General features: G+C 39.2%; 2 non-coding genes across 2 annotated transcripts; both read right to left on the reverse strand.

Annotated features, from left to right (window-relative positions):
• Positions 1-6,670: 6,670 nt before the first annotated feature.
• On the reverse strand, positions 6,671-6,778 carry LOC148581432 (small nucleolar RNA R71). Its single transcript, XR_015894970.1, has one exon. It is a non-coding gene; the product is annotated as a small nucleolar RNA R71 (small nucleolar RNA).
• A 25,222-nt stretch (positions 6,779-32,000) lies between these two features.
• On the reverse strand, positions 32,001-32,108 carry LOC148581433 (small nucleolar RNA R71). The gene has a single exon (XR_015899658.1). It is a non-coding gene; the product is annotated as a small nucleolar RNA R71 (small nucleolar RNA).
• Positions 32,109-72,089: the final 39,981 nt, after the last annotated feature.

Here is a 72,089-nt window from a genome sequence, read left to right on the forward strand (position 1 = left end):
ATGAATCGCTTAAAAGATAAAGATGAGGCATGTTAAAGTGGAAGGAACACAAGAAACTAAAGAGCTGAGAAGCGAGGAGCGACGTGCACACATGGTTGACGCATGCGCGTGATTTGGAGCGTCTTACAGCGACGCGTACACGTGAATGACGCGTACGCGTGACCAGCGCAGAAGTTCATCGACACGTATGCGTGACCGACACGTACGCATGATAGAGCGTCACGTGTTGCACTTAACAGAACTCACTGGGGGCAATTTCTGGGCTAATTTGGACTCAGTTTCAAGCCCGAAAACATAGACTAGAGCCAGGGGTGGAGCTGAGACTGAACACACTTTACTTTCACTTAGTTTGATTTTTAGTTTTTGAATTCTAGAAAGAGAAACACCTACTTTTCTCTAGGTTTTGATGTTCTTAGTTTGGTTTTGAATTGGATCTTGAGAGAGCTGCTACTACCTTCCATTGGAGTCAATTCCCTTCTAGTTTTCTCTTCCAATTTCCCTATTACTCTTTTCCTTTTGTTTATTTTGCATTCACGTTTGGATCTTATCACTTTTGATTATTATTAATGCATTGAAGTATTTTTATATTTATTTTTATTGCTTGTTTGATTCGTATTGATTATTGTCCGTGCCAGTTTTAATTTGATTAATTTCTCAGAATTTTACCATGTCTTTTATTTATTCCTATTATATGTTATTGAAAATGGCATTCATGTTAATGACTTAAAGCTCTTAACTTGGCTTAGGGGTTGATTAATTAGGATTCCTTGAGTTGTGATACTCAAGTGTTGATTTTTAATTGGGAATTGTTGACTAACTCAATTTTCACCAACTCTAGTCCTTCCCTATGAAGTGACTAGGACTTGTGAATCAGAGTTAGTGACAACCACTTGACTTTTCTTCAATTGTTAGAGGATAACTAAGTGGAAGCAATGAACCTTTACTATCATACTTGGAAAAGACAACAAGGATAGAAACCCCAATTATCTCCCCTAACCAAGGCCTTTTATTTTAAATACATAAAATCTCTTATTAATTGCTCATTGCATTAATTTATAGTTATTTATTTTTCCATTCTCAACCTCAAAAATATCCAGAAAAATCTTGATCAATAATTTGCATTATTGTGTCAACTCTTTGGGAAACGACCCGAGACTCTACTCCCGGTTATTTATTCTTAATTATGACATACTTTTAAATTGATAGTGGAATTTTCATCGGTTAAGACTGTACTTGCAACGCCATTTTTATTAGGAATTCTTAATTGGCATTTTCCACCTATCACATTTATCCCACATCAAGTTTTTGCAATGTGTGCTTGTTATTGGTTATTGTATATATGTGAATATTATAAATAACTTGATCTTTGATTTGTTTACTAGTTTTTTCTAGTTGTAGGATTTGGTTTTCTTTGTTTCTTGTTTGTTTTTTTGTTTTTCTCTTGCTATCATGAATTCTAACCCCTTTGACTATGAGTTTGGTTATAACTATGTTGTAGGAGATAAGACTTACAATGAGAACATCCATCAAGGATGGGACAATCAAAGGTGGGAGGAGCCTCAAGCATTTGATCAACCTTCATGGCAATAATCTCTTCCAATGTACTATGAGCAAGAGCCATTCCATGATGCATACCAATCCAATAGTTATGGTGGACCTCCTTGTGATTATCAACAATCACCACCATATGCCTATGAACTAATTCCTCAATATTGTTCCCCACCATACTCACAAGCCCCCTCTTACCAAACACCTTTTTATAACCCACCTCCATCATATTACCAACCTTGTATACCTCACCCTTGTGACTACTATGAAAGAAAACCTATAGAACCACCCACATTCTAACACAATTACTCCCAAGAACCACCATTTTCACACACACCACCTCAATACTCCCAAGATGAACCACCTTCCTATTATGAATCCTTTCTCCCAAACAACGAGCATTCCTCTCCACCTCAAACATTAATGAATGACTTTCTCATTTCATATCTTCAAGAGTAAAGGGAGATTTATACTATTCTCCAAGAGGTAGTACTCCCTTTAGTCTCCCAAAGCTTAGACATGTCAAGTACTCCCATGGCCACATTTGAAGACTCAAATGAAGAATGCAGTATGAAAGAGAGATTGGAAACTCTGGTGGAGAATGAAAAGTTGGATTTTGTATTGGAGCAATTGGAGGAAGCCATGATTGTTGAAGAAGAGGAAAAAGTGGTTGAAGATTTAGGAGATGTTGAATGCCCTTGGGAATCTAAAGTTGTAGAGCCTTCTTCCATTGAGCATGAAAGTAATGTTGAGGAGAATAGTGCACAACCTCCAAAGCATGTTATGCATGAAGAATTGGAAGAAATGGAGCAAGCAATAAGTCCCCCTATTTATGATGATTCTGCATCAACATATGATCCTTTTGAGCTTAATGAATCTCTCCCCTTTGAATTTGAGGTTGATGTTGAGATAGATTTCACATTGTCTCCGGTTTATGACTTGAACGATGGGGAAGAATTAGAAAAATTTGGTGAAGAAGAAGTGGAAGTTGAAGAAGCTTATCAAGTGGTTGAAGTCCCTCAACAAAGAATGACGGAAGTGGAAATTTCTTTGTCAAGACGGTTGGAACCATTTCCTTATAGGCCACCATCTTATCTATCATTCAAGTGGGTAAAATTTTTATCCTTAAGCTTTCTTTTTCCGCTTGAATATGGTTTACTTGAGACAGATGGTCAACTTAGGGCTCTTTGTCACTTTAAGAGCAAAAGAGAGATGGTTAGTAGTTGGCACCATAATTCAAGGTCCATTATGGTTGAAAGATTAGAGTTGAAATGCAAAGGTTAGTGTAGAGCTCAATTGTTTAGGTCAAGGAGGTTGTTTGTGAGCTTAAGAGAGAATTCGGATTGTATGCCACTGATGAGCGGATAATTTATACGCTTTTTGGCATTGTTTTTACATAATTTTTAGTATGATTTAATTAGTTTTTAGTATATTTTTATTAGTTTTTAAATAAAAATTACATTTCTGGACTTTACTATGAGTTTGTGTGTTTTTCTGTGATTTCAGTTAATTTCTAGCTGAAATTGAGGGACTTGAGCAAAAATTAGATTCAGAGGCTGAAGAAGGATTGTAGATGTTGTTGGATTCTGACCTCCCTGCACTCAAAGTGGATTTTCTAGAGCTATAAGAATCCAAATGGCGCGCTCCTAATTGCGTTGGAAAGTAGACATCCAGGGCTTTCCAGCAATATATATAGTCCATACTTTGCCCGAGTTTAGATGACGCAAACTGGCATCCAACGCCAGCTTTCTGCCATATTCTAGCGTTAAACGCCAGAAACAGGTTGCAAAGCAGAGTTAAACGCCAGAAACAAGTTACAAACTGGCGTTTAACTCCAAGGAAGACCTCTACACGTGAAAGCTTCAATGCTCAGCCCAAGCACACACCAAGTGGGCCCGGGAGTGGATTTCTGTATCATTTACTTATTTCTGTAACCCTAGTAACTAGTTTAGTATAAATAGAACTTTTTACTATCGTGTTAAGGATCTTTGGATAATCTTTTGATCATTTTAGATCTCTAGACCTCCATGGGAGGCTGGCCACTCAGCCATGTCTACCCTATTTTCACTTATCTATTTTCAACGGTAGAGTTTCTACACACTATAGATTAAGGAGTGGAGCTCTGCTGTTCCTCATGAATTAATGCAAAGTACTATTGTTTTTCTATTCAATTCAAGCTTATTCATATTCTAAGATATTCATTCGCACACAAGAACATGATGAATGTGATGATTATGTGATGCTCATCATCATTCTTACTTATGAACGCGTGCCTGACAAACACTTCCGTTCTACATGCAAACAAGCTTGAATGTGTATCTCTTAGCCTCCTGATCTACGATCAGAGTCTTCGTGGTATAGGCTAGAATTATTGGCAGCCATTCTTGAGATCTGGAAAGTCTAAACCTTGTCTGTGGTATTCCGAGTAGGATCTGGGAAGGGATGGCTATGACGAGCTTCAAACTCGCGAGTGCTGGGTATAGTGACAGACGCAAAAGGATTACTGAATCCTATTCCAGCATGATCGAGAACCGACAGATGATTAGCCGTGCAGTGACAGCGCATTTGGACCATTTTCACTGAGAGGACGGGATGTAGCCATTGACAACGGTGATGCCCAACATACAGCTTGCCATGGAAAGGAGTATGAAGGATTGGATGAAAGCAGTAGGAAAGCAGAGATTCAGAAGAAACTAAGCATCTCCATACGCTTATCTGAAATTCTCACCAATGAATTACATAAGTATCTTTATCTTTATTTTATGTTTTATTTATCTTTTAATTATTAAAACTCTATAACCATTTGAATCCGCCTGACTGAGATTTACAAGGTGACCATAGCTTGCTTCAAGCCAACAATCTCCGTGGGATCGACCCTTACTCACGTAAGGTTTATTACTTGGACGACCCAGTGCACTTGCTCGTTAGTTGTGCGAAGTTGTGACAAAGAACTAAGATTATGAACGTGCGTATAAAGTTTTTGGCGCTGTTACCAAGGAATGAACGATCACGATTTTGTGCACCAAGTTTTTGGCGCCGTTGCTAGGGATTGTTCGAGTTTGGACAACTGACGGTTCGTCTTGTTGCTCAGATTAGGTAATTTTATTTTAATTTTAAGCTTTTTATTTCTTATTTTCAAAAAGTACAAAAAAAAATTTCTTCTTTTTCGTTCTTCCCAAATTAATTTTCGAAAAAAAAATTTAATAAAATCATAAAAACCAAAAAATAATTTTGTGTTTCTTGTTTGAGTATAGTGTCAGTTCTTAAGTTTGGTGTCAATTGCATGATTTTATAATTTTCTTTAATTTTCGAAAATTCATCATATGATCTTCATGATCTTCAAGTTGTTCTTGATGATCTCCTTTGTTTGATCTTTGCATTTTTATGTTTTGTGTCTTTTCTTGTTTTCCATATGCATTTTTAATTTGTTAGTGTCTAAAGTTTGAAAATTTCTAAGTTTGGTGTCTTTTGTTTTTCTTTTCTTAAAAATTTTCAAAATTAAGTCTTGATGTTCATCTTGATCTTCAAAGTGTTCTTGGTGTTCATCTTGACATTCAAAGTGTTCTTGCATGCATTAGTTGTTTTGATTCATAATTTCTATGTTTTGTGTCAATTTTGTGTTTTTCTCTTTCATCATTAAAAATTTAAAAATAAAAAATAATATCTTTCCCTTTTTCCTCTCATAAATTTCGAAATTTTGGTTTGATTTAGTCAAAAAGTTTTAAAATTTAGTTGTTTCTTGCTAATCAAGTCAAAATTTCAATTTAAAAATTATACCCTTTTCAAATCTTTTTCAAAAATAAAATCTTTTTCAATTTTTTATATATATTTTCGAAAATTTTTAAAATTAATTTTCAAAATCTTTTTCTTATTTTTACTTCATATTTTCGAATTTATTACTAACATTTAATATTTTGATTCAAAAATTTCAAGTTGTTACTTGCCTATTAAGAAATGTTCAATCTTTAAATTTTAAAATCATATCTTTTTGTTTCTTGTTAGTCAAGTAATCAACTTTAATTTTCAAAATAAAATCTTTTTAAATTTATTTTTCAAATCTTTTTCAAAATAAATCATATCTTTTTCAAAATCAATTTCAAAATCTTTTCTAACTTCTTATCTAACTTCTTATCTTTTCAAAATTGATTTTCAAATCTTTTTGTCAATTAATCTTATTTTGTTTGATTCTTATCTTTTTCAAAACCACCTAACTAATTCTCTCTCTCTAATTTTCGAAAATAACTAACTTCTTTTTCAAAATTCCTTTTTAATTAACTAATTGATTTAAATTTTAATTTAATTTTATTTCTCTTCTTAAATTTCAAATTTTAACTTTAATTTTAAATTAAAAACAAAAATATTTTTATTTTATTTTATTTTCGAATTCTTCCATCTCTCATCTCCTTCTAATTATTTATTTATCTACTAACACTTCTCTTCTACTCAAAAATTCGAACCCACTCTTCTCCTCTGTGTTCGACTTCTTATCTTTTCCTTCTTCTATTCTTCTCTTCTTATACTCACATAAGGAATCTCTATACTGTGACATAGAGGATTCCATATTTTCTTTTCTGTTCTCTTCTTTTTCATATGAGCAGAAACAAGGATAAGAATATTCTTGTTGAAGCTGATCCTGAACCTGAAAGGACTCTACAGAGGAAGCTAAGGGAAGCTAAGGCACAACTCTCTGGAGAAAATCTGACAGAAATTTTCAAAAAAGAAGGAGACATGGCTGAACCCAACAACAATGCAAGGAAGATGCTTGGTGACTTTACTGCACCAAATTCCAACTTACATGGAAGAAGCATCTCAATCCCTACCATTGGAGTAAATAATTTTGAGCTAAAGCCTCAATTAGTTTCTCTGATGCAACAGAATTGCAAGTTTCATGGACTTCTATCAGAAGATCCTTTTCAGTTCTTAACTGAATTCTTGCAGATCTGTGATACTGTTAAGACCAATGGGGTTGATCCCGAGGTCTACAGGCTTATGCTTTTTCCCGTTTGCTGTAAGAGACAGAGCTAGAATATGGTTGGACTCTCAACCTAAAGATAGCCTGAACTCTTGGAATAAGCTGGTCACGGCTTTCTTAGCTAAGTTCTTTTCTCCTCAAAAGCTTAGCAAGCTTAGAGTGGATGTTCAAACCTTCATACAGAAAGAAGGTGAATCCCTCTATGAAGCTTGGGAGAGATACAAGCAACTGACCAAAAAGTGTCCTTCTGACATGCTTTCAGAATGGATCATCCTGGATATATTCTATGATGGTCTATCTGAATTATCAAAGATGTCATTGGACCATTCTGCAGGTGGATCCATTCACCTAAAGAAAATTCCTGCAGAAGCTCAGGAACTCATTGACATGGTTGCAAATAACCAGTTCATGTACACTTCTGAAAGGAATCCTGTGAGTAATGGGACGCCTCAGAGGAAGGGAGTTCTTGAAATTGATACTCTGAATGCCATATTGGCTCAGAACAAAATATTGACTCAGAAAGTCAATATGATTTCTCAGAGTCTAAATGGATTGCAAGCTGCATCCAACAGTACTAAAGAAGCATCTTTTGAAGAAGAAGCTTATGATCCTGAGAACCCTGCAATAGCAGAGGTGAATTACACGAGTGAACCCTATGGAAACACCTATAATCCCTCATGGAGAAATCATCCAAATTTCTCATGGAAGGATCAACAAAAGCCTCAACAAGGCTTTAATAATGGTGGAAGAAACAGGTTTAGCAATAGTAAGCCTTTTCCATCATCCACTCAGCAACAGATAGAGAATTCTGAGCAGAATCCATCTAGCTTATCAAATATAGTCTATGATCTATCTAAGGCCACTATAAGTTTCATGAATGAAACAAGGTCCTCTATTAGAAATTTAGAGGCACAAGTGGGCCAGCTGAGTAAAAGAGTCACTGAAACTCCTCCTAGTACTCTCCCAAGCAATACAGAAGAGAATCCAAAAAGAGAGTGCAAGGCCATTACCTTACTTGGTGTGGCTGAACCCAGAGAGGAGGAGAAGGACGTGAATCTTAGTGAGGAAGACCTCCTAGGACGTTCACTGACCAATAAGGAGTTTCCCTTTGAGGAACCAAAGGAATCTGAGGCTCATCTAGAGACTATAGAGATTCCATTGAACCTCCTTTTACCATTCATGAGCTCTAATGACTATTCTTCCTCTGAAGAGGATGAAGACATCAGTGAAGAGTAGGTTGCTAAATATCTAGGGGACATCATGAAGTTGAATGCCAGTTTATTTGGTAATGATACTTGGGAGGATGAACCCCCCTTGTTCACCAATGAACTAAGTACATTGATAAGGCAGATATTGCCTCAGAAGTTACCGGATCCTGGAAAGTTCTTCATACCTTGTACCATAGGCACCATGACCTTTGAGAAGGCTCTGTGTGACCTTGGGTCAGGGATAAACCTCATGCCACTCTCTGTAATAGAGAAACTGGGAATCTATGAGGTACAAGCTGCAAGAATCTCACTAGAGATGGCAGATAAATCAATGAAACAGGCTTATGAATTAGTAGAGGACTTGTTAGTAAAGGTTGAAGGCCTTTACATCCCTGCTGATTTCATAATCCTAGACACTGGGAAGGATGAGGATGAATCCATCATCCTTGGAAGACCATTCCTGGCCACAGCAAAAGCTGTGATTGATGTGGACAGAAGAGAGTTGGTCCTTCAACTGAATGAGGACGACCTTGTATTTAAGACTCAAGGTTCTCCTTCTGTAACCATGGAGAGGAAGCATGAAAAGCTTCTCTCACTGCAGAGTCAACTAAAGCCCCCACAGTAAAACTCTAAGTTTGGTGTTGGGAGGCCACAACCAAACTCTAATTTTGGTGTTGAGAGGCCACAACCAAACTCTAAGTTTGGTGTTAAGAAGCCCTAACTTTGCTCTGATTATCTGTGAAGCTCCATGAGAGCTCACTGTCAAGCTATTGACATTAAAGAAGCGCTTGTTGGGAGGCAACCCAATGTTATTTAATTATATCTAATTATTTTCTATTACTATTTTATGTTTTCTTTAGGTTGATGATCATGTGAAGTCACAAAAACTATTGAAAAATAAAAAACAGAATGAAAAACAGCGTTAAAAATAGCTCACCCTGGAGGAAGAGCTTACTGGCGTTTAAACGCTAGTAAGAAGCATCAAACTGGCGTTTAACGCCAGAAAGAAGCATCAAGCTGGCGTTAAATGCCAGAAACAAGCACCAGACTGGTGTTTAACGCCAGACATGCATTCTAAGGGCGTTTGCATGCCTAAATGGAGCAGGGATGCTAAAGTCCTTGACTCCTCTGGATCTGTGGACTCCACAGGATCCCCACCTACCCCACCTCTTCTTCTCTCCTCTTCACACCTTTTCGTAACTCTCTTCCCCAAATATCCTTCACCAATCACCTCCATACCTCTTCCCCATAAACCCCACCTACCTCCAAAATTCAAATTCCTTTCCCTCCCAAACCCAACCCTAATGGTCAAAACCTAACCTTCCTCCCACCCCTATATAAACCCCTCAACACTACTCCATTTTCACACATTACAACCAACACTTTTTCCCCTTGGCCGAATACATTCTTGATGACAAGTCATCTTAGCCTAGTTTCACTAGTCTTTTTCTTTTGTTTTCAAATGCATTATGCACTTTCTTGAGCCATAAGCAAGCCAATTGGGTAGATTTTCATGCTTCCTTTGATTTAATCAACCATAGATGAATTAATACAATTTCATGAGGTTTTATGCTATAATTGTCACATAGTATGAAAGAATGAATATCTCATGATTTTGAGCATAGCTTTGATGTGTTTGGTTTATTAATGATAGGTGAAGAAAGCTTGGAGAAAGGTTGAAGCAAGAAGGAATGGCTAGGAGGAAGAGAGGACAAAAAGTTTGAGCAAAAGTTTGCCTCAAACTTTAGCTCAAACTTTTGGAATAAGTGAAAACGAACCAGGGAGCAAAAAGCTTGACCAAAAGTTTGCCTCAAACTTTTGTGCAAACTTTTGGGCAAAAAGCTTGAGCAAAAGTTTGCCTCAAACTTTTTGGCAAACTTTTGGCATCACAAATCAACAACCTGGAGAGCAAAAGTTTGCGCCAACGTTTGCCTCAAACTTTTTGGCAAACGTTGGCGCCATGAACAACACACCCTGGAGAGCAAAAGCTTGCGCCAACGTTTGCCTCAAACTTTTTGGCAAACGTTGGCGCCATGAGTGTGCAAGGGGGAGCCAACGTCTGAGCAAAAGTTTGACCCCAAACTTTGGCTCAAACGTTGGTAGCAGCAAGGATGGGGTGGCTGATATGAAAAGTTTGAGTAAAAGTTTGCCTCAAAATTTTACTCAAGCTTACATGATTCCAAACCCGGTTCACTTCGGTTCTTCTCCAAACTCCAAGAGCAATCAACCAAGGCCTCTATCAACCCAATTCCATCAAGAGCAAAGGCCCAATTGAAGGCTTGAAGACCATTTGAAGAAAGTGTATAAATAGCATAGGATTTAAGTTTTTGGGGAGCTTTTCCTTTAGTTTTGATAGAGAGTTTTCGGAGAGCTTTTGGTGTGGAGTAAATTTTAATTTCTAAGTCTCGGGGAAGGAGAATTGAATTCCCTTCCTCTTAGTTTTCTTGCTTTCAATTTCAATTACAATTGTCTTGGATCTTGGGTTGGAGAATTGAAGGAATTCTGTTTCAATCTCATCCTGAGACCTCTCTGTTTCTTTACTGCACAATTGAATTTAAATTTCTGATAGTTGCTTCTTCATCTACTTTCTCTGCAATTTACATTTCCTTTGCAATTGTTCTTATTGGATCTAGGAAGGCATTGAGATCTAGACTTGGTTATCTAGTCTCTTGGATCCTGAGATCTGAATTATAATTTTACATTCTCTGTTTACTGCTTTCAAGCTCATTTACATTTCTGTTTCAAGATCCGATTCAATCCAATTCATCTTCCACTCTTATGCTTGTTGCAATTTTACTTTTCCTTGTTTAATTTCTGCAAATCCAATTCCCAATTCCCTTTACAATTCAAGCCATTTACATTTCTTGCACTTTAAGATTCTGCAATTTACATTTCTTGCGTTCTAAGTTTCTGCCATTTAATTTCTTGTTCCTTAAGATTCAGCACTTTAAATTTCAGTTCTCTTTAAATTCAATGCAATTTACCCATTCCCTTTACTTTCCATGCAATCTAAATTCTGCAAATCACAAATCACTCAACCAAATCTTGATTCGCTTGACTAAATCAACCACTAAACTAAAATTGCTCAATCCTTCAATCCTTGTGGGATCGACCTCACTCCCGTGAGTTATTATTACTTGATGCGACCCGGTGCACTTGCCGATGAGTTTTGTGTCGGATCGTTTTCCGCTACATCAAGTTTTTGGCACCGTTGTCGGGGATTGATTTAGATCAACAATGATTAAGTGGGTGAGAAGTCTAGATCAAGCATTTTCTTTATTTTTTTTCTCTGTTCTAAGTTGAAACCAAGGTGTTTGAGTTATTGCCTCACTAAGAAATTCTTTCTCTATGACATGAATTTCAAATTTCATTGATGTTTACAAAATACAAATGGAGTTCAACTCATCTTATGGTCAAACAAAATTTTATGGGATATCACCCACCATCACCAATCTCTAATGGTGGTTGGGAATATCACCAAGAAACTTCAAATTCTGGGCATTCCAATTCATGGAGCTATGCTTCAGAACCACAAGATGAGAAAGAAAATTATATGGGATATTTCCCTCCATCACAAAATGATGCAAGTCATGATTCTAATGGTGGCTTGGGGGAGCAAAACCAGAAAACATTTGAGAACCCATATTTCACTTATCAAGAGCCATCTTCACTTGAACGTACCTCCAATTCACTTATGCAAAATTGTCCAACCTCACCTTCCAGTTTTTCATCTGAAAATTTTTCATCACTGGACTTTGGCTCCACACAAAATTCTTGCCAAAGCTCACCACCCACACAAATTTCAATGAACCAAGGCCTCTCAAAGCTTGAGATCATGTTTGAAAAATATGAGAGAGAAGCACAAATATCCTGGAAAAGGCAAGAAGCTCTCTCCAAAAATATGAATGGAGATTTAGAGAAAATAAGGAGGAGCTTAGAACCACTGAGCAAGAAAAATGAAGGCCAATTGATGGATATGAAGGAGAAGGTGGAAGAGCAAAATGAAGATCCCCTTCAAAAATCTAGAGAATTGTTGAAAAGACAAGAACAACTCATGGAGGAACAACAACAATCCTGGAGAGAACAAGAAATCCGTCTTCAGAAGATGAATGAGCAATTGGAGAACATGGGGAAATGCTCGGATCCACTAAGCAGGGAAAATGAAGACCAATTTGTTGGAGAGGAAGTGGAAGAACAAGAAATTGAGGAGGACAATCAAGGATGTCCAATCTCAAGTGAAGCAGAAAATCACATGAAGGAAGGGCTCATGGAACCACCAGTTCAAGAGGCCCTTAATGAAGGAAACACTCCAAAAATCACACAGCAACCATGTCTTGAATTCAAGGATGTGAAGGCAATTAACAAAAGCACCGAGAAGAGGATTGTGACCAAAATACCAAGGACAACATTCAAGAGGAGGTCAACCACAAGCAATCCAACCCCTAAACCACTAGCAAGCAAGCTCAGTCAAGCCATGTACAAAAGAAAGCTTGTTGAGAGGAAATCAAGACAGGGGGCAATAGCTGAATCTTCTCCTCCCTTGAGGTCATTCCTCTTAACAAATTGGAAGAAGAGGAAGAAAGTGAAGAACAACATGCCAACAGTAGGTAATGTTTCTCTTCCTTGCTTTGCTTTCTTTCTTTGCTTTGTTTAAATTCAATAAATTGGCATATGGTTACATTCTAAGTTTGGTGTTGCCTTGCAACAAATTGTTTTCAATCTTTTTGGATGATTGCATCAAATCAAAAATTAAAGTGACACACCAAGATTCTAAGTTTGGTGTGCCACTTATTTTCTATGCAATTCATTCAAGCAACACCACTTGTCTGCATAATCATAATGCCTCTGCAGTTTTATTTTTCTCTTTTAATTTGACACTTTTTCATTCTACTTTCTTTAGTCATTTTTCTATTTTAAAATGCTTTCATTTTAGTTTGCTTATTTACTATGTTTGTTAAGACATTACCAAGAGAGCTTTATTCATGACAGATTCTTGGCTTGGTGATTATACTTAACAAATAACAGTTTCACTTGCTTAGTTTTAATTCAAATAAATTGACATATGATTGCATTCTAAGTTTGGTGTTGCTATGCAACAAAATTTGGTTTAAATTCTTACAAGATACTTGCATTAATTCCAAGTGAAAGTGTCACACTAAGTTTGGTGTGCCACTTATCTTTTATGCAACGTATTGTGGTCACCTTCTTAAGTTTGCAATCACAATGTCTCTGTCTCTTGTGCCTTGATTATTATCTTTAAATTTGCTTGCTTAGAACACATGTACTACTAACTTTTCATTGTGTAAGACATTCATGATCCATCTTAGCCCCATAGCCATTGTTCTAATTGGTGCTTGAGGATGAGCAAGCATTCTGAGTTTGGCAAGGGAAAGGGAAGAATAAGAGGAAAATGACAACAATAGAGAAGATGGACTATAAGGTTGTAAAGTTCCTTTTCCTCTCCTTCATTTCTAGCACTTTATTTTGCATGATTGTCTTTATATTCTCTGTATGCATGTGTGGTATGAATAAGCATAGCTTGAATGATGATTTGTAACATGTTGCCATGCCATTATGACTACCAACTTGAGTTTTGTAAAGTCTAAAGTAGTAAAGTATCATGATCATAAACAAACAAGGCATTAAAGAAGAGTTTAGCATGTGCATACAAGTATTGGAACGCTAGTATGATTAATTGTTGCTCAATTGCATTGGATTTTATTTAATTGAAGTTTTTATCTAGTACATTTTGTGAAATCTTTTGAAAATCATGAAAACCTTGAAGAAGCAAATACAATTAAAGTAAGAAAAGAAAAAGGGAAAGAATGAAAAAGCTGAAGGCTCTGAGTACCAATGACAATTAATTTGTTAAGTACTTGTGGTGTTTATGTATCAAGCCAAATGCTTGAAAACAAAACACTTAGAAGTCAAGGCTAGGCTCAAGTGCAAAAGCACTCCCTCAAAGCTCAAGGTTCTGAGCATCAATGATTAGAGAGTCAAGAAAAGAAAAGAAAAATGAGCTTAATGAAGTCCTCTAATTCAAATGCTTGTGGTGCTTATGTATCAAGTGGTAATACTTGAAAACAAAGCATTTAGAATCGTAGCTCTGTTATTAACTCATGGGGCAAAGCACCCAAAAGGAGAAGCTAATAAGGAAAATCAAAAGCTTGTTTCAAGGAAGAAATATAAGAGAAAGATTTCGTAAATTGAGCTAGATAGAAGCATCAATCATTTACATCTCTTTTGTGATTGAAGCATGCTTAGAAAACTAGCTAACCATGAATATTAAGTTGCTATTCTTCTTACCTTGGATTGTCAATCTTTAAATGCATGATTCTTTTCTTGCTAGGGGACAAGCAAGTTTTAAGTTTGGTGTTGTGATGACATGTCACCATGTCATGTTTTTCTATGCTTTTTCATAAAAGAAATTTATGATTAGTGCTTAAATATTGCATTCTTTGGTGCTTAAATGGTATATTTCTTTGATCTTTTGATTTGATAAACTTTGTAGGAAATAAGAAGAAAAAGAAGCAAAAAGAGCACAAAATAAGCTAAAAAGAAGAAAAGAGGAATTTTGGGCACACTTTGAAGTTGGAGCACACTTTGGAGGCTTAGGCCACACTTCTAAAAGCGTGACCCATGACCAAACCAAGGAAGAGAAGCGTGGCCCAAAGGAAGAAAAGCGTGGCTCAAAACAAAGAGCAAGAGAGGACAAAAAAGCTTGAGCTAAAGTTTGCCTCAAACTTTAGCTCAAACTTTTGGAGGAGCTTGACTACACCCTGGAGGGAGCAAAAGCTTGCGCCAACGTTTGCCTCAAGCTTTTTGACAAACGTTGGCGCCACATACCTCACAGCCTGAAGGGGTATACTTCCAACAAGAATAACTTGAGCTACAGAGCTCCAAATGAGGTGATTCCAAAAGCAATGGAAAATAGGAATCAAGAGCTTTCCAAGCATATATGGAACTGCATGGTGGACACTAAAATTGAGGGAGAAAACTGCCCCGCAATGTGCATAAACGAACATGGTGGCAACCTGCAGTGAGGCCAACTGACCTCTACACCTTCGACGGAGTATAACTCAAGCTGTGGAGCTTCAATTGATGCGCTTCCAAAAGCATTGGAAAGTAGACATTCAGGGCTTTCGAACAATATATAATAGTATGGGGTGGACAATATGTTTGAGCCTCCAGAACTGGCGTTTTCGACCACGTTTGAGGCAAACTTTACCTCAAACGCTGCACTCCAAGGCCAGCGACCTTGTCCTCTTCAAATGAGCATAACTTGAGTTGTAGATGTCCAATTGAGGTGATTTCAATTGGGTTAGAAAGTTGACATTCAGAGCTTTCTAACCATATATAATAGTCTATAGTGAGCATGAAATTTGCAACGTTGACAAGCAGACAAAGTAGTACCCCAACATGCATGCAAGAAGGCCCAACGTTTGGCTAAAAATTTGACCTCAAACTTTAGCCCAAACGTTGGTAGCAGCAAATAAGGGCAGCTGGTATAAAAAGTTTGAGTAAAAGTTTGCCTCAAACTTTTACTCAAACTTTTATGATTCATGGCCCGGTTCACAATGGGTTTCTCTCCAACTCCAAGAGCAATCAACAGAGGCTTTTGTCAACCCAATTCCATCAAGAGCAAGGGTCCAATTGACACCACTCAAAGGCACAAGAGATAGTTAGAATAGAAATTTCATTTTAATTGTAATTTGTTTTGAATTTCATTTTCATTTTGTAAAAATGCCTATAAATAGGCATCTGTTTCATTTTATTAGGAAGGCGAGCTCCACTAGGGAGCATTAGAAATACAGAATTCTCTCTCTTTAGTTTTTCTTTTTGTTTTGAATCTTGGGTTGAGAATCGAAGAAATTCTCTTTCAATCTCACCTTGAGAATTCTCTCTGTTTTCTTCTTCTGCAATTTTAATTTCTCCTCTACTACAAGTTCCTTTGCTGCAAGTTTACAATCTAATTTACATTGAACTTGATTTTGATCTTTGATTCTCATTGCTCTCTGTTCTCACTGAATTCAATTTACTTTCAAGCAATTTAATTCTTCTGCAAGTGCTCTGCATTTTTCATTTTTGTTCATGATCTGATTTACTTTTCCTGCAAATTTAATTTTCTCTAAGCTCTGATATATTGCTCTATTTAATTTCCAGCACCCCAGCCCCTTTACTTTTCATGCAATTTACTTTTCTTGCAATTTAAGTTTCAGCTATTTTACTTTCTTGTTCTTTAAGTTTCAATGCAATTTACTTTCTGCACTTTATAATTCCTTGTCATTTACATTCTGTTGGCTTCAATTGTCACTCAAATCACTCAATGTTAGCTTGACTAAACTAATCATCCACTAAAGTTGCTTGATCCATCAATCCCTGTGGGATCGACCTCACTCCCGTGAGTTTTATTACTTGATGCGACCCGGTGCACTTGCCGGTTAGTTTTGTGTCGGATCGTTTTCCGCACATCAAGTTTTTGGTATGGATTCATCGCTTCTTCCTCCTGACATAAACACAGAATCAGGAACCAAAATTAAGCACTCTATTGCTAGAGTGAAGTTAGTGTTAACTTAAGCAAAAATTCAAACAGTTAGTATGCTTAGTAAAAAGAAAAAAAAAGTGCTTAATCTAGATCTCCACTTCACTTAATCATTGTCAATCTAATCAATCTCCGGCAACGGCGCCAAAAACTTGATGTGCGGAAAACGATCCGACACAAAACTCACCGGCAAGTGCACCGGGTCGCATCAAGTAATAATAACTCACGGGAGTGAGGTCGATCCCACAGGGATTGAAGGATTGAGCAATTTTAGTTTAGTGGTTGATTTAGTCAAGCAAATCAAGATTTGGTTGAGTGATTTGTGATTTGCAGAATTTAGATTGCATGGAAAGTAAAGGGAATGGGTAAATTGCATTGAATTTAAAGAGAACTGAAACTTAAAGTGCTGAATCTTAAAGAACAAGAAATTAAATGGCAGAAACTTAGAACGCAAGAAATGTAAATTGCAGAATCTTAAAGTGCAAGAAATGTAAATGGCTTGAATTGTAAAGGGAATTGGGAATTGGATTTGCAAAAATTAAACAAGGAAAAGTAAAATTGCAACAAGCATAAGAGTAGAAGATGACTTAGATTGAATCGGAACTAAAACAGAAAGGTAAATGAGCTTGAAAGCAGTAAACAGAGAATTGAAAATGGAAATCCAGATCTCAGGACTCAAGAGACTAGATAACCAAGTCTAGATCTCAATGCCTTCCTAGATCCAACAAGAGCAATTGCAAAGAAATTAAAGAAATGTAAAGTACAGAAAGAGTAGATGAAGAAGCAATTAACAGAAACGGAAATTCAATTGTGCAGTAAAATGAAACAGAGAGATCTTAGGATGAGATTGAAACAGAATTCCTTCAATTCTCCAACCCAAGATCCGAAGCAAGAAAAGTAAAGAGTATTCAAGCAAGAACAAGGAATAAGAGAGATCAATTCTCCTCCCCAAATTCTCTTGAATTAAAACAACAATGCCAAAATGTAAAAGTGAGCTCTCTACAAACTACCAAATCAAAACCGAAAAGAAAAGCTCTCCAAAAAAACTTAAATCCTAATCTATTTATACACTTTCTTCAAATGGTCTTCAAGCCTTCAATTGGGCCTTTGCTCTTGATGGAATTGGGTTGATAGAGGCCTTGGTTGATTGCTTTTGGAGTTTGGAGAAGAACTGAAGTGAACCGGGTTTGGAATCATGAAAGCTTGAGTAAAAGTTTGAGTAAAAGTTTGAGGCAAACTTTTACTCAAACTTTTCATATCAGCCACCCCATCCTTGCTGCTACCAACGTTTGAGCCAAAGTTTGGGGTCAAACTTTTGCTCAAACGTTGGCTCCCCCTTGCACACTCATGGCGCCAACGTTTGCCAAAAAGTTTGAGGCAAACGTTGGTGCAAACTTTTGCTCTCCAGGGTGTGTTGTTCATGGCGCCAACGTTTGCCAAAAAGTTTGAGGCAAACGTTGGCGCAAACTTTTGCTCTCCAGGGTGTTGATTTGTGATGCCAACGTTTGCCAAAAAGTTTGAGGCAAACGTTGGCTCAAGCTTTTCTCCCAAATGTTTGCCAAAAAGTTTGAGGCAAACTTTTGGTCAAGCTTTTTGCTCCCTGGTTCGTTTTCACTTATTCTAAAAGTTTGAGCTAAAGTTTGAGGCAAACTTTTGCTCAAACTTTTTGTCCTCTCTTCCTCCTAGCCATTCCTTCTTGCTTCAACCTTTCTCCAAGCTTTCTTCACCTATCATTAATCAACCAAACACATCAAAGCTATGCTCAAAATCATGAGATATTCATTCTTTCATAATATGTGACAATTATAGCATAAAACCTCATGAAATTGCATTAATTCATCTATGGTTGATTAAATCAAAGGAAGCATGAAAATCTACCCAATTGGCTTGCTTATGGCTCAAGAAAGTGCATAATTCATTTGAAAACAAAAGAAAAAGACTAGTGAAACTAGGCTAAGATGACTTGTCATCACAACACCAAACTTAAAGCTTGCTTGTCCCCAAGCAAGAAAAGATTTATTGAGAAGAAAGAATGAAATGGAAAGTCTCCTTCAAGCTTTAAGTAACATACTGCTATGACCTCTCATTATTCCTTTATCCTTGGCTATTATTTTGTTCATAAGCTTTATTTGAGTGTCATGTGTAGCAAGTTCATTTTCTTTTCTTTATACTTGACACATTATTCACTATAGACACTTGACTCACATTCCTTCTTAAAACATTGATGCCCAGCACCTCTTTGGGCTACTAAATGCCTTGTAGTTAGGTTGCTCTTGATAGTGGACTTTCAGCTGATGATCCCGGGTTAGTTAACCCAAGTCACCGAGTGTTGATGCACTCCAAAGAACTTAGTAGTCCAAGCAGATCCTAAAACAAAGACACCACAGGCATATATTCTAAGGTTCAAGCTATTGGTGTCCAGCTTTGTTTCTTTTTGTTTTCTTTTGTTCTGCCACTCTTTGGCTATTTCTTTTTCTCCCCTTTTTTCTTTCTTTTTGTTTTTCTTTCTAACCAAGGATTTTTATTTGATTGAGATTCATAGACAGTAGGCCACTTTCTACTTAGAGGGAGACATCCTAGTTCTCTTATTCACTAAAAGTGAGCTATCATACAATCACACATACATACCACCACTTACTTTTATTGTACTTCTATCTAACAGAGAACTATCTCACTTCACATTCAAACATTTCTTTTATTGAATTAAAGATGCAGGGGACAAAACATGCTTTTTGTTCAGTGAAAGTAAACACACAAGCACACACATAGACTAGCTTACTTATTTTAAGAGTGATTCTACTTGTATTAGATGAACACTTTAACAAAACACAAGTCAAAACATTTTTCAACAGCAAGAGTTAAGTGTAAATACAACCTATTGGTTTGCAGTTCCTTTGTCCTTCCTTCTGTTGTGCCCTTTTGAGTTATGATGCATAGTGTCTTCAAATGGTGGTGAATTCCCTGCACAATTCTCAAAAGTTGCTTGCTTCTCAAGCCCTTAGATGACCAGTTAGTATGCATGAATTGAGTGTGGCTTGTGGATTTGATTTGGTGTGGGAACACCAAACTTAATTTCTTGCCACTTCTCTGGATACAGCAGGTTAACTCTAGGCAGAATCTTGTATCCTTGCTAAAGGTTATGAAGTTAAGACTAAAAAGCAGTTAAGTGGTTGAATAATCTGTTTGATTGCTTGGAACTAGCAATGTGCAAGAAGTTAGAATGTGCTTTTGAATGAGGTTTTGGTGGAACACCAAACTTAGAATCCTCCATTCTCCCTTAAGTTGTTTTTGGTGTGCAACACCAAACTTAGCTCCTTGCAATACATATCAATTATTCAACATTTTTATTGAAAAAGCTATGAAAAGAAAACTACCTCAGGTTGGGTTGCCTCCTAACAAGCGCTCTTTTATTGTCACTAGCTTGACATCCTTCAATTCCTTTCAAGAAGGCTGTAGGTTCTGGACCTCTTTTTCCTTATCCCATTGTCCTCCCAAGTACAGCTTTGCTCTGTGACCGTTTGCTGTAAATTGACTCTTTGTTGCTTCATCTAGCAATTCAATACTCCCATAAGGAAAAACCTTTGTCACCAAGTACGGGCCAGTCCACTTAGACTTAAGTTTGCCAGGGAAGATCTTAAGCCTTGAGTTATACAGGAGCACTTGTTGTCCTGGCTTGAACTCCTTCTTTGTGATCTTCTTATCATGCCACCTCTTAGCTCTTTCCTTGTATATTTTAGCACTCTCATAGGCTTCTAGCCTGAAATCATCTAACTCATTTAGTTGTAACAACCTTTTCTCTCCTGCAGCTTGGGAATCAAGGTTGAGGAGTTTAGTGGCCCAAAAAGCTCTGTGTTCCAGCTCTACAGGGAGGTGACAGGATTTGCCATATAATAACTGAAGGGGTGACTTGCCAATAGGGGTTTTGTAAGCTGTCCTATATGCCCATAAGGCATCTTCTAACTTCCTAGCCCAATCCTTTCTCGTGCTTCCCACTGTTTTCTCTAGGATCTTCTTCAGTTCCCTATTTGCGAGTTCAGCCTGGCCATTAGTCTGAGGGTGGTAAGGTGTGGCTACTTTATGGATTACTCCATATTTGTGGAGGAGTTTCTCCATCAGTTTGTTGCAAAAGTGACCACCACCATCACTAATCAGCCCCTTGGGTACTCCATATCTTGTGAAAATGTGCTTTTTAAGGAATTGGAGGACAATCTGTGCATCACAGGTGGTTGTGGCTATTGCTTCCACCCACTTTGATACATACTCTACTGCCACCAGGATATATCTGAAAGAGTAAGAAGGAGGAAAAGGTCCCATGAAATCAATGCCCCATAAGTCAAACACCTCCACTTCCAGGATGAAATTTTGAGGCATCTCATTTCTCTTTGTCAATCCTCCAGTTCTTTGACATTCATTGCATTGGCGAACAAACTCTCTGGCATCCTTGAAGATGGTTGGCCAATAAAACCCACTCTGTAATACCTTTGCAGCTGTTCTCTCTGGTCCAAAGTGTCCACCATATGCTGAGCCATGGCAATGCCATAGTATGTCCTTCATTTCACTTTCAGGGACACACCTCCTAATCATTCCATCAGAGCATCTCTTGAATAGAAAAGGTTCATCCCACAAGAACTTCCTTGCTTCATTGAGTAATTTCTTCATTTGTTGCTTGGAAAATTCTTGAGGTATCTTCCTTCCTACCTTGTAGTTTGCTATGTCAGCAAACCAAGGTGTTTGTTGAATTTGGAAAAGATGTTCATCAGGGAAGTTCTCATTTACTTGATGTGGTTTGTCTTGCTTAGCTTCTTGTGGCACTCTTGATAGATGATCTGCTACTTGATTTTCACTTCCCTTCCTATCCCTCACTTCAATATCAAATTCTTGTAGCAGCAACACCCACCTGATAAGCCTTGGCTTTGAATCCTGTTTAGACATTAAATACTTGAGAGCAGAATGGTCAGTGTATACTATAACTTTTGAGCCGATCAAGTATTGTCTAAACTTATCAAATGCATATACAATTGCTAAAAGTTCTTTTTCAGTGGTGGTATAATTTTTCTGTATTTCATTCAACACTTTGCTAGCATAATATATGACATGATGCAATTTGTCCTTCTTTTGCCCCAGTATAGCACCGATAGCAAGGTTGCTTGCATCACACATAAGTTCAAAAGGTAAATTCCAATCAGGGGGTGTGATGATTGGTGCTGTAATGAGCTTTCTCTTGAGAGTTTCAAAGGCATGTCTACAGTTGTCATCAAAAATGAAGGGAACATCATTCATTAGCAAATTGCTCAATGGTTTTGCTATTTTTGAAAAGTCCTTGATGAACCTTCTGTAGAAGCCAGCATGCCCAAGAAAACTTCTTACTGCTTTCACATTAACAGGTATAGGGAGTTTTTCAATAACTTCTATTTTAGCTTTATCAACTTCTATACCTCTACATGACACTTTATGCCCAAGAACTATTCCTTCCAGAACCATGAAATGGCATTTTTCCCAATTCAACACCAAATTAGTTTCTTGGCATCTTTTCAAAACAAGAGTTAAGTTATGCAAGCAAGTGTTAAATGAATTGCCAAAAACAAAAAAATCATCCATGAAGACTTCTAAAAATTTTTCCACCATATCAGAAAAAATAGAAAGCATACACCTTTGAAAAGTGGCTGGGGCGTTGCACAGCCCAAAGGGCATCCTTCTATAGGCAAAAACTCCAAATGGGCATGTGAAGGAGGTCTTCTCTTGATCCTTGGGGTCCACCACTATTTGATTGTAACCCGAATACCCATCCAGGAAGCAATAATAAGCATGGCCTGCTAGTCTTTCCAACATTTGATCGATGAATGGCAAAGGAAAATGATCTTTTCTTGTTGCATCATTCAATTTCCTGTAGTCTATGCACATTCTCCACCCAGTCACTGTCCTAGTGGGGATCAACTCATTCTTTTCATTGGTGATGATTGTCATTCCTCCCTTTTTTGGCACAACCTGAACCGGACTCACCCAAGAGCTGTCTGAGATTTGGAAAATTATCCCTGCATTCCATAGCTTCATCACTTCTTTTTGAATCACCTCTTTCATGGTTGGGTTGAGTCTTCTTTGAGGTTGAACCACAGGTTTTGATTCTTCCTCCAATAAAATTTTATGCATGCAAATAGCAGGGCTGATGCCTTTGATGTCCTCAATTGTCCACCCCAAGGCTGTTTTGTGAGTTTTTAATACTTCAATCAACCTTGCTTCCTCATCCATGTTCAAAGAGGAATTTATAATTACTGGAAATGCCTCTGCTTCCCCAAGAAATACGTATTTGAGGTGAGGAGGGAGAGGTTTCAACTCCTGTTTTGGTTTGTCCTCTTTCTTGTCTTCAATGAGTATTTCCATCACTTCCTCTCTTTGTCCTTTCTGATGCTCCAAATAGTTGTCTTCAAACATTTCTTCTACCAGCCCTTCAATCATGTCCACATTCATGTAGTTTTCTTGCTCTGAGGGGTGTTGCATTGATTTGAAGACATTGATTACCATTTGTTCATTATGCACCCTGAAGGTCATTTCTCCCTTCTCCACATCAATAGTAGTTCTTGCTGTGGCTAGAAATGGTCTCCCCAAGATGATTGAGCTGCTTCCTTCCCCTTCTGTGTCTAAGATTACGAAGTCTGCGGGGAAGATAAATTTTCCAACCTTCACTAGTAAATTCTCCACAATACCATTGGGTGTCTTGATTGATCTATCAGCCATGACTAGTGACATTCTGGTGGGTTTAATTTCTTCTATGGCAAGCTTTCTCATTAATGATAGAGGCATCAAGTTGATGCTGGCACCTAGATCACACAGGGCATTTTCCAATGTTATCTTGCCTATGGTGCATGAGACTACAAAACTCCCTGGATCTTTGAGCTTTGGTGGGATACCCATCTGGATCACAACGCTACATTCTTCAGTGAGCATGATAGTTTCTTTTTCTTGCCAACTTCTCTTCTTGTTGATTAGCTCCTTCATGAACTTGGCATATAGGGGCATCTGCTCCAGTGCCTCAGCCAAGGGGATATTTATCTCCAACTTCTTGAAAGTCTCAAGGAACTTGTGAAATTGTTGGTCCTTTGCCTCCTTGTTGAATCTCTGGGGATATGGCAGTGGAGGTGTGATGCTCTTTCCTACTTGTTGCTGTCCCTGAATTACTTCTTTTGAACTGTGTGACTGGTTATCCTTCTCTTTAAGTTTCTCAGTGCTCTTGTTTGGCATCACAACTTGATTCTTGGCTTCATCTTCCTTTGTTTGCTCCTCATCTTCTATTGACCTTTTGCTGCTCTCTGCTTGCTTCTTTGTAGTGTCATTGTTGCTCATCAATGTTCTCCCACTCCTTAATTGTATTGCCTTGCATTCTTCCTTAGGATTTGGGATTGTGTCACTCGGCAGTGAGCTTGAAGGTCTCTCAACAGAAATCTGTTTGGAGATTTGCCCAATTTGCCTCTCTAGGCTCTTTATGGAGGTTTCATGGTTCTTGGTTGTCATTTCCTAGTGTTTCAACATTTTGTCTATCAAGGTCTCCAAGTTAGTGAGTCTTTGAGATTCAGGTGATACTTGAGGTGGGTTGTGAGATGTGGGTGGTGGATGGTAGGCATTTTGGTTGGTGGGTTGGTTATTGGATTGGTACTGGTTGGGGTTGGGGTAGTTGTTTTGAGGTTTTCTGTAGGGGTTCTAGTTAGTTTGCTGCTGGTTGTGGTTTTGGTTGCTTCTTGGGTTGTTTTGGTTTGAGTTCCTCTGCCATGGTTGTTGGTTTTGGGTGTGATTATCTCCCCATCTGAGGTTTGGGTGGTTCTTCCAGGATGGATTGTATGTATCACCATACACTTCATTTGGTCCTTGGTTGTGCATATACTGTACTTGCTCTTGTTGTTGTTCTTCTTGAGTTTCTTCATTTTGCCCCCATGTGGATGATGGTTGGCTTGTGTTAACTGCTGCAACTTGGAGGCTATCAATCCTCTTGGCCATTTGCTCAAATTGTTGTTGAATTTGCTGCTGCATCATCTTGTTTTGAGCCAAGATTGAGTCCACTCCTTCTAGCTCCATTACTCCTCTCCTTTGTGATGGTTGGCGATTTCTTTGGTGAGCAAAGAAATATTGATTGTTGGCCACCATGTCAATAAGATTTTAAGCTTCTTCTGCTGTTTTCATCAGTTGCAATGATCCTCCAGCTGAGTGGTCAAGTGATTCTTGAGCCTTTAGAGTGAGTCCTTCATAGAAGTTCTGTAGCTTGTCCCACTCAGTGAACATTTCTGGTGGACATTTCCTCAGCAGAGCCTTGTATCTCTCCCATGCTTCATACAGATTTTCAGCATCCAATTATGTGAATGTTTGCACCTCAGTTTTCAGCCTGATGACTCTTTGAGGTGGATAGAATTTGGCTAGAAATTTAGTCACCAAATTATCCCAGCTAGTGATGCTTCCTTGAGGAAAAGTTTCAAGCCATTGTGCGGCCTTGTCCCTTAATGAGAACGGGAACAGCAGAAGCTTGTAAGTCTCAGGATTCACACCATTGGACTTGATAGTGTCACAAATCCTTAAGAAGGTAGATAGATGTTGATTTGGATCCTCCAATGGTCCTCCCCCAAACGAGCAGTTGTTTTGGACCAATGTAATGAGTTGTGGCTTCAATTCAAAGTTATTTGCATTGACATTAGGGGTGAGAATGCTGCTTCCACAATGTCTAGCATTTGCAAAGGTATAGGAGGCCAAAACTCTCCTCTGGGGTGGGTTGTTATTGTTGTTGTCTGCTCCACCAGGTGGATTGGTTGAATGTTCCTCCATATCTTGGAATTCTTCTTCTGATTCCTCTTCTCCAAAAATATTTTTCCCTCTTTCAGCTCTTCTTAACCTCCTGAGAGTTCTTTCCTCTTGTTCATGAAAGGTGGGTGTGGTTCTTCTTGTACCTGACATACAAGCAGAACATAAGAAACACACAAACCAGTGACACTTCAATCTACTACTAGAATGAAGTTTTAGTTAGCTTAAGCAAAAAATCAAACAGTTAGTGGGTTAATTGAAAATTAAAGGACAGAAAAGAAAAAGTGCTTGATCTAGATCTCCACTTCACTTAATCATTGTCAATCTAATCAATCCCCGGCAACGGCGCCAAAAACTTGATGTGCGGAAAACGATCCGACACAAAACTAACCGGCAAGTGCACCGGGTCGCATCAAGTAATAAAACTCATGGGAGTGAGGTCGATCCCACAGGGATTGATGGATCAAGCAACTTTAGTGGATGATTAGTTTAGTCAAGCTAACATTGAGTGATTTGAGTGACAATTGAAGCCAACATAATGTAAATGACAAGGAATTATAAAGTGCAGAAAGTAAATTGCATTGAAACTTAAAGAACAAGAAAGTAAAATAGCTGAAACTTAAATTGCAAGAAAAGTAAATTGCATGAAAAGTAAAGGGGCTGGGGTGCTGGAAATTAAAAAGAGCAATATATCAGAGCTTAGAGAAAATTAAATTTGCAGGAAAAGTAAATCAGATCATGAACAGAAATGAAAAATGCAGAGCACTTGCAGAAGAATTAAATTGCTTGAAAGTAAATTGAATTCAGTGAGAACAGAGAGCAATGAGAATCAAAGATCAAAATCAAGTTCAATGTAAATTAGATTGTAAACTTGCAGCAAAGGAACTTGTAGTAGAGGAGAAATTAAAATTGCAGAAGAAGAAAACAGAGAGAATTCTCAAGGTGAGATTGAAACAGAATTTCTTCGATTCTCAACCCAAGATTCAAAACAAAAAGAAAAACTAAAGAGAGAGAATTCTGTATTCCTAATGCTCCCTAGTGGAGCTCGCCTTCCTAATAAAATGAAACAAATGCCTATTTATAGGCATTTTTACAAAATGAAAATGAAATTCAAAACAAATTACAATTAAAATGAAATTTCTATTCTAACTATCTCTTGTGCCTTTGAGTGGTGTCAATTGGGCCCTTGCTCTTGATGGAATTGGATTGACAAAAGCCTCTGTTGATTGCTCTTGGAGTTGGAGAGAAACCCATTGTGAACCGGGCCATGAATCATAAAAGTTTGAGTAAAAGTTTGAGTAAAAGTTTGAGGCAAACTTTTACTCAAACTTTTTATACCAGCTGCCCTTATTTGCTACTACCAACGTTTGGGCTAAAGTTTGAGGTCAAACTTTTAGCCAAACGTTGGGCCTTCTTGCATGCATGTTGGGGTACTACTTTGTCTGCTTGTAAACGTTGCAAATTTCATGCCCACTATAGACTATTATATATGGTTAGAAAGCTCTGAATGTCAGCTTTCTAACCCAATTGGAATCACCACTATTGGATATCTACAACTCAAGTTATGCTCATTTGAAGAGGACAAGGTCGCTGGCCTTGGTGTGCAGCGTTTGAGGTAAAGTTTGCCTCAAACATGGTCGAAAACGCCAGTTCTGGAGGCTCAAACATATTGTCCACCCCATACTATTATACATTGTTGGAAAGCTCTGAATGTCTACTTTCAAATGCCATTGAAAGCGCATCAATTGGAGCTCCACAGCTCGAGTTATACTCCATCGAAGGTGCAGAGGTCAGTTGGCCTCACTGCAGGTTGCCACCATGTTCATTTATGCACATTGCGGGGCAGTTTTCTCCCTCAATTTTAGTGTCTACCATGCAATGCCATATATGCTTGGAAAGCTCTTGATTCCTATTTTCCATTGCTTTTGGAATCACCTCATTTGGAGCTCTGTAGCTCAAGTTATTCTTGTTGGAAGTATACCCCTTCAGGCTGTGAGGTGTGTGGCGCCAACATTTGCCAAAAAGCTTGAGGCAAACGTTGGCGCAAGCTTTTGCTCCCTCCAGGGTGTAGTCAAGCTCCTCCAAAAGTTTGAGCTAAAGTTTGAGGCAAACTTTAGCTCAAGCTTTTTTGTCCTCTCTTGCTCTTTGTTTTGAGCCACGCTTTTCTTCCTTTGGGCCACGCTTCTCTTCCTTGATTTGGTCATGGGTCACGCTTTTAGAAGCGTGGCCTAAGCCTCCAAAGTGTGCTCCAACTTCAAAGTGTGCCCAAAATTCCTCTTTTCTTTTTTTTTGCTTATTTTGTGCTCTTTTTGCTTCTTTTTCTTCTTATTTCCTACAAAGTTTATCAAATCAAAAGATCAAAGAAATATACCATTTAAGCACCAAAGAATGCAATATTTAAGCACTAATCATAAATTTCTTTTATGAAAAAGCATAGAAAAACATGACATGGTGACATGTCATCAACTCTCTCCCTCCATCTCCTCAATTTTCTTCTTCTTCCATTACTTTTTTTCTTCTTTTGCTCGAGGACGAGAAAACCTTTTACGTTTGGTGTGGTAAAAGCATTGATTTTTGTTTTTCCATAACCATTTATGGCACCTAAGGCCAGACAAACCTCTAGAAAGAGGAAAGGAAAGACAAAAGCTTTCACCTCCGAGTCATGGGAGATGGAGAGATTCATCTCAAGGGTCCATATCTCAGTAGTAGAGTGATGAGCGGATAATTTATACGCTTTTTGACATTGTTTCTAGTATATTTTTAGTAGGATCTAGTTACTTTTAGGGATGTTTTCATTAGTTTTTATGTTAAATTCACATTTCTGGACTTTACTATGAGTTTGTGTGTTTTTCTGTGATTTCAGGTATTTTCTGGCTGAAATTGAGGGACTTGAGCAAAAATCAAATTCAGAGGTTGAAAAAGGACTGCTGATGCTGTTGGATTTTGACCTCCCTACACTCAAAGTGGATTTTCTGGAGCTACAGAGCTCGAAATGGCGCACTTCCAATTGCGTTGGAAAGTAGACATCCAGGGCTTTCCAGCAATATATAATAGTCCATACTTTGGCCAAGAATAGACGACGTAAACTGGTGTTCAACGCCAGCTTTCTACCCAAATCTGGCGTCCAGCGCCAGAAAAGGAGCCAAAACCAGAGTTGAACGCCCAAACTGGCACCAAAGCTGGCGTTCAACTCCAAGGAGGACCTCTACACGTGTAACACTCAAAGCCCAGCCCAAGCACACACCAAGTGGGCCCCGGAAGTGGATTTATGCATCAATTACTTACTCATGTAAACCCTAGTGACTAGTTTATTATAAATAGGACCTTTTACTATTGTATTAGTCATCTTTGGATTACCTTATGATCCTTTGATCACGTTTTTGGGGGCTGGCCATCTCGGCCATGCCTGGACCTTCACTTATGTATTTTCATACGGTAGAGTTTCTACACTCCATAGATTAAGGTGTGGAGCTCTGCTGTTCCTCAAAGATTAATGCAAGTACTACTGTTTTCTATTCAATTCATCTTATTTCGCTTCTAAGATATCCATTCGCACCCAAGAACGTGATGAAGGTGATGATTATGTGTGACGCTCATCACCATCTCCCCTATGAACACGTGCCTGACAAACACTTCCGTTCTACATGAAATAAGCTAGAATGAATATCTCTTAGATCTCTTAACCAGAATCTTCGTGGCGTAAGCTAGAATGATGGCGGCATTCAAGAGAATCCGGAAAGTCTAAACCTTGTCTGTGGTATTTCGAGTAGGATTCGATGAATGAATGACTGTGACGAGCTCCAAACTCGCGATTGCAGGGCGTTAGTGACAGACGCAAAAGGATAGTAAATCCTATTCCAGCATGATCGAGAACCGATAGATGAATAGCCATGCCGTGACAGGGTGCGTGAGCATATTATTCACTGAGAGGATAAGATGAAGCCATTGGCAAGGGTGATGCCTCCAGACGATTAGCCGTGCCGTGACAGGGCATTGGATCATTTTCCCGAGAGATGACCGAAAGTAGCCATTGAAAGTGGTGATGTATCACATAAAGCCAGCCATGGAAAGGAGTGAGACTGATTGGATGAAGATAGTAGGAAAGCAGAGGTTCAGAGGAACGAAAGCATCTCCATTCGCTTATCTGAAATTCCTACCAATGAATTACATAAGTATTTCTATCCCTATTTTATTATATTAAATTCAAAAACACCATTATCCATTTATATCTGCCTAACTGAGATTTGCAAGGTGACCATAGCTTGCTTCATACCAACAATCTCCGTGGGATTCGACCCTTACTCACGTAAGGTATTACTTGGACGACCCAGTGCACTTGCTGGTTAGTTGTATCGAAATTGTGACAAATTATGAATGTGTAATCACGATTACGCGTACCAAGTTGCTCACGTGCCAGGAATAGTTTGAGCCTGGACATCACAATTTCATGCACCAAGTTTTTGGCGCCGTTGCCGGGGATTGTTCGAGCCTGGACATCACAATTTCGTGCACCAAGTTTTTGGCGCCGTTGCCGGGGATTGTTCGAGTTTGGACAACTGACGGTTCATCTTGTTGCTCAGATTAGGTAATTTTCTTTTTATTTTATTTTCAAAAAAATTTTTCAAAAATATTTCTAAAATTTTCTCATCTGTTTTCGAAAATAATAAAAATGTTTTCAAAAAAAAAAATTCTTTTATTCAAAATTTTTAAGAATGAATTCTAGTGTTTCATGAAGCATGTAAAGCCTGGCTGGCTGTAAAGCCATGTCTAAATTTATTTGGACTGAGGCTTGCAATTTGTTATCAAGAGCAATATACTCTCGTGTTAAATGCTGAAGCTTGGCTGGCCATTGGCCATGTCTAGTGTTTTGGACTGGAGCTTTCTTTGAAAGCTTGGCTGGCTAGTGAGCCATGTCTAATTCCTGGACTGAAGCTTTAGACTAAGAATGCAAGATTCCTGGAATTCATATTAAAAATTTTGGAATCCTTATTTTTTCTTTTTCATATAATTTTCGAAAAAAATCCAAAAAAAATTAGAAAATCATAAAAATCAAAAATATTTTTCTGTTTCTTGTTTGAGTCTTGAGTCATATCATAAGTTTGGTGTCACTTGCATATGCATCTAGCATTTTTCGAAAATATCATGCATTCATAGTGTTCTTCATGATCTTCAAGTTGTTCTTGGTAAGTCTTCTTGTTTGATCTTGATGATATTTTTTGTTGTGTCTTTTCTTGTTTTTCATATGCATTCTTGAATTCTTAGTGCCTAGGCATTAAAGATTTCTAAGTTTGGTGTCTTGCATGTTTTCTTTGCATTAAAAATTTTACAAAATTGTGTCTATGATGTTCATCTTGACATTCATAGTGTTCTTAGTGTTCATCTTGACATTCATAGCATTCTTGCATGCATCACATGTTTTGATCTAAAAATTTCATGCATTGCATCATTTTTCTTGTTTTTCTCTCTCTTCATTAAAAATTCAAAAATAAAAAAAATATCTTTCCCTTTTTCTCTCATCAAATTCGAAAATTTCGATTGACTTTTTAAAAAATTTTTAAAATCAAATTGTTCCTCATAAGTCAAATCAAATTTTCAATTTGAAAATCTTATCTTTTTCAAAATCTTTTTCAAAAATCAAATCTTTTTCAAAATTCTTAGTTATTTTCGAAAATTTCAAAAATATTCTTCAAAAATCTTTTTCCTATTTTTATACCAAATTTTCGAAAATAACATAATCAATTAATGTTTTGATTCAAAAATTTGAAGTTTGTTACTTGCTTGTTAAGAAAGATTCAAACTTTAAGTTCTAGAATCATATCTTGTGATTTCTTGTAAATCAAGTCATTAATTGTGATTTTAAAAATCAAATCTTTTTCAAAAACTAATTTTTATCATATCTTTTCAAAAATATCTTCTTATCTTATCTTTTTCAAAAATATCTATTCTAACTTCCTAACTTCTTATCTTTTCAAAATTTGTTTCAACTAACTAACTAACTTTTTGTTTCTTAAACTTTTTCAAAACTACCTAACTAACTCTCTCTCTCTAATTTTCGAAAATATCTTCCCTCTTTTTCAAAATTTCTTTTTAATTAACTAATTATTTTTATTTTTTATTTTTGATTTAAAAAATTTTCGAAAAAAAATACTAACATTTTTCAAAAACCATTTTCGAAAATCACTAACTCTTTTTCAAAAAATTATTTTCGAAAATTCTCCCTCTCCCATCTTATTCTATTTATTCATTCATATCCTAACATCTCATCTCACATATCTAGCCTCCTCACAGTTGTGTTTCTTCCATTATATTACATTCTTTGTATCTCCCTCTTCTTCTACTTACACAGGGATCCCTATACTGTGGTATAAAGGATCTCTATTATTATTATTATTTTTTTTTGTGCCCTCTTCTTTGTCATATGAGCAGGAGCAAGGATAAGAACATTCTTGTGGAAGCAGATCCAGAACCTGAAAGGACTCTGAAGAGAAAATTAAGAGAAGCTAAAATACAACAATCCAGAGATAACCTTTCAGAAATTTTTGAACAGGAAGAGGAGATGGCAGCCGAAAATAATAATAATATAAGGAAGATGCTTGGTGACTTTACTGCACCTAATTCCAATTTACATGGAAGAAGCATCTCCATTCCTGCCATTGGAGCAAACAACTTTGAGCTGAAACCTCAATTAGTTTCTCTGATGCAGCAGAATTGCAAGTTTCATGGACTTCCATCTGAAGATCCTTTTCAGTTCTTAACTGAATTCTTGCAGATATGTGATACTGTTAAGACTAATGGAGTGGATCTTGAAGTCTACAGGCTCATACTTTTCCCTTTTGCTGTAAGAGACAGAGCTAGATTATGGTTGGATTCTCAACCCAAAGACAGCCTGAACTCTTGGGATAAGCTGGTCACGGCTTTCTTAGCCAAGTACTTCCCTCCTCAAAAGCTGAGCAAGCTTAGAGCTGATGTTCAAACCTTCAGACAGAAAGAAGGTGAATCCCTCTATGAAGCTTGGGAAAGATACAAACAGTTGACCAAAAAGTGTCCTTCTGATATGCTTTCAGAATGGACCATCCTGGATATATTCTATGATGGTTTATCTGAGCTATCAAAAATGTCACTGGACACTTCTGTAGGTGGATCCATTCACCTAAAGAAAACGCCTGCAGAAGCTCAAGAACTCATTGACATGGTTGCTAATAACCAGTTCATGTACACTTCTGAAAGGAATCCTGTGAATAATGGGACGCCCATGAAGAAGGGAGTTCTTGAAGTTGATACTCTGAATGCCATATTGGCTCAGAATAAAATATTGACTCAGCAAGTCAATATGATCTCTCAGAGTCTGCATGGAATGCAAGCTGCATCCAACAGTACTCAAGAGGCTTCTTATGAAGAAGAAGCTTATGATCCTGAGAACCCTGCAATAGCAGAGGTGAAGTACTTAGGTGAACCTTATGGAAACACCTATAACTCATCATGGAGAAATTATCCAAATTTCTCATGGAAGGATCAAAAGCCGCAACAAGGCTTTAATAATGGTGGAAGAAACAGGTTTAGCAACAGCAAGCCTTTTCCATCATCAACTCAGCAACAGACAGAGAACTCTGAACAAAATGCTTCTAATTTAGCAAATCTAGTCTCTGATCTATCTAAGGCCACTGTAAGTTTCATGAATGAAACAAGGTCTTCCATTAGAAATCTGGAAGCACAAGTGGACCAGCTGAGTAAAAGGATAACTGAAATCCCTCCTAGTACTCTCCCAAGCAATACAGAAGAGAACCCAAAAGGAGAGTGCAAGGCCATTGACATAAGCACCATGGCCGAACCTGTGAGGAGAGGAGAGGACGTGAATCCCAAGGAGGAAGACCTCCTGGGACGTCCAGTGGTCAATAAGGAGCTTCCCTCTGAGGAACCAAAGGCCTCTGGGGCTCATCTAGAGACCATAGAGATCCCATTGAACCTCCTTATGCCCTTCATGAGCTCTGATGAGTATTCCTCTTCTGAAGAGAATGAGGATGTTACTAAAGAGCAAACTGCCAAGTTTCTTGGTGCAATCATGAAGCTGAATGCCAAATTATTTGGCATTGATACTTGGGAAGTTGAACCTCCCTTGTTCATCAATGAACTGAGTGATCTGGATCAACTGACATTACCTCAGAAGAGACAGGATCCTGGAAAGTTCATAATACCCTGTACCATAGGCACTATGATCTTTAAAGCTCTGTGTGACCTTGGTTCAGGAATAAACCTCATGCCCCTCTCTGTAATAGAGAAACTGGGAATCTATGGGGTGCAAGCTGCTAAAATCTCATTAGAGATGGCAGATAGCTCAAGAAAACAGGCTTATGGACAAGTAGAGGACGTGTTAGTAAAGGTTGAAGGCCTTTACATCCCTGCTGATTTCATAGTCCTGGATACTGGAAAGGAAGAGGATGAATCCATCATCCTAGGAAGACCTTTCCTGGCCACAGCAAGAGCTGTGATTGATGTTGACAGAGGTGAAATATTCCTTCAATGGAATGAGAACTCCCTTGTGTTTAAAACTCAAGGATCTCCCTCTGCAACCATGGAGAGGAAGCAGAAAAAGCTTCTCTCAAAGCAGAGTCAACCAGAGCCCCCACAGTCAAACTCTAAGTTTGGTGTTGGGAGGCCACAACCAAACTCTAAGTTTGGTGTTGAACCCCCATATCCAAACTCTAAGTTTGGTGTTGGAGAGTCTCAACAAAGCTCTGCACATCTGTGAGGCTCCATGAGAGCCCACTGTCAAGCTATTGACATTAAAGAAGCACTTGTTGGGAGGCAACCCAATGTCTATCTAATTCTTATTTTTATTGTTTTTCATGTTTTCTTAGGTTCATGATCATGTGGAGTCACAAAATAAATATAAAAATTGAAAACGGAATCAAAAATAGCAGAAGAAAAATCACACCCTAGAGGAGCATCTGTCTGGCGTTCAGCGCCAGAACAGAGCATGGTTCTGGCGCTGAACGCCCAAAATGGGCAGCTTCTGGGCGCTGAACGCCAGAACAGGCATGGTTCTGGCGTTCAACGCCAGAAATGGCACACAAATGGGCGTTGAACGCCCAAAATGGCCACCAACCTGGCGCTGAATGCCCAGAGTTGGGTACAAAGGCATTTTTACATGCCTAATGGGTGCAGGGATGTAAATCCTTGAACACCTCAGGATCTGTGGACCCCACAGGATCTACTTAGGATCTGTGGACCCCACAGGATCCACTCAGGATCTGTGGACCCCACAGGATCCCCACCTCTTCACCACTCACATCCATCCACTCTTCCCCATAAACCTACCTCATAAACTCCATCTACCTTCAAAATTCAAAACCAATTTCCCACCCAAACCCACCCATATGGCCGAACCTTAACCCCCCCTCCCTTCCCTATATAAAGATCTCCATTCTTCATCAAATTCACACAACACACCCCTCTACACTCTCCTTGGCCGAAACCACATCTCCCTCTCCCTCTCCATATTTCTTCTTCTTCTTCTTCTATTCTTTTGTTTATTGCTCGAGGGCGAGCAATATTCTAAGTTTGGTGTGGTAAAAGCATAAGCTTTTTGTTTTTCCATTACCATTGATGGCACCTAAGACCGGAGAATCCTCTAGAAAGGGGAAGCGGAAGACAAAAGCTTCCACATCCGAGTCATGGGAGATGGAAAGGTTCATCTCCAAAGCCCATCAAGACCACTTCTATGATGTTGTGGCCAAGAAGAAGGTGATCCCTGAGGTCCCTTTCAAACTCAAAAGAAATGAGTATCCGGAGATCCGACATGAAATTCAAAGAAGAGGTTGGGAAGTTCTAACAAATCCCATCCAACAAGTCGGCATCCTAATGGTTCAAGAGTTCTATGCCAATGCATGGATCACCAAGAACCATGATCAAAGTAAGAACCCGGATCCAAAGAACTATGTTACAATGGTTCGGGGGAAATACTTAGATTTTAGTCCGGAGAATGTGAGGTTGGCGTTCAACTTGCCAAACATGGAAGAGAACGCACGCCCCTACACAACGAGAGTCAACTTTGATCAAAGGTTGGACCAAGTCCTTATGGACATATGTGTAGAAGGAGCTCAATGGAAGATTGACTCCAAAGGCAAGCCGGTTCAACTAAGAAGATTGGACCTCAAGCCTGTAGCTAGAGGATGGTTGGAGTTCATTCAATGCTCAATCATTCCCACTAGCAACCGGTCTGAAGTCACTATAGACCGGGCCATCATGATCCATAGCATCATGATTGGAGAAGAGGTGGAAGTTCATGAGATTATACCTCAAGAACTCTACAAGGTGGCTGACAAGTCCTCTACTATGGCAAGGTTAGCCTTTCCTCACCTCATCTGCCACCTATGCAATTCGGCTGGGATTGACATAGAGGGAGATATCCTCATTAAAGAGGACAAGCCCATCACTAAGAAGAATATGGAGCAAGCAAGAGAGCCCATTCATGGAGCTCAAAGAGGCGCAGGAAGCTCATCACCATGAGATCCCGGAGATGCCTCAAATGCACTTTCCTCCACAAAACTATTGGGAGCAAATCAACACCTCCCTAGAAGAATTGAGTTCCAATATGGGACAACTAAGGGTGGAACATCAAGAGCACTCCATCATGCTTCATGAAATAAGAGAAGATCAAAAAGCAATGAGGGAGGAGCAACAAAGACAAGGAAGAGACATAGAAGAGCTCAAGGACATCATTGGTTCCTCAAGAAGGAAACGCCACCATTACTAAGGTGGATTCATTCCTTGTTCTTCTTTCTTCTGTTTTTCGTTTTCTATGTTATGTGCTTATCTATGTTTGTGTCTTCATTACATGATCATTAGTAGTAGTAACTATGTCTTAAAGTTATGAATGTCCTATGAATCCATCACCTCTCTTAAAATAAAAACTGTTTTAATTCAAAAGAACAAGAAGTACATGAGTTTCGAATTTATCCTTGAACTTAGCTTAATTATGTTGATGTGGTGACAATGCTTCTTGTTTTCTGAATGTATGCTTGAACAGTGCATATGTCTTTTGAAGTTGTTGTTTAAGAATGTTAAATATGTTGGCTCTTGAAAGAATGATGACTAGGAGACATGTTATTTGATAATCTGAAAAATCATAAAAATGATTCTTGAAGCAAGAAAAAGCAGCAAAGAACAAAGCTTGCAGAAAAAAAAAGGGGCGAAAAAAAATAGAAAGAAAAAGAAAAAGCAAGCAGAAAAAGCCGATAACCCTTAAAACCAAAAGGCAAGGGCAAATAAAAAGGATCCCAAGGCTTTGAGCATCAGTGGATAGGAGGGCCTAAAGGAATAAAATCCTGGTCTAAGCGGCTAAACCAAGCTGTCCCTAACCATGTGCTTGTGGCGTGTAGGTGTCAAGTAAAAACTTGAGACTGAGCGGTTAAAGTCAAGGTCCAAAGCAAAAACAAAGAGTGTGCTTAAGAACCCTGGACACCTCTAATTAGGGACTTTAGCAAAGCTGAGTCACAATCTGAAAAGGTTCACCCAATTATGTGTCTGTGGCATTTATGTATCCGGTGGTAATACTGGAAAACAAAGTGCTTAGGGCCACGGCCAAGACTCATAAAGAAGCTGTGTTCAAGAATCATCATACTGAACTAGGAGAATCAATAACACTATCTGAACTCTGAGTTCCTATAGAGGCCAATCATTCTGAACCTCAATGGATAGAGTGAAATGCCAAAACTATTCAAGAGGCAAAAAGCTATAAGTCCCGCTCATATGATTGAAGCTCTGTTTCATTGATAGTTTGAAATTTATAGTATATTCTCTTCTTTTTATCCTATTTGAATTTCAGTTGCTTGGGGACAAGCAACAATTTAAGTTTGGTGTTGTGATGAGCGGATAATTTATACGCTTTTTGACATTGTTTCTAGTATGTTTTTAGTAGGATCTAGTTACTTTTAGGGATGTTTTTATTAGTTTTTATGTTAAATTCACATTTCTAGACTTTACTATGAGTTTCTGTGTTTTTCTGTGATTTCAGGTATTTTCTGGCTGAAATTGAGGGACTTGAGCAAAAATCAGATTCAGAGGTTGAAAAAGGACTGCTGATGCTGTTGGATTCTGACCTCCCTGCACTCAAAGTGGATTTTCTGGAGCTACAGAACTCGAAATGGCGCGCTTCTAATTGCGTTGGAAAGTAGACATCCAGGGCTTTCCAGCGATATATAATAGTCCATACTTTGGCCAAGAATAGACGACGTAAACCGGCGTTCAACGCCAGCTTTCTACCCAAATCTGGCGTCTAGCGCCAGAAAAGGAGCCAAAACCAGAGTTGAACGCCCAAACTGGCACCAAAGCTGGCGTTCAACTCCAAGGAGGACCTCTACACGTGTAACACTCAAAGCCCAGCCCAAGCACACACCAAGTGGGCCCCGGAAGTGGATTTATGCATCAATTACTTACTCATGTAAACCCTAGTGACTAGTTTATTATAAATAGGACCTTTTACTATTGTATTAGTCATCTTTGGATTACCTTATGATCCTTTGATCACGTTTTTGGAGGCTGGCCATCTCGGCCATGCCTGGACCTTCACTTATGTATTTTTATACGGTAGAGTTTCTACAATCCATAGATTAAGGTGTGGAGCTCTGCTGTTCCTCAAAGATTAATGCAAGTACTACTGTTTTCTATTCAATTCATCTTATTTCGCTTCTAAGATATCTATTCGCACCCAAGAACGTGATGAAGGTGATGATTATGTGTGACGCTCATCACCATCTCCCCTATGAACACGTGCCTGACAAATACTTCCGTTCTACATGAAATAAGCTAGAATGAATATCTCTTAGATCTCTTAACCAGAATCTTCGTGGCGTAAGCTAGAATGATGACGGCATTCAAGAGAATCCGGAAAGTCTAAACCTTGTCTGTGGTATTCCGAGTAGGATTCGATGAATGAATGACTGTGACGAGCTCCAAACTCGCGATTGCAGGGCATTAGTGACAGACGCAAAAGGATAGTAAATCCTATTCCAGCATGATCGAGAACCGACAGATGAATAGCCGTGCCGTGACAGGGTGCGTGAGCATATTATTCACTGAGAGGATAAGATGAAGCCATTGGCAAGGGTGATGCCTCCAGACGATTAGCCGTGCCGTGACAGGGCATTGGATCATTTTCTCGAGAGATGACCGAAAGTAGCCATTGACAGTGGTGATGTATCACATAAAGCCAGCCATGGAAAGGAGTGAGACTGATTGGATGAAGATAGTAGGAAAGCAGAGGTTCAGAGGAACGAAAGCATCTCCATTCGCTTATCTGAAATTCCTACCAATGAATTACATAAGTATTTCTATCCCTATTTTATTATATTAAATTCGAAAACACCATTATCCATTTATATCTGCCTAACTGAGATTTGCAAGGTGACCATAGCTTGCTTCATACTAACAATCTCCGTGGGATTCGACCCTTACTCACGTAAGGTATTACTTGGACAACCCAGTGCACTTGCTGGTTAGTTGTATCGAAATTGTGACAAATTATGAATGTGTAATCACGATTACGCGTACCAAGTTGCTCACGTGCCAGGAATAGTTTGAGCCTGGACATCACAATTTCGTGCACCATAGAGCATTTGACTGCACAACAAGAGAGCCCACTCATGGACCTCAACAAGAGCATGAGGAATTCTCTCACCAAGAAATCCCTGAGATACCTCAAGGGATACATTTTCCTCCACACAACTATTGGGAGCAACTAAGGATAGGAGTACCAAAATCACTAGGGATGAAGCAACAAAGGCAAGGAAGAGACATAGAGGAGCTCAAGATCACCATTGGTTCTTCAAGAAGAGGAAGACGCTACCCTCACTAAGGTGGACTCGTTCCTTAATCTCCTAGTTCTTATTTTCCTGTGTGTTTCAGTTTTTGAGCCTTATGTTTTATTTATGTTTGTGTCTTTACTATATGATCATTAGTGTTTAAGTGTCTATGTCTTAAAGCTATGAATTTCCTATGAATCCATCACCTTTCTTAAATGAAAAATGCTTTAATTACAAAAGAACAAGAAGTACATGAATTTCGAATTCATCCTTGAAATTAGTTTAATTATTTTGATGTAGTGACAATACTTTTTGTTTTCTGAATGAATGCTTGAACAGTGCATATGTCTTTTGATATTGTTGTTTATGAATGTTAAATATATTGGCTCTTGAAAGAATGATGAAAAGGAGAAATGTTATTGATAATCTGAAAAATCATAAAATTGATTCTTGAAGCAAGAAAAAGCAGTGAATACAAAAGCTTGCGAAAAAAAGAGAAAGAAAAAGAAAAAGCAAGAAGAAAAAGCCAAGAGCTCTTTAAACCAAAAGGCAAGAGCAAAAAGCCAGTAACCCTTTAAACCAAAATGCAAGGGTAATAAAAAGGATCCAAGGCTTTGAGCATCAGTGGATATGAGGGCCCAAAGGAATAAAATCCTGGCCTAAGCGGCTAAACCAAGCTGTCCCTAACCATGTGCTTGTGGCGTGAAGGTGTCAAGCCAAAAGCTTGAGACTGAGCAGTTAAAGTCGAGGTCCAAAGCAAAAAGAAGAGTGTGCTTAAGAACCCTGGACACCTCTAATTGGGGACTCTAGCAAAGCTGAGTCACAATCTGAAAAGGTTCACCCAGTTATGTGTCTGTGGCATTTATGTATCCGGTGGTAATACTGGAAAACAAAGTGCTTAGGGCCACGGCCAAGACTCATAAAGTAGCTGTATTCAAGAATCAACATACTGAACTAGGAGAATCAATAACACTATCTAAATTCTGAGTTCCTATAGATGCTAATCATTCTGAACTTCAAGGGATAAAGTGAGATGCCAAAACTGTTCAGAGGCAAAAAGCTACTAGTCCTGCTCATTTAATTGGAGCTAAGTTTTATTGATATTTTTGGAATTTATAGTATATTCTCTTCTTTTTATCCTATTTGATTTTCATTTGCTTGGGGACAAGCAACAATTTAAGTTTGGTGTTATGTAATTTATACACTTTTTGGCATTATTTTTACATAGTTTTTAGTATATTTTTATTAGTTTTTAAATAAAAATCACCATTTCTGGACTTTACTATGAGTTTTGTGTTTTTCTGTGATTTCAGGTAATTTCTGGCTGAAATTGAGGGACTTGAGCAAAAATCAGATTCAGAGGCTGAAGAAGGACTGCAGATGCTGTTGGATTCTGAACTCCCTGCACTCAAAGTTGATTTTCTGAAGCTACAAGAGTCCAAATGGCACGCTCTCAATTGCGTTGGAAAGTAGACTTCCAGGGATTTCCAGAAATATATAATAGTCCATACTTTGCCCGAGTTTAGATGACGCAAACTGGCGTTCAACACCAGCTTTCTGCCATATTCTGGTGTTAAACGCCAGAAACAGGTTGCAAAGCAGAGTTAAACGCCAGAAACAAGTTACAAACTGGCGTTTAACTCCAAGGAAGACCTCTACACGTGAAAGCTTCAATGCTCAGCCCAAGCACACACCAAGTGGGCCCGGGAGTAGATTTCTGCATCATTTACTTATTTCTGTAACCCTAGTAACTAGTTTAGTATAAATAGAACTTTTTACTATCGTGTTAAGGATCTTTGGATAATCTTTTGATCATTTTAGATCTCTAGACCTCTATGGGAGGCTGGCCACTCGGCCATGTCTACCCTATGTTCACTTATGTATTTTCAAGGGTAGAGTTTCTACACACCATAGATTAAGGTGTGGAGCTCTGCTGTTCTTCATGAATTAATGCAAAGTACTATTATTTTTCTATTCAATTCAAGCCTATTTCTTCTCTAAGATATTCATTTGCACACAAGAACATGATGAATGTGATGATTATGTGACGCTCATCATCATTCTCACTTATGAACGCGTGCCTGACAAACACTTCCGTTCTACATGCAAACAAGCTTGAATGTGTATCTCTTAGCCTCTTAATCTACGATCAAAGTCTTCGTGGTATAGGCTAGAATTATTGGCGGCCATTCTTGAGATCCGAAAAGTCTAAACCTTGTCTGTGGTATTCCGAGTAGGATCTGGGAAGGGATGGCTGTGACGAGCTTCAAACTCGCGAGTGCTGGGTGGTGCGCAGAAATTGTGATTACACTTTGATTATGTAAAATTCATCGCTTTTTCTTTCCCTGGTAATGGCGCCAAAAACATGATGCCAATACCATGGTTCACAACTTCGCACAACTAACCAGCAAGTGCACTGGGTCGTCCAAGTAATACCTTACGTGAGTAAGGGTCGAATCCCACGGAGATTGTTGGTATGAAGCAAGCTATGGTCACCTTGTAAATCTCAGTCAGGCAGATATAAATTGATAATGGTGTTTTCGAATACTAATTAAATAAACATAGAATAAAGGATAGAAATACTTATCTAAATCATTGGTGAGAATTTCAGATAAGCGAATAGAGATGCTTTCGTTCCTCTGAACCTCTGCTTTCCTGCTATCTTCATCCAATCAGTCTTACTCCTTTCCATGGCTGGCTTTATGTGATACATCACCATTGTCAATGGCTACTTTCGGTCTTCTCTCGGGAAAATGATCCAAATGCCTTGTCACGGCACGGCTAATCGTCTGGAGGCATCACCCTTGTCAATGGCTTCATCTTATCCTCTCAGTGAAAATGGTCAACGCACCCTGTCACGGCACTGCTATTCATCTGTCGGTTCTCGATCATGCTGGAATAGGATTTACTATCCTTTTGCGTCTGTCACTAACGCCCCGCAATCGCGAGTTTGGAGCTCGTCACAGTCATTCATTCATTGAATCCTACTCGGAATACCACAGACAAGGTTTAGACCTTCCGGATTCTCTTGAATGCCGCCATCATTCTAGCTTACACCACGAAGATTCTGGTTAGGAGATCTAAGAGATACTCATTCAGTCTAAGGTAGAACGGAAGTGGTTGTCAGGCACGCGTTCATAGGGAATGATGATGATTGTCACGTTCATCACATTCAGGTTGAAGAGCGAATGAATATCTTAGAAGCGAAATAAGATGAATTGAATAGAAAATAGTAGTACTTTGCATTAATCTTTGAGGAACAGCAGAGCTCCACACCTTAATCTATGGAGTGTAGAAACTCTACCGTTAAAAATACATAAGTGAAAGGTCCAGGCATGGCCAAATGGCCAGCCCCTCTGATCTAAGAACCAGGCATCCAAAGATGATCCTAAGATCCTAAGATGATCAAAAGATGTCTAATACAATAGTAAAAGGTCCTATTTATAATAAACTAGCTACAAGGGTTTACAGAAGTAAGTAATTGATGCATAAATCCACTTCCGGGGCCCACTTGGTGTGTGCTTGGGCTGAGCTTTGAGTGTTGCACGTGTAGAGGTCCTTCTTGGAGTTGAACGTCAGCTTTTGTGCCAGTTTGGGCGTTGAACTCTGGTTTTGGATCCTTTTCTGGCGCTGGACGCCAGAATTGGGCAGAGAGCTGGCGTTGAACGCCAGTTTGCGTCATCTATTCTTGGCCAAAGTATGGACTATTATACATTGCCGGAAAGCCCTGGATGTCTACTTTCCAACGCAATTGGGAGAGCGCCATTTAGAGTTCTGTAGCTCTAGAAAATCAATTTTGAGTGCAGGGAGGTCAGAATCCAACAGCATCAGCAGTCCTTCTTCAACCTCTGAATATGATTTTTGCTCAAGTCCCTCAATTTCAGCCAGAAAATACCTGAAATCATAGAAAAACACACAAACTCATAGTAAAGTCCAGAAATGTGAATTTAACATAAAAACTAATGAAAATATCCCTAAAAGTAACTAGATCCTACTAAAAACATACTAAAAACAATGCCAAAAAGCGTATAAATTATCCGCTCATCACTGGGCGTAGTAACAGACGCAAAAGGATTACTGAATCCTATTCCAGTATGATCGAGAACCGATAGATGATTAGCCGTGCGGTGACAGCGCATTTGAACCATTTTCACTGAGAGGATGGGATGTAGCCATTGACAACGGTGATGCCCAACATACAGCTTGCCATGGAAAGGAGTATGAAGGATTGGATGAAAGCAGTAGGAAAGCAGAGATTCAGAAGGAACTAAGCATCTCCATACGCTTATCTGAAATTCTCACCAATGAATTACATAAGTATCTCTATCTTTATTTTACGTTTTATTTATCTTTTAATTATTAAAACTCTATAACCATTTGAATCTGCCTGACTGAGATTTACAAGGTGACCATAGCTTGCTTCAAGCCAACAATCTCCGTGGGATCGATCCTTACTCACGTAAGGTTTATTACTTGGATGACCCAGTGCACTTGCTGGTTAGTTGTGCGAAGTTGTGACAAAGAACTAAGATTATCAACATACGTATAAAGTTTTTGGCGCCGTTACCAAGAAATTAACGATCACGATTTCGTGCACCAGCCACCCAATTGGACTTGTGATGATCAACTTGAAGTTGCGTGTAAAAACAAAGTTTGGGATCCTGATAAATCCCAATTTTAGGATTTATCATGTGTAGAATTTAGGGGTTTTTATCAATATTCTATCACACTCATCCATATAAAATACATAGTTTTGTGTCTCCTTCCTAATTTTGCTTGATGGTTGAAAACATACTTTTTAGGCCTTAAATATGCTATATTTTAATCCACTTCTATTACTATTCGATGCCGTGATATGTTTATTGAGTGATTTCAGAGTTTATAGGGCAAGAATGGCCTAGAAGAGAGAAAAGAAGCATGCACAAATGGAAGGATAACGAAAGAAGGGAGTTTTAGAGAATCGGCTGCGACGAGCACGCGTGGCCGATGTGCACGCGTGGGAGCATGATGCTGGGATTGGCCCGCAAAAGTTGACGTGTTCGCGTGGCTGGGTGAAAATCTCATTGACGCGTATGCGTGCTTGACGTGTACGCGTGGCTCGCAAAAATCCAGAGACGCGTACGCGTGACCGATGCGTATGTGTGACGCTCGGCACGTGACTTCATTAGTGAAATCGTGGCTGGCGATTTCTGAAGAGCTCCAGGCCCAATTTTAGCTGAATTCTGGAGGGAAAAGACCCAAGGGACCAAGGAAAAAGGGTATTTTGACACATTAGAGAATTTTTAGCTAGTTTTTTGAGTTTATGATTCTAGAGATAGAAACTCTCACTTCTCTCTAGGTTTTGGCTTTCTCAATTGCAATTTCACTTGGATCTTTTGGTTAGATCTATTTTGAATTCAATTTTTCATTGCTATAATTTGTAGATCTCATTCTTCTACTCTCAATTTAGTGTTCTTCTTACTCTAGTTATTTTGGATCTAGGATTTGGATCTTGTTTACATTGATTTCTATTAATGCATTGAGGAATTTCATATTCATTGTTATTAATTGCTTGATTGTGGTTAATTGCTTGTAGTAGATAGCTTTAGTTTTGAATTCTCTTCTTAATTTCATAATGTCTTGCATTCTTATTCACTAAGTGTTTGAGAAAATGTCAATTATAGCTATGGAGTAGATTTTCACTCTTGGCTTGGGGGTTGGGTAATTGGAGACACTTGAATTGTCAAAGTCTTTTGTTGATTGACAATTGGAAATTGCTAGTTGATTTGAATGCCACTAAAGCTAGTCTTTCCTTAGGATTTGACTAGGACTTGTGAACTCAAATTGATTATCTCCACTTGACTTTCCTTTATAGTTAGAGGTTAACTAAGTGGAGTAATAACCAATTATTATCACAATTGATGGAGGCAATGAGGATAAAAATTCCAATTCTCACCCCTAGCCAAGGATTTTACATTGATTGATTGCCATTCACTTGCTAGCTTAAGTTCTTGTGTTCCTTAGTCTAATTGTTAGTTGCTCATTGTTTTAGTTCAAGTTCATTTACTTTTCTTGTATTCAATTCCAAACTACCAAGAGAACTCCTAACCAATGATGTGCATCTTAAGGCAACTCCTAGGGAGAACGACCCGGGATTCTACTCCCGGTTATTGATTTTGAATTGTGGTGACACATTTTCTAAATTTGGTGCATTATAGCTTGTTGGTTTAGACTATACTCACGACAGAATTATATTGGAAAATTCTATACCGACAAATATAACACATCAAAATGGCGCCATTGCCGGGTAGTTGCATATGTGTGCCATGTTATTGGTTAGTGTAAATATGTTGATATGTGGATACTTGAATTTTTTTTATTGATTGCTAGTTCAATTGTTAGTTAGGATTAATCTTTTTTTAGTGCATTTTGTTGTCATGAGCTCTATGCTTCTTTCATTGAATGACGCGTTCATTACCAGATCTGAGCTTAGCTACATTTGATCCTGAAATTGAGAGGACTTTACTCCATATTAGGCAAGCTCGGCGTCGGTTAGCCTTTGGAGGTGGTGAAAGGGTTTCTACCAATTCACCAACCTTATCCGAGGTTGAATCCGAAGCGTCATTTGAGGAAGGAACTATCTACTCTTCCATTAATACTACTAATACCTCTTCCATTGAATTAGGTACCGATATTATGGCCGCTCCAAGAAGAGTCACTCTTAAGGAAGCCCGTGCTCTGGACTTTGTTCTTTAACCGCTTCAAGTACGTCATCCAGAGTTGAATGCTAATTTTGAGCTTAAAACTGCCTTGATTAATCTTCTCCCTAAGTTCCATGGAATTCCCGCTCAAGATCCTATTAGACACCTGTTCCGAGGGTTACCTGAAACTGGAGGTTGATCTCGGTCAAGATCTTCTGTACTGGCCGGTGCTGACGTGTCTGGCTGCTGAGTGGCGGCCGGAGCTGTCGTGTCCGACTTGTTGGACTGGCTGCACTGCTGATCCTTCACCATCGGAGGGTGGGGGGTACCTGCAAGGGACTCTGATGCTTAAGTTAGCAAGGGTATTAAGCAGGTTTTTAGTAGAATCAGAGTATGAGTTATACCTGGGTGCTCCAATGTATTTATAATAGTGTGGAGTGACCTTCTTAGATAAGATAAGTTAGTTATTTTATCTTATTTTATCTTATCTTTTGAGTGAGGTCAGCTTATCTTCAAGGGAACCGCCCTTCTTTCTGTAGGCTTGGGATGCCTTTGGATTTGGGTCGTATTCCTTAAGTTGGGCCCCTTTTTGGGCTTTCCTGTCGATTAGGCCGAGCTCTTTGAGTAGAGGTCGAATAGCCTGACCTGAAGAGGTCGGTCGCTTTGTTACTGAACATCCCGGATCGGATAGCTCGACCCAGGGTGTGAACAGTGTCCCTGCTTGAGCTCGGTCTTCCTTTTTGAGGTCGAGTCCTAGACTTCGATCCTTCTCTGGTGAAGCCGAACTCGAGCATTTGTCGACTTCTTTCTTTGTAGAGTTTTGAATGTGGAACGTTTTCTTCTGAGAGCGCGCGCTTTTATATCAGCGCTCTGTTCTTGGGAACGTGTGAAGGTTTAATACCTTTATTAATTGGTTTTAATTGCCCCATTTTCCTTGGCTTTTTATTTTGAATTTTGCACACAGAAACGGTTTCTCTTCTTTCGTTTTTCTTTGTAACTTCTCCCTTTACTCTCTCGCTTTCTGCTTTCACCTAAATTTTGCCTTTCTTGCGTTACGGCGTCATTCGGTGATTTTCTGGGTGATTCCGTCTTTCCATCTTCAATCTCCTTCGATGTTTCTTCCTTTGTTCAGGTTGGTTTTTCTTTCTTTGTGCTTCTTTTGTTGTTTTTTCCTTCGGTTCTTGGTAAAGTTTTGGTTTTGTTTGAATGCATGTTTGGAAAACTTGAATCTTTTTGCATTGTCGTGCTCGCTTGTCGCTGTGCTACATGTTTTTCTAGTTTTTCATGAATCTGTTTTACTTTGCCCAGAAGGTTGCTCCTTTTGATGACTTTTACTATGTTGATGATTTTATTGATGATCCTTTGTAGAAAGTAACGATTTTTTCTAGTGGCTTGTTTGTTTGGGGTGTTTATTTTCTGAAAAAGGTGGCGTCTTTGATGACTTCTTGTTGATACTTTCGTTGCTTGGTAGTTCCGTCTGTGACTGTGAATTTGGGAGGTAGTTATTTTGATGACTTTATTTGATTTGTAGCTCGTGGCTTTCTTCTTAGAGTGTTATCTTCCTGTTAAGATGTGTAGAGATGTAGACTTGTAGGTTTTCCTGAGTCCTTGTTCCATAAGTTTCCTCCAAAGGATGCCCCTGGATCTTTAGTGTGGGTCCTGGGGTTTCCTTTTGTTGCTTGTATTGCTCTGGTGTCATGCTTGTTCGAGCTGTTCTGATATGGTTTTTGACTTTATCCGAGATGTTTGGGTTAGTAATCTATTTTCTTCTTTTCTTGCTGTAGGACTAGTTGACCTCATGTCTTCTCGCAAGAACATTGTTGAAACATCTTCTCAAGTCCCTGAGGGCATGGCTGATTGGGTGGATTCGATGGTTCTTTTATGTGTTTCTTTGGTTGATTCTGAATTTTGTCAGCAGCTTAGGCAATTTCATAGGGTTTGTAATAGTGATAGTGAGAAAAAGAATTATGAGCTTGTACCCCCTACTTCTGAAGAGAGAGTTTGTTTCTCTACTTGAGTTGCTGGAGACCGTCCTTTTTTCTATGCATACGATTTCTTTTTTGGCCAGATGAGCATCACCATTCCTTTTACTCCTTTTGAGACTAATTTGTTGTGGTTTTGCAATGTAGCTCCATCCCAACTTCACCCCAATTCTTGGGGCTTTATAAAGATCTTTCAATTGTTGTGTCATGAACTTGACGTCCCTGCCTCACAATTCCTTTTCTTTTATTTGTTTGTCTTGACAAAACCTGGGGTAGTGAAGAAAAAGGCTGCCTGGGTTTAATTCCGAGCTTCGCAAGGGAAGAAAGTTTTTTCTATGTATGACGAGTCGTTTCGTGATTTTAAGAACTATTTCTTCAAGGTCCGAGCTGTTGAAGGAGCTCAGCCCTTTTTTCTGGATGAGAATGATGAACCCACTTTTCCTTTAGAGTGGCAAAAGAACATTGTTGTGTCGAGGTATTCATGGGAGATGTTGGACGAGGTCGAGCAGGCCTTTGTGACTGTATTGGAGGAGAATTGGGGGAGCCTCCCTATCTTGATACCAAGAAATTCTTAGGGGACCCCTCACTTCTCCGGGCTGAGCTGGTAGTGATCGATTTCCTTTCTTTGTTTGTTGATTTTATTTTCTGCAAGTTCTTTTCTGATTTGTAACTTGATTTCTCACTGTTATGTGTTGCTTGCAGATATGATTAAAAATAATGAATCTATGAAGGCATTCAAGCGGGCCAGGAAGGCTACTGTAGCCCAAAACATCTCGGCCAAAGCGGCCGGAGAGGGGTCGTCCTAGGTTCAGTCGAAGCCATCCGTGCCGAGGTCACCTGGGCCGAGGAGGGTGATCCCTACTCCCCAGGTTCGTCTGACTAACCCTTCGCAAACTTCAGCTGCTGGTGCTGGCGCTCCTCCTCCGAAAAAGCAAAAAACATCTGAGCCTTTTAACCTTGATGCCCCTGATTTTGATGCCGTCGAGTTTGTCGATCAACAGATTTCCCCCTATGGATGTCTTCCAATGGATGATGTGTCCATTCTTCATCACCTGGAGTTCATAACTAGAAGTAGTGTGAAGATGGCTCATATGGGTGCGACTCTTTTTTGAACTGCTCAGGGTATCCCGGTTCATGCTACAAAATCTTTCATGCTGGAGGCTAAGGCGGAGTTTAATAGAATAAAAGGTTGGAAGGAGGAGCTGGAGGTAAAGTTGGCGAAGGTGGAAAAAGAATTAGAGGGTGAAAAGGCTAGTTCTATGGCCTTGGCTGCTTCCGTGAAGTTGGCTGAAGACACCGTATTAAGGCACAAGGATAGCTACGTCACGTCCTATAGGGAAGTGATGCGTCTTAGAGAGGAGTTGGAATCGGCCCGGGTTAATGATTCCGAGCTCCAGGGTCACCTTGTGGACAGTGTGAATGCTGCTTATGAGAACTTGAAGGAGCAGGTTCGAGTTATTGCACCTGAGGCCGACCTTACTCTCTTTAGTCTGGACAATGTTGTAAAGGATGGCAAGATTGTTCTTGATGACCCTGATGACGATGATGTTGATCTTCCCTTCGTGCCTGCTGCCAAAGTATCTGAGGTGCCGACTTCTTCAATTCCTTCGGTTGAGGCCAGTCATCCCGAGTCAGAACCTGATTGTCGAATCTTGAATCGAGATGATGGAACTGTGGATGCCGTACCTCTTCGGACTCGTCCTCCTTCACCCCGTGTTGATGCTGCTAAAGAGCCTTAGGATTCGTAGTGAATTTTCTAATTGCTTGTGTAGGTAGCCCGGCTTGTGGGCTTTTTAAACTCTTTATTTTGTAAATGATGTTTCTGACTTTCGCTGTACTCCTAGTTGCTTGTTTAGCAACCTTATTTTGAAAAACAAAGTAATTTCCAAGCCCTTGGGGTTAGTTTTGGTAACCTTTTGGGCTTGTTATTATCATAACTTGTGTTTTTTCGTAACATGTCCCTCTGCATTCGTCCAGGTACCTTTCTAGGTCTTTGGGAGTGTTGGAACTTTTCGTTGTCTGACCTCTTTGGGTTTTTGTCCGAATTTACTTCGTATAACGCTAAAGCTTTCGGGAGATCGATTTTGTCATGTCGATTTGTCTGAGTTGTTAGTAATCCTCTTTTTTGGACCTTGCTTAGGTCTCTTTTAAGGATTACCTTACGTTTTGGGCTGACTCCCTCGCGTTGGGTCCTTCTAAGTTATTTTCGTAATCCTCTTTCTTGGACCTTATTCAGGTCTCTTTCAGGGATTACTTTTATAACTTTTGTGTTTTGGGCCGACTTCGTCATGTCGGGCCCTCCTAAGTTATTTTTGTAATCCTCTTTCTTGGACCTTGTTCAGGTCTCTTTTAGGGATTACTTTTATAACTTTTGTGTTTTGGGCCGACTTCGTCATGTCGGGCCCTCCTAAGTTATTTTTGTAATCCTCTTTCTTGGACCTTGTTCAGGTCTCTTTCAGGGATTACTTTTATAACTTTTGTGCTTTGGGCCGACTTCGTCATGTCGGGCCCTTCTAAGTTATTTTTGTAATCCTCTTTCTTGGACCTTGTTCAGGTCTCTTTCAGGGATTACTTTTATAACTTTTATGTTTTGGGCCGACTTCGTCATGTCGGGCCCTTCTAAGTTATTTTTGTAATCCTCTTTTTTGGACCTTGTTCAGGTCTCTTTCAGGGATTACTTTTATCACTTTTATGTTTTGGGCCGACTACGTCATGTCGGGCCCTTCTAAGTTAAAGTAATCCTCTTTTATAGGGTTGGCCAGACCTCTTTCCAGGGTTTACTTATAACTTGGTTTGACTTGGTCCGACTTCTTAACGTCGGCCAGTCTTTAAGTTATTATTTAGCAATCCATTAAGACCTCGTCAGGTCTTTTCTCCGGATCACTTTCGATAACTTCTTGCATTATTCTGTTTTCATCTTTGCCGATTTGTAGAAGGTGAATTCAATCCTTGTTTAGTCGACCTTGAGATGAATTTTGGTTTTCATCTCTGCTGGTCTTTATCGTGATCGTGTAGTTGATGACATGTCACCATGTCATGTTTTTCTATGCTTTTTCATACAAGAAATTGATGAATTGTGCTTAAATATTGAATGCTTTTGTACTTAATTGGTATATTTCTTTGATCTTTTAATTTTTTAAATCTTGTAGGAAATAAGGAGAAAAAGAAGCAAAGAAGCACAAAATAAGCTAAAAAGGAAAAAAAAGAGCTTTGGGGCATACTTTGAAGTTGGAGCACACTTTGGAGGCTTAGGCCACGCTTTTAAAAGCGTGGCCCATGACCAAATCAACGAAGAGAAGCGTGGCCCAAAGGAAGAAAAGCGTGGCTCAAAACAAGGAGCAAGAGCACCAAGCTCTTGCCAAGAGCTTAGAGCTCTTGTGGAGAGCTTTACTTCAAATAATCAAAAGCCAAGCTCTTGCCAAGAGCTTAAAAGCTCTTGCCAAGAACTTTATCAAAAGCACATGGAAGAAGGAAGCAAGGCAAGCTCACATGCAAAGCTCTTGCCAAGAGCTTTGCCCAAGAGCTTTTTCGGGTTTGCCTCAAGGAAAATGAGCTTGGAGGCAAAAAATTTTCGCTAAGTTAAACTTGGGCGCTTACAGCATGACCATGCCTCCTTTAAAGGGCAATAACTTGAGCTACAGAAATCCATTGATGTGCTTCCAGTTGTGTCGGAAAGCTGACATTCAGAGCTTTTCAACGATATATGGCAATCCATATTTGGCATGAAATTGAGGCACGAGTGAAAGGCATCTTTAAAGACAAAAAATAAGCAAAAATGAATCAAAGTGGCTTCACCAGGATTCGAAGAGGGAGACCAAGGGAAGCAAGGAAGTAGCACTCTCCTTGAGAGCTTTATCGTGGGTCTCCTCATGAAAATGTAAGAAAAAGGACTTACAAAATGCTTCCATCATGGTTTGAACTTGGAGTTTCTCTCCAAAACAAAGGGGTGCTTCCAATAGAGCTCTTACGGAGAGCTTTAAAGCTCTTGGGGGAGAGCTTTGCCCTGGGAGTGTGACCCATGGTCCAAAAATCAAATTAATTCAATCCTGCACCAAAATTTAAAAGCCCATGGACATCACTTCAAGGCACAAGAACAAGTTAGCTTAGGAATTTATTTTTAATTGTAATTTGTTTAGAATTTCATTTTTCATTTTCATTTTCATTTTGTGAAAAGCCTATAAAAAGGCATCTGCTTCATTTCTTAGAGAGCTCGATTGAGAAGGCTAGCTCCAATAGGGAGTTTTGCACTCTTAGTTTTCATTTTGCTTTCTCTCTTAGTTTTCTTTTCTGTTTTGAAAATTTGGATTGAGATTGGAAGGAATTCTGTTTTCATTCTCCATCTGCAATTTCTCTTGTTATTTCTCAGCATAATTCAAGAAATTGTGATTTGAACCAAAGCTTTCATTTACTGCTTCCATTTGTCTTTATTCTTCAATCTGTTTGCTGTTGGATCAAGGAAGGAATTGAGATCTAGACTTGTTTTCTAGTCTCTTTGATTTCCTGAGATCTTCAATTTCATTTTGCAATTAAGCTGAATTTCATCTCTGTTTAGCTTTCTCAAGCAATTTTTCTTTGCTATTTTTTTTACTGTTTCATTGAAATTGTTGAGTGCTCTTTGAGATTTCAAAATTGATTTAAGTCTTCTTGCTGATTTCCTTTTCTGGGAATATCACCAAGAAACTTCAAATTCTGGGCACTCCAATTCATGGAGCTATGCTTCAGAACCACAAGATGAGAAAGAAAATCATATGGGATATTTTTCTCCACCACAAGATGATTCAAGTCATTATTCCAATGGTGGTTGGGAGTATTACCAAGAAACTGCAAATTCTGAGCAGTCAACTCACATGAGAGATTGTCCAACCTCACCTCCCACTTCTACATTTAAAAATTCTTCATCACCTAAATAGGCCTCAACACAAACTTCCACGAGCCAAGGACTCTCAAAGCTTGAGTCCATGTTTAACAGATTGTGGAGGAACAGCAACAATCATGGAGAGAACTAGAAATCCTTTCTCAGGAGATGGATGAGCAATTGGAGGACACAGAGAAACGCTTAGAACTACTAAGCAAAGAAAATGAAGACCAATTGATGGATGTGAAAGATAAAGTGGAAGAGCAAGATGAGAAGGCTACTGCATCAAGTGAACTTTCAATGAAGAATGAGGTGGTTAAAAATGAAACTGCACTTGAGGTGACAAAGGAACATGAACATTCACAACCCTCACAAACTTTCCTTGAATCTGTGATCGAAAAATATGAAGAGGAGATGAAGAAATCTTAGGAAGAACAACAAACCTCCTCCATAAAAGAACTATTAAGTCAAATGTTGAGTGCAAAAAAAGGAGTGGAGGAACAAAAAAGTGAGGAAGTCATTCAAGAAAATTCACACTCAAGTGGGGCAGAGAAGTACATGAAGGAAGAGCTCATTGAGCCACCAATTCAAAAGGCTCAGGATGAAGACAAAACTCCAATAATCACACAGCAACCAAGTCTTGAATCCAAAGGAGTGAAGGCAACTAGCAAGAGCACCAACCCTGTCCCTGATCCAGCAAGGAAGATCAATCAAGCCATTTGCAAAAGGAAGCTTGCTGAGGAAAGGCCAAGACAAGGGACAGTAGCTGAATCTTCTCCCCCCTTAAAGACATTCCTCTTAATAAACTGGAAGAAGAGAAAGAAAGTGAAGAACAGGTAGACCGTAGGTACATTTCTCTCTTTGCTTTGTTTAAATTCAATAAATTGGCATATGGTTACATTCAAAGTTTGGTGTTGCCTTGCAACAAATTGTTTTCAATATTTTTGGATGATTGCATCAAATCAAAAATGAAAGAGACACACCAAGATTTTAAGTTTGGTGTGCCACTTATTTTCTATGCAATTAATTCAGCAACACCACTTGTATGCATAATCATAATGCCCTTTGCAGTGTCATTTTTCTTCTTAGTTGGATAATTTAGTTTCTCTCTTTGTTTTATTCATTTACTTGTTTTTAGTGCTTTCTTTTGTTAACTATTTTTGTTAATACATCACCACGAGATCCTTATTCATGACATATTCTTGGCTTGGTAATTGTACTTAACATATAACAGTTTCTTTTGTTTAGTTTTAATTCAAATAAAATGGACATATGACTGCATTCTAAGTTTGGTGTTGCTATGTGATGAGCGGATATTTTATACGCTTTTTGGGGTTAATTTCATATAGATTTTAGTATGTTTTAGTTGGTTTTTAGTTTATTTTCATTAGTTTCTAGGCAAAATTCATATTTCTGGACTTTACTATGAGTTGTGTGTTTTTCTGTAATTTCAGGTATTTTCTGGCTGAAATTGAGGGAGCTGAGCAAAAATCTGATTCAGGCTGAAAAAGGACTACTGATGTTGTTGGATTCTGACCTCCCTGCACTCAAAATGGAATTTCTAGAGCTACAGAACTCCAAATGGCGCACTTCTAATTGTGTTTGAAAGTAGACATCCAGAGCTTTCCAACAATATATAATAGTCCATACTTTGCTCAAGGATAGATGACATAATCTGGCGTTCAACGCCAGCTCTCTGCCCAATTCTGGCGTCCAGCGCCAGAAACAAGCTGCAAGTTGGAGTTCAACGCCAGAAAAGGATCCAAAGCTGGCGTTGAATGCCCAAAACAGCCCTAGGCACGTGAAAGCTTTAGTCTCAGCCCCAGCACACACCAAGTGGGCCCCATAAGTGGATTTCTGCACTATCTGTTATAGTTTACTCATTTTCTGTAAACCTAGGTTACTAGTTTAGTATTTAAACAACTTTTGGGGATTTATTTTGTATCTCATGACATTTTAGATCTGAACTTTGTACTCTTTGACGGCATGAGTCTCTAAACTCCATTGTTGGGGGTGAGGAGCTCTGCTGTGTCTCGATGAATTAATGCAAGTACTTCTGTTTTTCATTCAAACATGCGTGTTCCTATCTAAGATATCCATTCGCGCCTAACTATGGAGAAGGTGATGATCAGTGACACTCATCACCTTCCTCAATACACGAACGTGTGTCTGACAATCACCTCCGTTCTACATCAGATTGAATGAATATCTCTTAGATTCCTTAATCAGAATCTCCGTGGTATAAGCTAGATTGATGGCGGCATTCATGAGAATACGGAAAGTCTAAACCTTGTCTGTGGTATTCCGAGTAGGATTCTGGGATTGGATGGCCGTGACGAACTTCAAACTCGCGAGTGCTGGGCGTAGTGACAGACGCAAAAGGATAGTAAATCCTATTTCGATACGACTGAGAACCTGCAGATGATTAGCCGTGCGGTGACAGCACACCTGGACCCTTTTCACTGGAAGGATGGATGGTAGCCATTGACAACGGTGATCCACCTACACACAGCTTGCCATAGGAGGACGTGCATGCGTGAATCAGAAGACAGAGGAAAGCAGAGATTCTGACGACAAAGCATCTCCAAAACTCCAACATATTCTCCATTACTGCATAACAAGTAACCTTTAATCCATGCTCTCTTGTTTATTCGCAATTCAACTAATAAATATAATTGATTTCCTGACTGAGAATTGCAAGATAACCATAGATTGCTTCAAACCAACAATCTCCGTGGGATTCGACCCTTACTCACGTAAGGTATTACTTGGACGACCCAGTGCACTTGCTGGTTAGTGGTACGAGTGTGAAAAGTGTGATTCACAATTCGTGCACCAAGTTTTTGGCGCCGTTGCTGGGGATTGTTCGAGTTTGAACAACTGACGGTGAATCCTGTTGCTTAGATTAGGAAATTTTTGTCTTTTGAGTCAGAGTCATTTATTTTCTTTTCAAAAATTTTTCAAAAATAATAATTTCTCTATTAAATTTTGTGCCAAACTTTAAGTTTGGTGTTTTCTTGTTGATTTCCCTTTGGTTTTTGAAAATTTTAGTTTGGTTTTCTAAAAATTTTAAGTTTGGTGTTCTTGTGAGTCTTCAAAGTGTTTTTGAGTTTTTCTTGTGTCTTGATCTTAAAATTTTTAAGTTTGGTGTTCCTTGGTGTTTTCCATCCAAAATTTTCAAAAACAAGGAGCATTAGATCTAAAAATTTTAAATCTTGTGCTATCTTATTGTTTTTCTCTCTCCTCTTTAAATTTAAAAATATCTTTTCTCTCTATTTTAAAGCAAATTTTCGAAATTCACCTTTAAAATTCGGATTTTTATTTAAAAATTTAAAACCTTTTTCAAAAATCATCATATCCTTTTCAAAACTTCCTAACCACTTTCTCCCTCCTCAAATTTTTCGAAAATTTTCAATCATTTTTATTTATTTTATTTTAATTTATTTCATCTTCGAAATAAATAAATAAATAAATAAATAAATAAAAATAAAATTTTTTTTATTTTACATCATCTCCCTTTCTCCATCATGGATCTAAGTGGAAATGAAAAGTCCAGGAGGACTCTGGGGTCATATGCTAACCCCTCTACTGCTTCATATGGGAGCAGTATCTGCATACCCTCCATTGGAGTCAGTAGCTTTGAGTTGAATCCTCAGCTCATTATCATGGTGCAGCAAAGCTGTCAGTATTTCGGTCTTCCACAGGAAGAACCTACAGAGTTTCTGGCATAGTTTTTACAAATTACTGACACAGTACATGATAAGGAGGTAGATCAGGATGTCTACAGGCTATTACTGTTTCCATTTGATGTAAAAGACCAAGCCAAGAGATGGTTAAATAACCAACCTAAGGCTAGCATAAGGACATGGAAACAGCTGACAGAAAAATTCCTGAATCAATACTTTCCTCCAAAATGGATGACACAGCTAAGGCTGGACATCCAAGGCTTTAAACAAGGAGATAATGAATCTCTTTATGATGCCTGGGAGAGATACAGAGAGATGCTACGAAAATGCCCCTCTGAAATGTTTTCAGAGTGGGTTCAGTTAGACATCTTCTATTATGGGCTTGCAGAAGGAGCTCAGATGTCTCTAGATTACTCAGCTGGTGGATCTATCCACATGAGAAAGACAATTGAAGAGGCTCAAGAGCTCATTGATACAGTTGCCAGGAATCAGCATCTGTACCTAAGCAGTGACCCTTCCATGAAAGAAGAGGTTAAAACAGTAACTACTGAACTCAGCCCTGTAAAACAAGCTGCTGAATTCAATCAGCAATTGGACTTTCTAACAAAGCAGTTAGCCGAATTCAAGGATAAACTACAAGAGACAAGGATGGCTAATATAAATATGGAAGAACAATTGAAGCAAACAAAGCAGCAGCTGTCAAGACAAATAACAGAAGAATGCCAAGCAGTTCAATTAAGAAGTGGAAAAACATTAAATACCCCACCTCAAGGCAGCAAAGAGCTAAGGAATGAGCAAACCACCCAAAATTCACCTGAGGACAGTAAGAGCCCAGGGAAAAGTAATTCTGGCGTTAAAACGCCAGCAATCTGGTGGAAGGCTGGCACTGAACGCCTAGACCATGCCCAAGACTGGCGTTCAACGCCAGTAACAAGCAAGGACTGGCGTTCAACGCCAGAAACAAGCAAGGATCTGGCGTTGAACGCCCAAAATGGGCAAGATCTGGCGCTGAACGCCCAAAATGGGCACAGTTCTGGCGTTCAGACGCCAGGAACAGACAAGGAGTTGGCGTCTCACGTCACTCCAGCTTCTAACTCTGGCACTCAATTGCCAGTGAGGGATCAGACACACACAAGTGCTGATGACAACCCCTCTAAAAAGGCTTCTTCAACCACTTCTGTAGGCAATAAACCTACAACAACTAAGGTTTAGGAATATAAAGCTAAGATACCTTATCCTCAAAAACTCCAGAAAGAGGAGCAGGATAAGCAATTTGCTCGCTTTACAGATTATCTCAGGACTCTTGAAATAAAGATCCCATTTGCAGAGGCACTGGAGCAAATACCTTCTTATGCCAAGTTCATGAAAGAGATCTTGAGTCATAAAAAGGATTGGAGAGAAACAGAAAGAGTTCTCCTCACTGAAGAATGTAGTGCAGTCATTCTGAAAAGCTTCCCTGAAAAGCTTAAAGACCCTGGGAGTTTTCTGATACCATGCACATTAGAAGGTAATTGCACTAAGACAGCTTTATGTGATCTTGGGGCAAGCATCAACCTAATACCTGCATCCACTATCAGAAAGCTTGGCTTAACTAAAGAAGTTAAACCAACCCGGATATGTCTCCAACTTGCTGATGGCTCCACTAAATACCCATCAGGCGTGATTGAAGACATGATTGTCAGAGTTGGGCCATTCGCCTTTCCCACTGACTTTGTTGTGCTGGAAATGGAGGAGCACAAGAGTGCTACTCTCATTCTAGGAAGACCCTTCCTAGCAACTGGACGATCCCTCATTGACGTCCAACAGGGGGAAATAACTCTGAGAGTCAATGATGATGAGTTTAAGTTGAACGCTGTCAAAGCCATGCAACATCCTGACACATCAAAAGACTGCATGAAAGTTGATCTTATTGACTCTTTGGTAGAAGAGATCAACATGGCTGAGAGTCTCGAATCAGAGTTGGAAAACATCTTTAAAGATGTTCAGCCTGATTTAGAGGATTCAGAGGACATGAAAGAGCCTTTGAAATTTCTTCTGGAAGAAGAAAAACCTCCTAAACCCGAGCTCAAGCCATTACCACCATCCTTAAAATATGCATTTCTGGGAGAAGGTGACACTTTTCCAGTGATCATAAGCTCTGCCTTAAATTCACAGGAAGAGGAAGCACTTATTCAAGTGCTAAGGACACACAAGACAGCTCTTGGGTGGTCCATAGGTGACCTTAAGGGCATAAGCCCAGCTAGATGCATGCACAAAATCTTATTGGAGGATAATGCTAAACTAGTGGTTCAACCACAGAGACGGCTAAATCCAGCCATGAAGGAAGTGGTGCAGAAAGAGGTCACCAAATTACTAGAGGCTGTGATTATTTATCCTATTTCTGATAGCCCCTGGGTGAGCCCTGTCCAAGTCGTCCCAAAAAAGGGAGGCATGACAGTGATTCATAATGAAAAAAATGAACTGGTTCCTACAAGAACAGTTACAGGGTGGCGCATGTGTATTAACTACAGAAGGCTCAATACAGCCACCAGAAAGGATCATTTTCCTTTACCATTCATAGACCAGATGCTAGAAAGACTAGCAGGTCATGATTATTACTGCTTTTTGGACGGCTACTCAGGCTATAACCAGATTGCAGTAGATCCTCAGGATCAAGAGAAAACAGCATTCACATGTCCATCCGGAGTGTTTGCTTATAGAAGGATGCCATTTGGGCTGTGTAATGCGCCTGCAACCTTCCAGAGATGCATGCTCTCTATTTTCTCTGATATGGTGGAAAAATTTCTGGAAGTCTTCATGGATGACTTCTCAGTATATGGAGACTCATTCAGCTCCTGTCTTGATCACCTGAAACTTGTTCTGAAAAGATGCCAAGAGACCAACCTAGTTTTAAACTGGGAAAAATGTCACTTCATGGTGACTGAAGGGATTGTTCTTGGGCATAAAATCTCAAACAAGGGAATAGAGGTGGATCAAGCAAAAATAGAGGTAATTGAAAAATTACCACCACCTGCCAATGTTAAGGCAATCAGAAGCTTTCTGGGGCATGCAGGATTCTATAGGAAGTTTATAAAGGATTTTTCAAAAATTGCAAAACCTCTAAGCAATCTGCTAGCTGCTGACACGCTATTTGTGTTTGACACAGAGTGCCTGCAGGCGTTTGAAACGCTGAAAGCTAAGCTGGTCACAGCACCAGTTATTTCTGCACCAGACTGGACATTACCATTTGAGCTAATGTGTGAAGCCAGTGATCACGCCATTGGTGCAGTGTTGGGACAGAGGCATGACAAGCTTCTGCACGTCATTTATTACGCTAGTCGCGTTCTAAATGATGCCCAGAAAAATTACACAACCACAGAAAAAGAATTACTTGCAGTGGTTTACGCCATTGACAAGTTCAAATCATACTTAGTAGGATCAAAAGTGATTGTGTATACTGATCATGCTGCTCTTAAATATCTACTCACAAAGCAGGATTCAAAACCCAGGCTCATCAAATGGGTGTTGCTTCTGCAAGAGTTTGATATAGAAATAAGAGACAGAAAAGGGATAGAGAACCAAGTGGCTGATTATCTGTCCCGGATAGAGCCAGTAGAAGGGACGCCCCTCCCCTCTCTTGAGATCTCTGAGACTTTTCCGGATGAGCATTTATTTGCCATTCAGGAAATACCATGGTTTGCCGATATTGCAAACTATAAAGCTGCAAGGTTCATACCCAAGGAGTACAACAGGATACAAAAGAAGAAATTAATTACTGATGCAAAGTACTACTTGTGGGATGAACCCTATCTCTTTAAGAGATGTGCAGATGGAATAATCCGTAGGTGTGTGCCTAGAGAAGAAGCACAGAGGATCCTGTGGCATTGCCATGGATCTCAATATGGAGGCCATTTCGGAGGTGAGCGAACAGCCACCAAGGTCCTCCAATGTGGCTTCTATTGGCCCACACTCTATAAAGATTCCCAAGAGTTTGTACGTAACTGTGACAGTTGCCAAAGAGCTGGTAATCTGCCTCATGGTTACGCCATGCCTCAACAAGGAATCTTGGAAATTGAGTTGTTTGACGTATGGGGAATTGACTTCATGGGACCTTTCCCACCATCATACTCAAACACTTATATTCTGGTGGCAGTTGACTATGTATCAAAATGGGTTGAGGCCATTGCCACACCCACCAATGATACTAAAACAGTGCTGAAGTTCCTCCAGAAACATATCTTTAGCAGGTTTGGTGTCCCTAGAGTACTCATCAGTGATGGGGGCACTCACTTCTGCAATAAACAGCTTTACTCTGCCATGGTTCGGTATGGAATTCGCCATAAGGTGGCTACTCCATATCATCCACAAACTAATGGGCAAGCTGAAGTCTCTAACAGAGAATTAAAGAGAATCCTAGAATGGACAGTAAGTACCCGTAGAAAGGATTGGGCACGGAGCTTGGATGATGCTCTGTGGGCTTACAGAACAGCATTCAAGACCCCTATAGGGACCTCTCCATACCAACTTGTGTATGGTAAGGCATGTCACCTGCCCGTGGAACTGGAACATAAATCCTACTAGGCAACCAGATTCCTAAACTTTGATGCCAAGTTAGCAGGAGAAAAAAGATTGCTCCAGTTAAATGAGCTAGAGGAATTCAGATTCATAGCTTTCGAAAATGCTAAGCTTTTTAAAGAGAAATAAAAAAAAGTGGCATGACAGAAAGCTGTCATCTAGAATCTTTGAACCAGGACAGAAGGTTCTGCTGTTTAACTCTAGACTCAGGCTATTCCCCGGGAAATTGAAATCCCGGTGGAGGGGACCATACGTGATTACAAGTGTATCACCATATGGTTATGTGGAGCTTCAAGATATTGATTCTGATAAGAGGTTCATTGTCAATGGACAGAGAATCAAGCACTATCTTGAAGGCAACGTTGAGCAAGAATGCTCAAGGCTGAAGCTAGACTAAAAGCTCAGCAAGGTCCAGCTAAAGACAATAAAGAAGCGCTTGCTGGGAGGCAACCCAGCCATGGGGCATCAATCCTCTAAGCATTTTGCCCTATTTCTATTTTTATTTTTATTTTTTTGTATAGAGTTCATTGATACTAAGGTAAATCATCATTTTCATAAATTCACAGGGTTACAGAAGGAATCTACACACAAAACAGAGAAAGGGAGCTCACTGGCAAGAAAACGCCAGTGAAGGCCCATTTTGGGCATTCAGCGCCCAAAAGGGGCATCCAGTGGGCGCTGAATGCCAATAAAGGATAGCTTTCTGGCGTTCAACGCCAGAAAAGGGCAACAATTAGGCGTTGAATGCCCAGGAGAGCAGCATTTGGGCGTTGAACGCCCAAAACAGGCAGTGTTTGGGCGTTCAAACGCCAGGATGGTAGGGAGGAGCCAAATTCGTTTTTCTACATATTTTTCATTCTAATTTTAAATTTTATGTTTCAATGCATGATTTTTTTTTACATAAACATGTTAAGAACCCTGATTTCTAAAATCCCCAATCTCTAAAAATCCTACTTTAAAAATATCAAATATATCTTAATCCATAAGCACAAACCCTCTTTGCAAATTCAATCCAACTCTTTTCAAATCTTTTTAAAAACAAATCTATCTTTTCAACTCATCAATATATTTTTCAAAATCTCCACTTTATCTTTTTCAAAATCTAGATCTATCTTTTTCAAAAATCTTTCATATCTTTTCAATTTTAAACTATATCCTCTCTTATCATATCTTCTATCTTATCTTTTCCAAATCAATCTTTTTTATCATATCTTTTTCTCTTTTTTCGAAAACCCACCCTCCCTCCCTTTAAATTTGGGTTCGCCCCCCCTTCCATCAACAATTGCACCTAGCTCTCCTTCTATCGCTCTCCTTTCTTTTCTTTTGCTTGAGGACAAGCAAACCTCTAAGTTTGGTGTGTTTATCTGCGATCACTAAGATCATGGCTCCTAAAGAAAAACAACCCACTCCAAGAGGCAAGAAAGAGAGCGTTCCAAAACCACTTTGGAATCAAGGGAAGTTCTTATCTAAAGAACATTCAGACCATTATAACAAAATAATGGGTCTGAGATCAGTGATCCCGGAAGTTAGATTCGATCTGAAAGAAGATGAATATCCGGAGATCCAGGAGCAAATTCGAATCAGGAACTGGGAAGTCCTAGCTAATCCTGAAACGAAAGTAGGGAGGAACATGGTTCAGGAGTTCTATGCTAATATGTGGCAAACTGACAAGCAGAAACTATCTGGGACTGCTTTCTATGACTATCGGACCGTGGTCAGAGGAAAGATTGTTCATACCCACCCTGACAGGATCAGGGAGATCTTAAAGCTACCTCAGCTGAAAGATGATCCAGACTCCTTAAACAGGAGAATGATGAGAACAGACAAGGGCCTGGATAAGATTCTAGAGGACATATGTATCCCTGGAGCCAGGTGGACCACCAACACAAAGGGTGTCCCAAATCAACTCAAGAGAGAAGATCTCAAACCAGTCGCCAGAGGATGGCTGGACTTCATTGGGCATTCTCTGTTGCCCACTAGCAACCGTTCTGAAGTCACTGTTAAAAGAGCAGTGATGATCCATTGCATCATGATGGGAAAAGAAGTGGAAGTTCATCAACTGATTTCAACTGAATTCTATAAAATTGCTAATAAAAATTCTAAAGAGGCCAGATTGGCTTACCCAAGCTTGATTTCTCTGCTCTGCAAGGACGCTGGAGTAAGGATGGGAATAACTGAGTATATCTCAATTGAGAAACCAATCACCAAAGCATCAATGGAAAAACAACAAGCACAAGATGACCCCATCAAGAAGAAAACACAGGAATTTCTCCCAGAAATTCCTCAATCTGAATATTGGGAGTATCTTGAAACATCAGTTACCAAGATGCAAGAAGCTATGGAACAAATAATAAAGGAACAGAAGGAACAAAGTCAAATTCTTTGCTATTTGATTAAAGAACAGGAAGAGCAAGGGCGTGACTTGAGGGAATTGAAGTGCCAGAAGTTATCTCTTGAAGGACCAAGCACCCCACAGATCCGAGGAACATCCACTTCCCAGAACAAAGGTTGTTAAATTCCAATTTCTGCTTTAACTCTGTGATAGTTGTCGTTATAAGAGTTTACCTTAGGAGTCATATAGTAGTAATTAGTGTCTATTTTGATTTTACCTCCAATTAAGTTATAGTCTATTTTTCTCATCATCAGAAAACATGAATAAAATAGTAGATCTTTTGAATAAGAGACAATAAAATTCGAGTTTTTAATAAGAAAAATTCTAATTAGTAACATGTGGTGGCAATGCTTTCTGTCTTCTGAATGAATACTTGAACAGTGCATATGTCTTTTGAATTTGTTGTTTAAGACTGTTAAATATGTTGGCTCTTGAAAGAATGATGAACATGAGACATGTTATTGATAATCTGAAAAATCATAAAAATGATTCTTGAAGCAAGAAAAAGCAGCAAAGAACAAAGCTTACAAAAAAAAAGAGAGAAAGAAAGAGAAAGCAAGCAGAAAAAGCCAAAGCTCTTAAAACCAAAAGGCAAGGGTAATAGAAAGGATCCCAAGGCTTTTAGCATCAGTGGATAGGAGGGCCTAAGGGAATAAAATCCTGGCCTAAGCGGCTAAACCAAGCTGTCCCTAGCCATGTGCTTGTGGCGTGAAGGTGTCAAGTGAAAACTTGAGACTGAGCGGTTAAAGTCAAGGTCCAAAGCAAAAAGAAGAGTGTGCTTAAGAACCCTGGACACCCCTAATTGGGGACTTTAGCAAAGCTGAGTCACAATCTAAAAGGGTTCACCCAATTATGTGTCTGTGGCATTTATGTATCCGGTGGTAATACTGGAAAACAAAGTGCTTAGGGCCACGGCCAAGACTCATAAAGTAGCTGTGCTCAAGAATCATCATACTGAAATAGAAGAATCAATAACACTATCTGAATTCTAAGTTCCTATAGATGCCAATCACTCTGAGCTTCAATGGATAAAGTGAGATGCCAAAACTGTTCGGAAGCAAAAAGCTACTAGTCCCGCTCATCTAATTAGAATCTGAGCTTCACTCAAAAACTATGAGATATTATTGCTTCTTGACTTATTAGTCTTCTATTTTATTTGTCTAGTTGCTTGAGGACAAGCAACAGTTCAAGTTTGGTGTTGTGATGAGCGGATATTTTATACGCTTTTTGGGGTTAATTTCATATAGATTTTAGTATGTTTTAGTTGGTTTTTAGTTTATTTTCATTAGTTTCTAGGAAAAATTCATATTTCTAGACTTTACTATGAGTTGTGTATTTTTCTGTAGTTTCAGGTATTTTCTGGCTGAAATTGAGGGAGCTGAGCAAAAATCTGATTCAGGCTGAAAAAGGACTGCTGATACTGTTGGATTCTGACCTTCCTGCACTCAAAATGGAATTTCTGGAGCTACAGAACTCCAAATGGCGCGCTTCCAATTGTGTTGGAAAGTAGACATCTAGAGCTTTCCAGAAATATATAATAGTCCATACTTTGCTCAAGGATAGATGACATAATCTAGCGTTCAACGCCAGCTCTCTGCCCAATTCTGGCATCCAGCGCCAGAAACAAGCTGCAAGTTGGAGTTCAACGCCAGAAAAGGATCCAAAGCTGGCGTTGAACGCCCAAAACAGCCCCAGGCACGTGAAAGCTTTAGTCTCAGCCCCAGCACACACCAAATGGGCCCCAGAAGTGGATTTCTGCACTATCTGTTATAGTTTACTCATTTTCTGTAAACCTAGGTTACTAGTTTAGTATTTAAACAACTTCTGGGGATTTATTTTGTATCTCATGACATTTTAGATCTGAACTTTGTACTCTTTGATGGCATGAGTCTCTAAACTCTATTGTTGGGGGTGAGGAGCTCTGCTGTGTCTCGATGAATTAATGCAAGTACTTCTGTTTTCCATTCAAACATGCGTGTTCCTATCTAAGATATCCATTCGCGCCTAACTATGGAGAAGGTGATGATCAGTGACACTCATCACCTTCCTCAATACACGAACGTGTGTCTGACAATCACCTCCGTTCTACATCAGATTGAATGAATATCTCTTAGATTCCTTAATCAGAATCTCTGTGGTATAAGCTAGATTGATGGCGGCATTCATGAGAATCCAGAAAGTCTAAACCTTGTCTGTGGTATTCCGAGTAGGATTCTGGGATTGGATGGCCGTGACGAACTTCAAACTCGCGAGTGCTGGGCGTAGTGACAGACGCAAAAGGATAGTAAATCCTATTCCGGTACGACTAAGAACCTGCAGATGATTAGCCATGCGGTGACAGCGCACCTGGACCCTTTTCACTGGAAGGATGGATGGTAGCCATTGACAACGGTGATCCACCTACACACAGCTTGCCATAGGAGGACGTGCGTGCGTGAATCAGAAGACAGAGGAAAGCAGAGATTCTGAAGACAAAGCATCTCCAAAACTCCAACATATTCTCCATTACTGCATAACAAGTAACCTTTAATCCATGCTCTCTTGTTTATTCGCAATTCAACTAATAAATATAATTGATTTCCTGACTGAAAATTCCAAGATAACCATAGATTGCTTCAAACCAATAATCTCCGTGGGATTCGACCCTTACTCACGTAAGGTATTACTTGGACGACCCAGTGCACTTGCTGGTTAGTGGTACGAGTGTGAAAAGTGTGATTCACAATTCGTGCACCACTATGCAACAAAAATTTGCTTCCAATCTTTACTAGATACTTGCATCAATTCCAAGTGAAAGTGTCACACTAAGTTTGGTGTGCCACTTACTCTTTATGCAAAGTATTGTGCACACCTTCTTCTGCTTACAATCACAATGTTCCTGTTTCTCTGTGCCTTGATTTTTATCTTAAATTTTGCTTGCTTGCAACACATGTACTGCTAACATTTTATTGTCTAAGACATTCATGATCCATCTTAGCCCCATAGCCATCGTTCTAATTATTGCTTGAGGATGAACAAGCATTCTGAGTTTGGCAAGGGAAAGGGAAGAATAAGAGGAAAATGACAACAATAGAGAAGATGGACCACAAGGTTGTAAAGTTCCTTTTCCTCTCCTTTGTTTCCAGCACTTTATTTTTCATGATTGTCTTTATATTCTATGTATGCATGTGTGGTATGAATAAGCATAGCTTGAATATTGATTTGTAACATGTTGCCATGCCATTATGACTACCAACTTGAGTTTTGTAAAGCTTAAAGCAGTAAAGTATCATGATCATAAACAAATAAGGCATTAAAGAAGAGTTTAGCATGTGCATACAAGTATTGAAAAGCTAGTATGATTAATTATTGCTCAATTGCATTGGATTTTATTTAATTGAAGTTTTCATCTAGGACATTTTGTGAAATCTTTCATAATCATGAAAACCTTGAAGGAAATAAATACAAATAAAGCAAGAAAGAAAAAAGGGAAAGAATGAGAAAGCTGAAGGCTCTGAGTACCAATGGCAATTTATTTGTTATGTACTTGTGGTGTTTATGTATCAAGCCAAATGCTTGAAAACAAAATATTTAGAAGTCAAGGCTAGGCTCAAGTGCAAAAGCACTCCCTCAAAGCTCAAGGTTCTGAGCATCAATGATTAGAGAGTCAAGAAAAGAAAAGAAAAATGAGCTTAATGAAGTCCTCTAATTCAAATGCTTGTGGTGCTTATGTATCAAGTGGTAATACTTAAAAACAAAGCATTTAGAATCGTAGCTTTGTTATTAACTCATGGGGCAAAGCACCCAAAAGGAGAAGCTAATAAGAAAATCAAAAGCTTGTTTCAAGGAAGAAAAATAAGGAAAAGATTTCATAAATTGAGCTAGATAGAAGCATCAATTATTTACATTTCTTTTGTGATTGTAGCATGCTTAGAAAACTAGCTTACCATGAACATTGAGTTGCTATTCTTCTTACCTTGGATTGTCAATCTTAATTGCATGATTCTTTTCTTGCTTGGGGACAAGCAAGGTTTAATTTTGGTGTTGTGATGACATGTTACCATGTCATGTTTTTCTATGCTTTTTCATACAAGAAATTGATGAATTATGCTTAAATATTGAATGCTTTTGTACTTAATTGGTATATTTCTTTGATCTTTTAATTTTATAAATCTTGTAGGAAATAAGGAGAAAAAGAAGCAAAGAAGCACAAAATAAGCTAAAAAGGAAAAAAGAGCTTTGGGGCATACTTTGAAGTTGGAGCACACTTTGGAGGCTTAGGCTACGCTTTTAAAAGCGTGGCCCATGACAAAATCAAGGAAGAGAAGCGTGGCCCAAAGGAAGAAAAGCGTGGCTCAAAACAAGGAGCAAGAGCACAAAGCTCTTGCCAAGAGCTTAGAGCTCTTGTGGAGAGCTTTACTTCAAATAAACAAAAGCCAAGCTCTTGCCAAGAGCTTTATCAAAAGCACATGGAAGAAGGAAGCAAGGCAAGATCACATGCAAAGCTCTTGCCAAGAGCTTTGCCCAAGAGCTTTTTCGGGTTTGCCTCAAGGAAAATGAGTTTGGAGGCAAAAAATTTTCGCTAAGTTAAACTTGGGCGCTTACAGCATGACCATGCCTCCTTCAAAGGGCCATAACTTGAGCTACAAAAATCCGATTGATGTGCTTCTAGTTGTGTTGGAAAGCTGACATTCAGAGCTTTCCAATGATATATGAAAATCCATATTTAGCATGAAATTGAGGTACGAGTGAAAGGCATCTTTAAGGACCAAAAATAAGCAAAAATGAATTAAAGTGGCTTCACCAGGATTCGAAGAGGGAGACCAAGGGAAGCAAGGAAGCAGCGCTCTCCTTGAGAGCTTTATTTGGGTCTCCTCATGAAAATGTAAGAAAAAGGACTCACAAAATGCTTCCATCATGGTTCGAACTTGGAGTTTCTCTCCAAAACAAAGGGGTGCTTCCAATAGAGCTCTTACAGAGAGCTTTAAAGCTCTTGGGGGAAAGCTTTGCCCTGGGAGTGTGACCCATGGTCCAAAAATCAAATTAATTCAATCCTGCACCAAAATTTAAAAGCCCATGGACATCACTTCAAGGCACAAGAACAAGTTAGCTTAGGAATTTATTTTTAATTGTAATTTGTTTAGAATTTCATTTTTCATTTTCATTTTCATTTTGTGAAAAGCCTATAAAAAGGCATCTTCTTCATTTCTTAGAGAGCTCGATTGAGAAGGCTAGCTCCAATAGGGAGTTTTGCACTCTTTAGTTTTCATTTTGCTTTCTCTCTTAGTTTTCTTTTCTGTTTTGAAATTTTGGATTGAGATTGGAAGAAATTCTGTTTTCATTCTCCATCAGCAACTTCTCTTATTATTTTTATGCATAATTCAAGAAATTGTGATTTGAACCAAAGCTTTCATTTACTGCTTCCATTTGTCTTTATTCTTCAATCTGTTTGCTGTTGGATCAAGGAAGGAATTGAGATCTTGACTTGTTTTCTAGTCTCTTTGTTTTCTAGTCTTTATTCTCTCTTTGATTCTCAAGCAATTTTGCTTTGCTGTTTTTTTTTTTACTGTTTCATTGAAATTGTTGAGTGCTCTTTGAGATTTCAAAATTGATTTAAGTCTTCTTGCTGATTTCCTTTTCTGCTATAATTTCCTTCTCTGCAATTTTTACTTTCTGCTCATATTGCTCCCAATTTACTTTCCTGCACGTGTGTTCCTCTGCACTTTACATTTGAGCCACTGTGATCTGAATTTACTTTTCATGCAATTTTAATTTCCTTGCAATTGTTCTAAGCTTTGATCCATTGCTTTCATTTAATTTCCCTGCTCCCACTCCCCTTTACGTTTGATGCAATTTACATTTCTTGTCATTTAAGTTTCTGCAATTTACATTGCTTGCTCTTTAAGTTTCAGTTCCATTTACTTTCTGCAATTTAAATTCTTTGCAATTTTACATTCTGTTGATCAATTTCACCCAATCACTCAATGTTAGCTTGACTAAACTAATCACCCACTAAAGTTGCTTGATCCATCAATCCCTGTGGGATCGACCTCACTCACGTGAGTTATTATTACTTGATGCGACCCGATATACTTGCCGGTTAGATTTGTGTGTTTGGAATTCGTTTTTCCACAAAAACACCATCAGCAGTGAATTTTACTTTCACTTTCTGCCGATCTGTTGCTTTATAATCGTGCGATGAATAGTTCAGATTAATGCGTCTTGAAAACTTGTAGAACGTCTAACATATTTTATTTGAAAGAAAATGCAAATATGTACATGTAGAGTTTTTACCCTTTTAAGTCGGATAATTTGTGGATCTCAACTTGGTGCCTCATTAAAAAACCTTTTCAGGAAAAAGAGTACACCCTGTGCTGAGATCCCTTACCATTCCTAGCTATAGTACGTTCTTAGGTTGCAGGCGTGCCATGATCTGGGAAGCTCTCGCCCCTCGAGTTCGGACAGTCTGTAGTAGCCCTTCCCAAGTACTTCTATGACTCGGTAGGGTCCTTTCCAGTTTGCTGCCAGCTTTCCTTCTCCAGGTCGAGTTGTTCTAATATCATTTCGGATTAGGATGAGATCATCTTCAACAAAACCTCTTGGCACTACCTTTTGATTATATCTGGAAGCCATTCGACGTTTTAGTGCTTCTTCCCTGATCCGAGCTCTTTCCTGGATTTCGGGAAGTAGGTCGAGCTCTTCCTTTTGAAGTTGGGAGTTGGCTTCCTCATTGTAATGGACCACTCTAGGCGACCCTTCCTCGATCTCCACTGGGATCATTGCCTCCGTCCCGTATGCTAATCGGAAGGGCGATTCCTTTGTGGTGGAATGTGGCGTTGTTCGATATGCCCATAGGACTTGTGGGAGCTCTTCGGCCCAAGCTCCCTTTGCGTCTTGTAATCTCCGTTTTAGCCCAGCCAATATGACTTTGTTGGCAGCTTCGGCTTGTCCATTGGCCTGGGGATGTTCGACGGAAGTGAACTGGTGCTTTATGTTCAAGTCGGCTACTAATTTTCTGAAGCCTGCATTTGTGAATTGGGTGCCATTGTCTGTGGTGATGGAGTATGGAACCCCGAACCTTGTGACAATGTTCCTATATAGGAATTTTCGACTTCTTTGAGCAATAGCATTAGCTAGGGTTTCTGCCTCGATCCACTTTGTGAAATAGTCTACCCCTACTATGAGGAATTTAACTTGTCCCGATCCCTGAGGAAAGGGTCCGAGAAGGTCGAGTCCCCATTTTGCAAATGGCCAAGGTGAGGTTACGCTGATGAGCTCCTCTGGTGGGGCGATGTGAAAGTTGGCATGTTTTTGACATGCGAGACATGTCTTTACAAACTCTGTGGCCTCCTTTTGTAGAGTTGGCCAATAAAATCCTGCCCGGAGTACTTTTTTGGTGAGCGCTTGTGCTCCGAGATGATTGCCACAGATGCCACTGTGTACTTCTTCCAGAACTTTCCTCGTGTTGGAAGTTGGTACACATTTTAACAAGGGTGTTAAAATTCCTCTTTTGTAAAGAGTATTGTTTATGATAGTGTAGTATTGTGCCTCCCGTTTTATCCTTTTTGCCTCCTTCTCATCTGTAGGAAGTATTTCTCTTTTGAGATAGTTAATTATAGGAGTCATCCATCCTTGATCTAGACCTGTTATGGCTAGGACTTTTTCCTCTTCCGAGATTGACGGGTTCTGTAGTATTTCCTGGATGAGGCTTCTATTGTTGCCTCCTAGTTTAGTGCTGGCTAGTTTTGAGAGTGCATCAACCCGGGCATTTTGTTCGCGGGGTATGTGATGTATCTCATACTCCCGGAGTTGTCCGAGTTGTTCCCTGGCTTTACCCAGGTACTTTTTCATAGTGGGGTCCTTGTCTTGGTAGCTCCCCGTTATTTGTGAAGTGATCACCTGTGAGTTGCTGAAGATAATGAGTTTTTGAGCCCCGACCTCTTTAGCCAGCTTTAAACCAGCTAGTAGTGCCTCATATTCCGCCTGGTTGTTTGAGGCAGGGAACCCGAATTTGAGAGAGAGTTCGATTTGGGTTCCTTGATTACTTTTAATTATCACACCTGCGCCGCTTCCAGTTTTATTCGAGGAACCGTCCACATAGAGATTCCATTCTGTGGGGGTTTCCAGGGTGTTTGTAAATTCTGCAATGAAGTCGGCTAAGTATTGTGATTTGATGGCTGTCCGAGCTTCATACTGAAGGTCGAACTCGGACAACTCGACTGCCCATTGTAAAATTTTGCCTGCTAGGTCTGTCTTCTGCAATATCCCTTTTATGGGCTGGTTGGTTCGAACCTTAATGGTGTGAGCTTGGAAGTACGGGCGAAGTCGTCGAGATGTTAGTATGAGAGCATAGGCAAACTTTTCTATTTTTTGGTAGTTCCGCTCGGATCCTTGTAACGCTTTACTGATGAAGTATACATGTTGTTGCCCACTGTCGTCTTCTTGAACTAGTGCTGAGGCTACCGCCCGACTCCCTACCGCGAGGTATAATATGAGTGGTTCTCCTTCTCGTGGCTGAGATAGGATAGGTGGCCGTCCTAGAAATCTTTTGAAATCTTGGAAGGCTTGTTCGCACTCCGTTGTCCATTCAAACTTTTTTCCTTTCCTTAGAGTATCATAGAAGGGAAGAGATCTTATTGCTGATCCCGCTAGGAATCTGGACAAGGCTGCCAATCTTCTATTGAGTTGTTGTACCTCTTTGACACAAGTTGGACTCTTCATGTTGAGTATGGCCTGGCATTTATTTGGATTTGCCTCAATTCCTCTTTGTGTGAGCATAAAACCTAAGAACTTGCCAGCTTCTACTGCAAAGGTGCATTTTGCAGGATTGAGTCGCATGCCATGCTTCCTTATAGTGTCGAACACTTGGACCAGGTCGGACAATAATGTCTCTTCACTTTGTGTCTTTATCAACATGTCGTCCATATAGACTTCCATGACTTTTCCGATATGATCTGAAAAGACTTTATTCATTAGCCTTTGATAAGTAGCTCCCGCGTTCTTGAGACCAAAAGGCATCACAATGTAGCAGTAATTTGTTTTTGGTGTTAAAAACGATATTTTTTCTTGATCGGGTAGATACATGGGGATTTGATTATATCCGGAATATGCATC

This window comes from Arachis ipaensis, chromosome B10 (assembly GCF_059453495.1).
Source record: "Arachis ipaensis isolate K30076 ecotype BB chromosome B10, ASM5945349v1, whole genome shotgun sequence".
Classification (NCBI taxonomy): domain Eukaryota; kingdom Viridiplantae; phylum Streptophyta; class Magnoliopsida; order Fabales; family Fabaceae; genus Arachis; species Arachis ipaensis.